This window comes from Hibiscus syriacus, unplaced genomic scaffold (assembly GCF_006381635.1).
Source record: "Hibiscus syriacus cultivar Baekdansim isolate YM2019G1 unplaced genomic scaffold, ASM638163v2 tig00110299_pilon, whole genome shotgun sequence".
Taxonomy (NCBI): Eukaryota; Viridiplantae; Streptophyta; class Magnoliopsida; order Malvales; family Malvaceae; genus Hibiscus; species Hibiscus syriacus.
In genome coordinates, this window is record NW_024062668.1 from 2,693,545 (window position 1) to 2,765,633 (window position 72,089).

General features: G+C 33.7%; 2 protein-coding genes, 1 long non-coding RNA gene and 1 pseudogene across 3 annotated transcripts in view; 1 reads left to right on the forward strand and 3 right to left on the reverse strand.

Moving 5' to 3' along the window:
• Window positions 1-5,966: 5,966 nt before the first annotated feature.
• LOC120116626 (RNA-binding protein Y14-like) lies at window positions 5,967-27,553 on the reverse strand. Its single transcript, XM_039137051.1, has 6 exons — window positions 27,215-27,553; window positions 21,215-21,509; window positions 20,027-20,163; window positions 14,478-14,629; window positions 13,872-14,006; window positions 5,967-6,084 (listed from the first exon to the last, which is right to left on the reverse strand). Exons 1-5 carry the CDS (start codon window positions 27,551-27,553, stop codon window positions 13,961-13,963), a joined length of 969 nt encoding a protein of 322 aa, XP_038992982.1. The 3' UTR covers window positions 5,967-6,084; window positions 13,872-13,960.
• LOC120116625 (probable disease resistance protein At4g27220) lies at window positions 9,743-13,307 on the reverse strand. The gene is made up of 6 exons (XM_039137048.1): window positions 12,043-13,307; window positions 11,782-11,942; window positions 11,322-11,728; window positions 10,742-11,236; window positions 10,048-10,488; window positions 9,743-9,958 (listed from the first exon to the last, which is right to left on the reverse strand). Exons 1-6 carry the CDS (start codon window positions 13,305-13,307, stop codon window positions 9,743-9,745), a joined length of 2,985 nt encoding a protein of 994 aa, XP_038992979.1.
• Window positions 26,843-26,999, forward strand: LOC120116629 (annotated as a pseudogene).
• A 34,654-nt stretch (window positions 27,554-62,207) lies between the features above and the next one.
• The window catches only part of LOC120116564, a 9,989-nt gene continuing 107 nt past the window's right edge, over window positions 62,208-72,089 (reverse strand). The window contains exons 2-3 of the long non-coding RNA XR_005515570.1: window positions 71,969-72,074; window positions 62,208-62,219 (exon numbers count right to left, since the gene is read on the reverse strand). This is a non-coding gene — a long non-coding RNA (uncharacterized LOC120116564). The remainder of the gene's footprint in view (window positions 62,220-71,968; window positions 72,075-72,089) is intronic.

The window sequence follows — 72,089 nt, forward strand, 5'->3', positions numbered from 1 at the left end:
ATTCACCATGTCTTGGAATGTAGAAAGGTTCAGTGCTAATAACAACTCTTTCAATCTATGGCGCAAACCCTCCACGAACCAATCACATGAATCTTTTTCTGTCGACACCAATTTAGCTGTAAGTCTACTCAACTTATTAAACTCACACTCGTACTCATATACAATGCGATTCTCTTGCTTTAAATTCATGAATTCTTGTTTCATTTGGCGGATAAATTGATCACCGATATACTTATTTTTGAACTCTTCCAGAAAAAACGACCACATCACTTGATATCTAGATGCTCTCATTGTCACGTTGGTCCATCATATCCGTGCTTGTCCTCGTAGGGATGAGACTACTCAATTCAACTTCTCCATTTCAGAACAATGAAGACCCTTAAGCATAATCTTCACTTCGTTAAACCAAAGATCCACAATAACAGGACCTTCCTCAGTTTCTCCTCTAAATTCCGGTGCTCCTAGGCTCTTAAGCTCCTTTTCCGTATTCATCTTAGGAGCTGGGGGAGCAGAGGGTTGAAAACGCGTCAGAATCGCGTCCAACATCCGAAAAAAATTCCCTGATATTATAAAAGCACTCCCTGAGGTGTCTGTTCTTCACCTTGCCTAACTGGGGCAGGTGAATTACTACTCCCCTCCTGACCATCTCCCGCTTCACTTCGGGAGCCCTCGTAGTCCCATATATATTAAAATACAACCACTCACTATATTACCAAGGACATCATAATCAACACCCTATCAGATTAGAGATTTTTAGCATTTCGTTGGCATGTACACTTTTTAAAACATAAATTACCTCGTTTCGAACTTGAAATTAGTTAAACCTTATCTCTGATACCAATAAATATAACACCCTAACCTGTACCCGATCTGGATATGAATCAGAGGTGTTATATTGACTTTTCAAAACTTGACTCTTTTAAAAATTTGTTGAAAATTTAAAGTTTACTTTGAAAGTATTGGCGGAATCCTCATACAAAATGTATAATCAAAATCTTATAATTCATAATGAAAATTAATACTTAATATATTTAAACCATCATGATACATTCCAACAAAATTTCAAAATAACTAAAAGCACATACAATTTGAATAGTTCTGATGTGATCGTCTTCCGGCGTATGCTGTCCTTTCCTAGCTTCACTCCTTGGATCTCTTCAAACCTACATGTTAAACCACTCACACGCTAAGTCATTCACTTAGTGAGGCATAATGAGTAAAGAAAACAATAAACATTTGCTTAACTTTTTCAAGAAACATTATCGATAGAAACCAATATATATATTTCACACACATACTTATAATATTATACACTATTTAGTTCATATCAGTTTTTTTAAAGAGCCCAACACATATTATTGAGAAATCAAGGTATTTGAGTACATTTGCTCATATAATTTGCACCGAAGTGCAATGTAGAATATGCACCGAAGTGCCACATAGATTTGTCCCGAAGGATCGCGTAGAACCCTTGACTCTGGGCATGCCAACTATACCTTTAATTCTCATACATATACTTTGGGCTTTAACCAATTAATTATTTAACATTTTATTATTCCAAGTGTGTTTTATTCACATAGAGCAATTTCACATAGGGTATTTTCACGTAGATCATTTGCACGTAGAGCATTTTCTCATATGGCATTTCCATATAAAACATATTCACATACAATTAAAATCAAAACAATACTTTGAAAATAAACTTTATATAAAAACATAACAAAATATTGCATAAAATAAATAAATAATTTTCGGTCAAAAATATTCGAGGTTGGCTTATCGCAAGCCGTCCTCATTTCTAATATAAAAATATAAATTGCACTCACATTTGCCTCATGTAAGTCCTAACGAAATCTTTTTAACTTTTGTTCAAACTCTTTGCTATATCGCTTCGATCAATATGCTTTCGATCCAAATCTACATATCAATATTTCCAAGATCAATACCAACTTTCTGTAAATGAATAACCAATTAGCACTTACATAAATGAAATGAAACACCTAATTTAGCATTTCAGACTGAATAGTATCGGTACCCCTTCTACAGTACCGATAATTATCTTCTATGGTACCGATACCCACTTCGGTATCGATACCATTTTGGCATTTTGGAATTTCATTTCAATTACAATATCAATACTTTTCTCTTGGTATCGATACCTCAACATCAATATTGATATTTCTTCAATCCGTATCGATATTGTTCATCATATTCATACGTTTTTCCTTCAATTTACCCTTATAATATAGGTATTGTTCTTCCAGTACCGATACACTTACCCATATTTTACCTCTTTTACTTTGAATTTTACCTACACTTTAGCTAAATCTCACTCTCTAAGCTCCAATCAAACCTTTAAACTTACTAACATTGATCACCACCAACTTATATCCATTATTTAAATTTTAATAACCAAATTTCTCTATGGAACACTTAAGACTAAGAATTATACCAAATCTTCAAACATGTTCTCAATTATTTCTAAGACTTCAAATGCCTTAATTTGACCTTTGACAAGTCAAATATACCTTTAGAATCTAATTACTAACCAAATTTCATCCATTCACATAAAAACCCATTTTACTAATTCACTAATAATTCACTAATCTATTAGTTTCTATTAATCTTAAAGCTTCCAAACCACTCAAGGCTTCAAAACCAACCCAAAATTGAAAGGAATAACCAACTTAAAGAAACTCACCTTGACAATGGAGTTTACGGGGAAGAAGAAGAAGATAACCCAAAATGTTCCAGATATTTCTTTTTTCCCACATTCTTTAATATCTTTAGAAATGAATATTAAATTCATTTATTGCAAAAAGACCAATATGCCCTTTCATTCTTCCATCTTTAATAAAAAGTCCTAGACATAAATTCTAAAATCAGCCCTTATACTTTTCAATTTATTCAAATTAAACCACCAAATTTAAAATCCTTATATTTTAATCACTGACCCAATGTTTGGGGTATTACAACCATGTCTTGGAATCACTTTGGAGAGCATAAAACAGAGGCCTTTGTTTTGTCTTTGTTAGGGCATGTTTGGCTTCTTCTAACCTTTAGGAATATGTTAAAGGTAAAAGATTAAAACTCTTTAAAGAGACTTGCGCTTGGATTCCTATCCATCTAATGCCAAGACAAGAACAAGTATCAACTTTGTGTATTTTCTATTGTTTGCAGGTCAGAGTAGAAAAAGATAAACTATGGTATGTTTTTTTGGGGGTTAAAATAGATTTATTTTAAAATTATTTTAGAATTTATCATTTTACATATTTAATTAAATGTAAAATATTTAAAACTTTATTAATTTTTTCAAATATTTAGAACTTCATGTACTCTTGAACCTTTATATTATAGGGTAAAGTACACAAATGGTCCCCTGATTATAAAGTATTAGTCTATTAAGTTCATCGACTATTAAAAGTTATAAAATAATCCTCTGATTATAAAATGTTACTTTAATAAGTATCTCGACTATTAAAAGTTTCAAAATGGTAACCCAATTATTCAATATATTCTAAAAATTTGTCTTGTTCCGTTAAAAATTGGCGAGTGTCTAAGTTGAACGTTAATATGATGACCGTGATATGATAATCATTTGAGATTCTAGAATCAGATTTTATCATATCACAATCAGCAGGTTAATGTTCAGCTCAAAATACCATTTTAACGACACTTTATAGTTAATGGATTACACGGGTATTCATCAACAGAAAGAAGTGTTGGATCAAATAGCTCATAGATTGACTGAAGAAGCTGAGAAATTGGACATCCCGTTTCAGTTCAATCCCATTATTAACAAATTAGAGGATATTAACATCGAGAAATTGCAGTTAAAATCGGGGAGGCTTAGGCAATCAGCTCTGTTCTCCAACTACACTCCCTTTTTTCTAACAATTTAAATCTAACTATAATTAAAAAAAGTGCTTGTGTTAGTGGTGGTTTTGATGGCAACAATATAATTTAAATAATGTTATTAACCATTCAATAACAACCAAGTGACTTGGCTTGGTGATTAGGCGTCAAGTTTTTCATCCCTTAAACCTAGGTTCAAATCCCACGAGTTGCAAAATTTTGTGGAAATTTAATCCCTCATTTCTTAATATAATAAAAAAATCTATGTGCCATATGGTAACATCTGATTGGTTGCTATTAATTTAGTAAAAAAATATTAATTTAGTAAAAATTAATTATTTATTAATTAAAAAATGCTAATGTGGCATAACACGTGGATATGCCACGTCAGCATCTCCATCCACATGTTCTTGCTGAGTTAACTTTAGACGTTGACCGTCAATTGATTAATTGTTTTCATCCAATGAGGGTGTTTTTTGACTCAAAATGAAACGTGGGGAGGTCAAATGTTCCAAAAAAAACAATAGGGACAAAATTGCATATATTGTCAAACGTTAGGAGTATTTATTTGCATTATGTCATACATAATTTACCCTTTTTTAGATCTTGCCTGCATGTTCCAAGGTATGTTTGCCCTGCCCTCCCTTATAAAAAGTAGTCTTTTGGTGATTCAACCTACAAATTCTGGTAGAATATTTGCAGGAGCTTGGAAATTTTATTGCCAAAGCATATCTTGGTCGGTCAGCATACGATCGAGATACAAAGAATCTTTTCGGCTCGATAATGGTTATGTAATTGATACAATAATTCCAACCATTGTTTTCCATCACTTGAGACATTTTTTCATGGTAATATATATCAACATTTCCATTCCACCTCACATATCTAAACCTTCAATGCCGATTCATTCCCTTCTCATCTTCATTGTTTTACTCAATGTATGTCCTTCAACATCTTTTCTTTCTTCTTTCTATATTGTTTATCTATTATATGTTTAGGGAAGTATCGAGGGACTGCTCCTTAGAATTTTCAAATTCTCTTATATTTTATACTTGTTCTTTATATTTTTTATTGGTTATTTAATTTTGTGCCTTTAAAATTTTATAACTCTGCAACCTAAACTTTTAATATAACTTCTTAAGTTCGTACTCCTAATATAAATTTCTGCGTCCGTCCTTGTATATATATGTACATCATCTTTTAATTTTTTAAGAGACATCATCTTTTAATTAATAATAAGTATGTAAAACAAGTAAGTTAAATTTTGTGGCACAGTTTGCAGTTGGAGGAAGCCATGCAACTCGGACAAAAGAGGAGGTTCATTGGATATCAGTGTTTCCTCACTCTCCGATGCCCAAAGTTCTACATGACATTCTGCCTATAACTGGTTTTTTCATTATCATTTTATAACTCATTTATTTATGGGTAAAGTACACAAATGGTCCCTTGTCTGTAAGATATTACTTTATTATATCCCTCGACTATTAAAAGTTACAAAATGATCCTAATGTTGCTTTGTTAAGCCATTCAACTATTAAAAGTTACAAAATAGTCACCCGACTATTCATTCTGCTCCAAATTCGTCCTTTTCCATTGAAAAACTGACGATATTTTTAGCTGAACATTAACCTACTGATTGTGATATGATAGGATTTGATCCCAGAATCTCAATCTACTATAATATCCTAGTCATCATGTTAAAGTTCAGCTTAGACAACCGCCAAATTTTTAATGGAAAATGATGGTTTGGAACATAATGAATAGGTCGAGTGACCATTTTGTAACTTTTAATAGTCAAAGGACTTAACAAAGAACATTCTATAGTCTGAGGAATATTTTATAACTTTTAATAGTCAAGAGATTTAATAAAGCAATATTCTATAGACGAGGGACCATTTGTGTACTTTACCCTTGTTTATTTATTCAGAGCTTCAATGATTCCCATTAAGAAATTTGAATTCTGATTATTATAAACTAAAAAACTAAAATAAAAACATGGCTTTTATATGATAAACCTATACAAATCTTTGGCTTTTAAATTAAGAAAACCGAGGTGTGTAAAGTTCCGTTGGTGAGCGACGATGGGACAACGGCTAACGCAATGGTTTGTCACAAAGATACATCGGCTTGGAGTCCTAATCATCTGGCCTTTAAGATTATTAAGATAAAGCCAGGAACTATCCCCATTTGCCATTTCCTTGGCCGTGATACCCTCGTCTGGATTTCTAACTAAGCTATTCAAATTACGTGCACTAGTAGCATGGTATTGCAATAAGAAACTTATAATAAGCTTGTCTTGTTGGAGACAAACTTTGATTTAACTTCACCATGATATTTATACCTATATAAAATTGTGGTATCATACCATGGGACTGAATTATGTTGACGTGGATATGAATTATAAAGTTGTAAGATTAAAAAAAATATATAAAACATTTTACGTAAATTACGCGTTTAGTGTCAAAACTATCAATTTTAGTCCGTTTTAGTACCTAAACTTTCAATTTTTTTAAAACCATGCCTATAGTTTTCATTTATTTTAGTACAATTGTTCAAAATTTAACGTTAAATTTTGATTTTTTGTTGTTGAAAGTTTAGGTATTAAAATATACTAAAATTGATAGTTTAGGTAATACGTGCATTAAGTTTTTAACGGTGAGATACTAAAATGAATAAAAAACTAAACTTTAGGTATGATTTTGAAAATTTTGAAAGTTTATGTACTAAAACAGACTAAAACTGATTGTTTAGATACTAAATGCGTAGTTTACCCAATATTATAAGTTATAAAATAATAATTTAGAAGTTTTTTTAATTAATATGGGTAAGTATAAGGTAGTATATATTCAAAGATAATTCTTAACCATTTCAGCATTGAATGCTCACACTCCTGATATTTATAACGCTCGAACCCAAAACCTTAAGTAATAATAAGTCACTTGCTTCTACAATAATAATTTAGAAGTTAAACAAGTATCTAATTTAATTGTACACCAACTTTTTTTATTTAAAAAAGTCTATTTAAAGCGGATTAGTAGTAATAGATTTTAGTGTAAACTATACATTTAGTACCTAAATTATAAGTTTCATTTTATTTTAGTACTAAACTTTCATTTGTTTCAAAATCATACTAAATATTTACTTTTTATTTCATTTTAGTACACTGTTGTTCAAAACTTAAACGCACCGTATATTGGTAAATTACATCATTCATCCCTCAACTATCTTTTCACTACTATTTTGGCCACTAAATTTTAAAATTTTCAATTTAACTACTCAACTTTCAAATTGCTCCTATTTTATCATTCTAATTAATTTTATTAATAATTTGTCTGGCATGAAATTTTTATTAATATATAATTAAAATAAAAAATTAAATTTGATAGTTAGAGTAATTGAATTAGAAGTAATTTAAAAGATAAATAATTAAATTTTAAAAATTTAAACTTTAGTGACTAAAATAGGAGTGAGAAGATAGTTGATTGATGAATGATGTAATATATCCATAAAAAAGTGCCACGTACTACTCAGTCGTTAAATATTTAACAACAAGGTACTAAAATGAAACAAAAAGTAAAAATTAAGTATGATTTTGAAATAAATGAAAGTTTAAGTATTAAAACGAAACAAAATTGATAGATTAAATACTAAATGAGTAGTTTACCCTAGATTTTAATTAATGGGGAGTTAAAACATGTCTAAATATTATATGAGATTATAAAAAAAAGAGTAAATTACAAAATTGATAACTAAACTTTACTCTCTCCTATTTTATTTATTGTACTTTAAATATTTTCAATTTCTTCACTGAACTTATTATATTAGGTTTTTTAGTCACTTAACCATTTCCTCATTAATGATGTTATAAATGGACTTTTATATAGATGCAAAATGATATCATTTTGGTAAAAAAGTTATTTTTTAAAAACGATATCGTTTTAACTTCTTTAACTATTTAACGATAGAGCGGCAAAAAATCCCAATGTTTTAATTTCAGTGAGGAAATTAAAAACTTTTACAGTTCAATGAATAAAATATGAGAGAGATTAAAGTTTAGTGATGAAATTTGTGATTTACCTTAAAAAATTAATTTTTCTATGAATTTTTTTAGTTTACCTCCGGTTCCAAGGCTTAGCCCTAACTAATCTGGATCAACTCGAATCGCACACTTGATTTTGGTGGATGAGTCTCATTATATACACAAAATCTCGAATCTAAAACTTTACTCAAACGATATTATGTTCAATACCACTTAAACTAATCCCCCCGTAATTTTCTATGAATTTAAAACTAGTGTGAATATGATTTTGATTATCAGTTGTAATTTTTAAATTTTTAAATAATAAAATATTCAAATACTATAATTTAGTTCAATTTTTAATTTGTTCGATTTTTTACCTAACCTTATTTATAACTTACAAGAGCTGGTTTTTTTTTTTTTTTTTTTGGGGGGGGGGGGGGGAAGGCAGTTTTGATGACTAGAGCAATGGAAGCAAAGATAGGCAAATTCTTCGAGCCGGTGACTAACTTCTTCTCCGGATCAGATCAGCTGATATCATTGCGGTAAGTGCTTTGCTAATTTTTCCCTCTAACTTTCAGATTTCCTTGGAGATTTTTTTTTATTTCCTTGCATTCTCGGGATTGAATTTTTGTTAGATTTCTGGGTTTTGGAATAGTTTTCAATATGTTTCGTGTTTCCCTCTCAAATTCGTTTTTCTCGGGGGTGAATGGCTTTGTCAATTTTAGAATAATTTCATGTAATATTTTTTAGATGAAACTTGGTAACTTTTAGTACGAATCGTCTGGTTTCAGATGTCGAATCCCTTTTGAGAGACGAATCCGATTACATGAACGACGATGATTCTTACAACCGCCACTCTATTTGTTTTACCCCAAGAATGTTAATTACAAGATTGATTACAGCATTATGTAGATGAAATAAAGAGCAGTAGTTGTCTTCAATAATCATCATGTTCTTGAGATGCTATCAGAAACTTGTGCTATCAGTTAATGTGGACAGCTTTTTAGTGTGTAGCTTACGGATGAAAGGATCGCGGGTGTTGTTTTCTTGTTATTTGAACTATTTTGTGGTTTACCCTTTTTCTTATCTACTTCTGAGATTTAATTCTCGATATGAGGCATGTGTAGTCATGTTCACCGCATCAAATTGTTTATAATATATATATACACACACACATCTTTTTTCTCTTGCATGATTAGATTTTAAGTTGTCAATCTGGGATAATGTTTAAAACCTGAATTTGTAGTTTGATGAGCTGACACTGAATGTCCCGACTTTGTGCACACTGGTAAGTATTATAGACATTGATTTGATATTTTCATTTTTGTCTTTAAAATCACCACCATCAGGGATGCGAAAAGGAGGCTGCTGAGGCTGATAAAGGTTCTGAAGAGTTAAAAAATGAATGTCTCATGCGATTTTCATGGGCTCTTGTTCACTCGCGACGATCTGAAGATGTACAACGTGGGATAGCAATGCTCGAAGGTCAAACTGAGTTTCAATATCCTTTTCATCTCATCTACCTTCAAACTTTCATTCAAATTTTCAGTTGAATGATCTCCGGGATAGAAACTTTTGAGTTTTATAAGTTTCCAAATTTGCAGAAAGGTTAGTTTAGGGAACTCCAATCTGGTTTCTGGTTGAGGAGTTTCATCCATTGCAACAATATGTTCGACCCCACAAGTGTCTATTTCAACACTTTCAAGTTGTGGAAGGCCTCTTGCGACTGAGGCCGGAAAGAGGCTTTTCAGACTCTCGCATCCGAAAGCATATACGGAAGTCAGATACTTGAAAGTGATCATTTCTTCAACGGAATAGCCACCCCAGCCTCGTTTTCATCGACATTGAGCCTTTCAAACTGAAAACTTATTCCAGTGAAGCACAACCAGTAATTACCAGGGCCTGCAACCTTCGAAATCTTTCTACCATATTAAATGGGAACACTGTCTGTAGCTGGGAACAGTTCTCGACTTCCATTGTTTTTAGTTCACAGAAGGAACTTTCAGGTAATTGATCATTCCACAATATTTTCAAGTTTCTCAACTGGGAGATTACCATCTTCTCCAGGCTAGGAAATGCTACCTGCATAATTGATTGTAACGAGACATCGTCATACATACAATTAGTCATTCATTTGATAAGAATTTGTGGAAAACAAACAAATAACTCACCTTTTCATCGAAGAGAGGCTGAATTCCTTTCTTCATGGAGTTGGAGATGAATGTCCCTAGCTTAGGACAATGCTCTATCCGCAATTGGTTCAAGGATGGAAACTGCACTGCTTTGCCTGAGCAAAATCTGGTCAGCCTTGGAAGGCCTTTTATCTTCAACGAACTAAGCTTCGGGAACACGATTTTCTCCATCCTTTCCTCTGTCATCGCTTCTTCAATGATTCCCGCCATTAACTTATAGTCACTTATTTCTAGATGGATCAATTGCTCCAGACTTGGTACCATAGAGGATGATAGTAGAAATTTCAGATTATCACAACCCTCCACAGTGATGGTGGTTAAGTTTTGAATGCAAGTAGGCACTGAAAAAAGCTGCTCCTGCCACATTCGTGATGCGTTAATAGACGACAATTTAAAATTTTGTAAACTGGGAATTGTGACCTGAAAAACGAAACAAAAGCCCCTTCTTTAGTTTCCTTGAGTAGAACATATATGCTGTAGTATCTATATATGTGTGTGTGTGTGCGCACCGAGTGTGCAAGTTTTTTTAACATGCAACGTATATGACAAATACCATAGTCTATAAAGAAGGATAAAATATTTCCTAAAAAATTTAAGCATTACACATAGCAAGGATCTTGGGTTTTGTTCTTAACTATTGTCTGAAATATATGGAAAACAATAGAAGTAGTACCTTTTCATTGAATAGTGCCACGGTCGTACTGCTTGCGTTGAAACCGATCAGCTTCGGTAGTTGTTGTAGTGTCAAGGGCCGCAGGTGCTCTAATTCAACTGTGGTTGTTGCTTCATCGTCACCAACATCACTTCCTCTTCCCTCTGTAATGATCCCTACCATGTTTCTGCAATCGGCCACTTGAATTTCTTCAAGTTGTTGAAGGCCTCTGGCAATGGAGAACGAAAACAAATGCTTCAATCTATAGCAACTTTCCACAGTTATCTCTCTTAACTTTGCAAAGGGTTGCATTTCGAGCTGAGCATTACGTATCCTCTCCAAGTTTACTAAATTCTGAAGATACAATGACTCCAAGACTGGAAAGGCAACAAGAGTAACCTCCTCAACCAAGTTAATGATGTGCCTCGTTTCCGGACCATTTTGGATATGGAGATACTTCAGTTGTGGAAAGCCTGTTCTACTCTCGTTGAAATTGTTTAAGAAATCCCGAACACTCTTCAGTTCATCAGATACAGATCTTCAGCTTTCTTTAACAGCATTTGACCCCATCATTCCTATGAATGCTATCATTGAGCTTAACCTTCAACATTCTTGAGGCTTCATGCTTGTCCGACCAATCCCACCTGTTTCCGATCAATATCTTGAATCTTTGCAACTTGTCCGAGAAGGTTCTCTTTGGCATGTTACTATAATCAGGGATATGCAAGTTTAAACTGGTTAGATCAGGCAACTGATTCAACTCACTGAGACTAGCATGACGCCCTGCAGTTTGTCCATCCTCCCATTGAGCGAAACTGTTACCGATGTGCATTTCTTCCAGTCGAGACAACTTTGATATTACATCTGGAGGAATCACGCTGAGTTTGGAGCAATTATCCAAGTTCAATACCTTTAGCTGAGTCAATTGACCTATTTCTTCAGGCAGCGCTTCTATGATGGAATCGTACAAGCTAAGGATTTCGGGTTTCTTCATCGTTTCAACCATTTCTATTTGTTGCAACAAGCATGATCCAAACATAATGTTTTAAGGTCCAACAAACCATGCAATGAAGGAAGCAACGACAAATTCTGCACTCCTTTCACATCTAAGACTTGCAATTCTTCCATCTTTGAGAAAAATTGATCAGTGATTCTCAAAGAAGGATTCTTGTTGTAAAGTTGAAAAGCTTTCAGCTGCAGCCATTCTAGCCGATCCGGAAGTCTAATGAAATCATTGTAGAACAGCGAGATTGCAGTCAAGTTTCTTAGCTCGGGATACAACAAATCTTTTGCTCCGATCTCGTTTCTCATAAAATACATACCCCTTCCTGGATGCTATTGATGCAGCGACATCGCGAATGACTTCATGCATTGCAAACTCCTTGGCCATACGACCATCAAATAATAAACATGTGGATTTGATGTACTGTACCAGTCTGTATAATCTCCGATGTGCTTCTTTCGTTGTTTCGTTTCCTCGAAGCAAACCGAAAGCCCTACTGTATTTCATCAAGTCGAAAATGGTAGCATTGTATGGCATGAGGCTACAAAGCTGGAAAGAAGATTTAAGTTCATCAGTTGCCAATTGATTGAAACTTGACTCTATGGCTGTGGAAAGACTTATTTGCAGTTTTGAAGCAGTTTCCCATTCAGAGGGAGGCGCCTTCTTCAAGTAATTTGCAGTTGTCACGATGGTAAGCGGCAACCCCCCACATCTTCTACAGGCATCAAGAGCTTTAGACTGCACATCGGCATCGTTAACACGATCACCAACAATTTTCTTAAACAGATTCCAGGCTTCGTCTTCTTTTAAAACATGAACCGGGAAGGATTTATCTGCATTCATTTCAAATAAGACATTGGGATCTCTTGATGATTCCAGTGCCTTGCACCCTCTATGCTGATGATCTCCGAATGGAATTCCGACTTCTTCCAATTTCAAACTCACCCACATGTTATCTAAAATCACCAAAACCTTTTTCTTCTTCCCCAATATAGTGCGCAGCTTGCTTGCTCTTGCATCTGGCGAGTCCCCTAGAGAACTGTCACCGATACACTCTGCAAGCTCTCTTTGAATGTTCTTAACATCTGGCGTCTTTGTTACATTTGCAAGAGCCACCCAATCAAACACCTCGTCCGCCTTAGCCATATTGGATACTCGATTGATGAGTGTGGTTTTCCCTACTCCAGCTTCACCATGCACGCCAATGACCTTCACAGTATCATCTTTTGATGCCTCCAAAATCAGGCTCAGAATGGACTCTCTCGAGTCGAAGGCCACGTAACTCTCCGATGGTGTCGCCCATCTCACCTTCGGGTCATAAGGTTGAGAAACTTTTTCTTTGAATTCCGTATGAAGATCCAGAAGCTTATCAAGGACATGTGCATCCTCCTCCGCTTTCTTGCTGAGGTCGTAACGGTACTTCAAATTAGGACACCAGCCAAAGAAGCACTTGGGGTCCTCAACTGCGTTTTTGTCAGACTCCTTAACCTTGGGTTCGGCTTCTTTCTGCCACTCCATCACACACTGAATGATTGCTTCTCCTTTTCCGTTGGCATCGTCAACGGTACGTGCACCATTTCCCATGCAGTCTTCAGTATGTTAAATTTATGGTCACGGCTCTCAGCCTCTCTTGTAGGAAAAGATGAAACCAAGTTCACGTTTGAGCGGTTTGAAGATAGCAAGAACAACGTTCCAAGCTACACTAACAGGAGGAACAAGCTCCATTCCACTTATTTTTCAGTGACTAAAAATAATTGTTTTGTGGGGAAAAGCAAGAAAAAGGCAGTAAATCTCAAGCTACTAATTAGGCAATGAATATATAGGAAGGAAATGCAGTAAATTTCAAGCTGCCATTGTTCTTTTCTTACAGCCCCATCATCTTTGTTTTTTGGGTAGGAAATCCCTTGCTTTTTCATTGTTCATTCCATTAATTGCTGTTAGTTTTTCGAAAATGTGAATTTTTCTTTTCTTGCTCTTTAACAGTCTTACTTGATACCCGAACTGACGAATATTTCACATTTATTGTTTGCTTCTAGTATCCTCAGTGTGACTTAATAGGGCATATGAGCCAGGAAGCAATGCCAACAGAAAGTGAAAGGGTTATTATCACAAATACAAGACAAAAAGAGGGTTGGACACCGTATACACCATAGTAGACAAATAAAAGTACATAGTTCAGTAAATTTCAAGCACCGAATCTCAAACTCTCTTTACAAATTGACCCTCATAATAGAGAACTAGTATCTTCTCCTAGGACTCCGAGAGTGATTTGTCCAGCCGGCTCTGCAAGATAAAGAGCATTGTTAGATTAATGCACCACAGGTCATATCCAACAGCTAAAAGTATATATTGTCAAACAGCAGGACCATTGCATTAGCACCAAATCAGCAATAACATCTCATTGTGGTTTGAGTTGGATCAGTTAAGTATAGCGGAATGTAAGCATGCAGGTCAAAGAAAAAGTTGTCATTAAGCATGCTTTTCGCACAAAGTCAAATCAAATTAGTTCTAAAGGAAAAGAAAATGCTTAGGCCAAGTTTCAAGAATCGGGCTAGGTTGCCTGGCACGTGACATGTCCATTCAATTAGGCTGGGTTGTTCTTACACTCAAGTCATTCAAATTTGGATTGCTTTGGTTCAAGGCTTAAAATGTTATAAATTTAACTCAAGTTCAGTTGGGTTCATTCACTGATTCTAAATGATATATATATAACAGATCATGTAACAGTCAAAAAGCATATTGATAGAGACAAACCTCATAGTTTTTCTCTTGGAGGATCCAATACTGGGTCCATTACTGAAGGTCCAATCAACATTGATAATCTGTGTAAGAAGTTCTGCTCCATCCATTGCAGATATGGCATTCTTTGCTTCTTCAAACTTTTCGTATTCAATGAGTGCATATCCCTAAGCGGAAACACACATTAGTTTTACCTAAACAAAATTATGCAATACTAGGAAAGTACTGCAAAGAAGGCAAAAATTAGTCAAAGAATTTCCATTTAGTTTCTTATCTTCAATCAATGCTATCCAATAAAATTATTGTAATGTGTCAAACCAGTATCAAGTAACAACTTAAAGCGGTTAGAAACACTAAACTTGTAATACCCCACATTCTGTAGTGACTAGGACTATTACATACAAGTTCTGTATTAAGACAAATGTGAGTGCAATTTATTTATTTAATTATTATGATTGAGGACGACTTGTGATAAGTCAATCTCACCTTGTTTATTTTTAAAGATATGAATTATGTTTTGATTTTGGAAATATATATCCGTAATATTTTAATAAGTTTAATGAATGATTTTAGGTATGAACTGCCCATGTCATATTTTATGAATGTGAATTAAATATATTTCTAATTCTGATATGATTTTTATTAAATGATTTCAAAATGAATTGAAAGCCCATTGTATGTTATATTGAGAGTCAAAGGTACAAGTGGCATGCCATGAGGTGGAGTGATTATTTGTTCTGATTCTGATATTCTGTGGTGTACCAGAGTGTACACTAGTATATATATTCCGATATGAATGCACTTTGTGTGCATGTTGTTATTTCCAATGTGATAACACTGTGTGTGCTTATCTGTTCCGATTCTGATAATGGAACTGAGATCTGTATTGCGTACACTCGTCTGACTCACGTACCTTATATTCTCTTAAATATAATCTAGGCTATAAAAATGAAATATGAAAGTTCTGAAAAGTGTCTAACTATAAAGGAATGTTGACTGATTATTCTGTCTGATATGATTTATTATGATTTTATGAAAATTATCAGATAATTCTTTTCTGGTTTCCTGTTAAAGAAACATCATGAGATATCTGGTTTGAATGTTATGAAAGTTTTGTCTGTTTTATTTTAACTGATTTTATATATTTTGACACTTTATTTATTTTTTCTCACCTTTAGTATTACTGTCTCACTAAGTTATACTTAGCGCGTAATGATTTTCATGTGTAAGTTCTGATTGAGACACAAACGTTTTGTGAGGAGCTTCCCAAGCATCGTGTGAAGATCATTTATAATATCAGTATCAGTAAGACATCACTGATGTTTCTTTTAACTAGTAGTGGCATGTATATTTATGTTATTAACCTGTTTTATCAGTTATGACTAAATGGTCTATAATAATAAATTTAGTACTGTTTAATTTGACTAGTTTAGTTTATCAATATTTTGGTATGCCTGAATATAGTAGTTAAAATATTATGTTTTTAAATGGTATAGAAATTTAAGTAGAAAAAAATAGTTTTAAAAATTGAAATTAGGAATGCTTTAAAGGAAATAAATTTTTAAGCAATTGTGAATATTGATAGTTAGTTAGTTTGATGTGACATCTATGATTCGTATTCTTAGATGTTTACGGACAATGGATGTTACATTTATTGGTATCAGAGCTGTAGGTTTAGTCGATTCTCGGCGTAAACAGAACCTATGTTATATAAGAAATATGTATATGTCACTAGGACGTCGAAATTACTGATATGGTATGATCTGATGATTTTATTTATGATGTTGCTCTTTACTAACGTAAATTTATGATTTTGTTTAGATGTCAGGTTCAGAAGGCATAAAATGGGCCACTGAACAAGAGGTTCCTGAGGGAACCAGTACTAGGAGTATTAATGAGGTAGAGTACGTACCTCATTGACAGGGAGAGCATGTACATCAAGGAGTACCCGATCTAGATCAAGGAACGTTTTTACAAGCTCTGGAGGATATCCTGGCTCGATATCAGCCGGTAGCAGCACCACTTTTTCTTTCACCTCCATCTCTTCATCTAGTTCTGAGAATATCAGTTCCAAAAGAATTAAAAAGTTTATGATCTGCAGAATTTAAAGGCGAATAAAACAAAGGCCCAGTAGTGGCAGATATGTGGTTGAATAATGTAAAAATAATGTTGGACGTTCTTCATTGTTCCAAGGATGAAAGATTGGATGGAGTAGTTTCACTGTTACGAGGCCAGGCTCAAAAATGGTGGACGAACATGACGACACGTGTTCCTTCAGATCAGATCAGATCACATAGTAGTTTTTTTAGAAGTATTTCAAAAGTATATCGGAGAGCAGCTTATTACTCAGATGAAGTATGATTTCTTTAATATGATTCAGGGTGTTAAATCTGTGTACGAGTATGAATGTGAGTTTAATAAACTTGCTCGACATGCCTCGGTGATGGTTCCCACTAAAAGAGACATGTCAGAAATTTATTCGAGGTCTCCGTCCCAGACTCAGGGAACTTCTATTGGCTACGAACTTAACCACTTTTCAGGAAGTGGTGAATAAAGCAAAAGATTTGGAAATGACGCAAAATGAAAGTTATATGATAAAGAAGAAATGACAATCTAAAGATCATGAGCATCATCCTCGTTTTAGTCTAAAAGAGCTGCTATCGGTATCAAAATAAATCTGAAAGTGGTGCTTCTGGTCATAAAAGATCATAAGCAAAAAAAAAGCCTGACAGACTCAGATGACAACTTCAGTAGCCATCAGATTAGCTCAATCACAGGATCAAATGTTAGCATGTCAGCATTGTGGTAAAAATTACCCTGGAGTTTGTAGAATGAAGACATGAGCCTATTTTCGTTGCAGAGATACCGATTATTTTGTCAGAGACTACCATTTAGAAGAGGAGAGATCAGTACAGACCAAGAGGTTTGTAGCGATGTCTCAGAGAGGCGGTAGAGGCAGAGGTAGAGAGAGGGGATATTCAGAGACAACCTCCCAATCCAATGTGCGTGCTCCAGTGAGAATTTATAATATCAAGACTAATGAGGATCGTGATGACCCAGAGATCATAACAGGTACTTTCTATCTTTATGATGAACCTGTATTTGTTTTGATTGATCTGAGTTCTACGCATTCTTATTTTAGTTTGGAATTAGTTAAAAATAAAAATATTCCGTTAGAACCCATCAATAGTGATATGATAGCTATTAATCCACTGGGTCATAGTGCTAGTGTTACACAGATTAATAGAAATTGTCCGATCAAGATTCAAGGAGTTGTATTCCCGGTGAATCTTTTGAAGTTAGCGTTTGACGAGTTTGAGATTATATTGAGCATGGATTGGTTATCTCAGCCTTATGGTTGGGTAGATTATCGTATTAAGCAACTATTTATAAAGGATGTAGAGGGCATCGAGATAATATTAATAGGAGAAGAAATGAGATCTTTGCCCAATATGATATCAGCAGTGACGACAACGAAAATGGTGGAAAAAGGTTGTACAACTTTCTTAGCAAATGTGATTGATACCCGGACATCTGAAATTCGATTGGAGGATATTCCGACAGTTTGAGAATTTCTAGATGTATTTCCTGATGAATTACCCGGATTACCTCCTGATCGAAAAGTGAAGTTTAAAATTGATATTTTCCCAGGTACTGCACTTATTTCAATGTCTCAGTACAGGATGGATCAAACAGAACTCAGAGGATTAAAGGCGCAATTACAGGAGCTACTTGATCAAGGTTTTATTAGACTGATTGTATCTCCGTGGGGTGCACCAGTACTTTTTGTTAAAAAGAAAGATGGATCGATGCGATTATGTATATATTATCGTAAACTGAATAAAGTGAAGTAAAGAATATTCATGAATTTGGATGAGTTTTTTGAGAAGTTGGAACTTATAATGGAAATGTGATTTAGTTGATATCGATTTAATCTCGATTTTTATTTTTATAGATTTTCGAATATTAAAATCAGCTTATGTTAGTACGATACTAATATTTAGTTCAAGCATTTTGTGTTATAATTTGGTATTGTAAGACTACGATAAATTTAGCAATTCGAATGATCCGAAAGGAAATGACAAAGCTCGTGACTAGGACTATTATATACAAGTTCTATAGTGAGGCAACTATGAGAGCAATTTATTTATTTAATTATTATGATTGAGGACGATGATATGTTAACCTCACCTTGTTTATTTTCAAAGACATGAATTATGTTTTGAATTTGGAAATATATATCCCTAATATTTTAATAAATTTAATGAATATTTTGGGTATGAACCGCCTATGTCATGTTTTACGAATGTGAATTAAATATATTTTTGATTCTGATATGATTTTTACTAAATGATTTCGAAATGAACTGAAAGCCCAATGTATGTTATATTAAGAGTCAAAGGTACAATTGGCATGCCATGAGGTGGAGTGATTATCCGTTCTGATTCTGATATATTGTGATGTACTGAAGTATACACTAATATATATTCCGATCTGAATGCACTTTGTGTACATTTTGTTATTTTCAATGTGATAGCATTGTGTGTGCTTATCTGTTCCGATTCTGATGTTGGCACTGAGATCTGTATTGCACACACTCGTCTGATTCGTGTACCTTATATTCTCTTAAATATACTCTAGGCTATAAAAATGAAATATGAAAGTTCTGAAAAGTGTCGGACTATAAAGGAATGTTGACTAATTATTCTGTCTGATCTGATTTATTATGATCTTATGAAAATTATCAGATAATTATTTTCAGGTTTCTTGTTAAAAAAACATCATGAGATATCTCATTTGAACGTTCTAAAAGTTTTGTCTGTTTTATTTTAAACGATTTTATATATTTTGATACTTTATTTATTTGTTCTCACCTTTAGTATTACTACCTCACTAAGTTATACTTAGCACGTGATGATTTTCATGCGTAGGTTCTGATTAAGACACAAACATTTTCTAAGGAGCCTCCCAAACATCGTGTGCAGATCATCTGTAATATCAGTATCAGTAAGACATCACTGATGTTTCTTTTGACTAGTAGTAGCATATATATTTATGTTATTAACATTTTTTATCAATTATGACTAAATGGTCTGTAATAGTAAATTTAGGACTGTTTAATTTGACAAGTTTAGTTTATCAGTATTTTGGTATGCTTGAATATATAGTAATTAAAATATTATGTTTGAAATGGTACAAAATTTTAAGCAGAATAAAAATAGTTTTTAAAGTTGAAATTAGGAATGTTTTAAAGGAAATAAATTTTTAAGCAATTGTGAATATTGATCGTTAGTCAGTTTGATGTGACATCTATAGCTCGTATTCTTAGATGTTTACAGGCTATGGGTGTTACAAAATTGCTCAATATCTTATGATAAAACATAATCTATATACCCTAATGCATATAAAAAACATAAAAACAAAAATGTTAAACATGCAGATATATAGACTAAACATTTCAAACACAGAATCACATACACACATATATGCATGTACAAACAAACACATGATTGCCCAAACCACTACTCACTACGAGAGCTACACCAATTTACTACATTGCTCACCTTGACAAATCCAGCGCGACGATCAAGATTTAAATGCAAGTTCTTGACCTCACCAAATTCACCAAATGCGTTGTGCAAATCATCCTCTTGTGCTTCCTCGTGTACACCAATGACCAAGATTATCCATCCTTCAACAGCTGCAAGTTTATCAATGATAAATAAAATATTACTACGGAGAAAATAGTTTACAATGAAGGAAAAACTTATTTCATTCGTGAACAAATCAAGGGCCATCCACAAAAAGGTTGCAATTCTTTAAAGTAGTTGGACAAGCCGAAGATTTCTAAGAATACGACATGAAATGTCTAGCGCACTCAATTTGGTGCTTGAAACATGGAAAAGCAGGTAATGTTGCTGTCCTCAAGGAAGAACATATGCCTTTAAACATCAACAGTGAAGAATCTTGTTATGTTTCTTTGTTTGGGTTTATTGTCCTTGATAGCGGGTTCTTATACAACCCCCACATGATGTTCCAACGAAATTCCAAATTCAAGAATACATGATCAATCCCTATTCCATTCTTCCGACAAAAGAATAAAGTTCTCAAAAAATGACCCTAAAGCCAAATTCTCAACAATCACCCTAAACCCATTTACACAAAATGATATTACACCTTACAGTTTTTCGGATGCTCATGTAATGTGAGCCAGAAAACTCATGAAGCATCTGCCATTATTTGTGTTCTAGTCTCACTAATGGCCAAAGAATTTAATCAAGCGTCCAACAAATCCATGAATTTGAGAAATAATTGTGAATATTATATGCTCTTCATCAAAAAACAAAAACTTGAACTGTTTAAGCTCCCAATAGCAAGCCACAGTATTTTATATTGAAATGCTTCTTCTCACTAAGATTAGCCTTTTAAACCATTTAGCTATCAATAAGTTTTACTTGCAACTATTAACAAGTAAAGAACTTAAGAAAAAATAACACTAACTTCTTATAGATACTCACAAATCACAACCATCACACAAAGAAACGAAATCAGAATCCTACTCAAGCTTTAACATTAAGCCGCACTATCAGAACTCTCAACTAATTTAAACCAAAATTATTCTAAAATCAGTGAACAAAATTTTAGACCAGTTTCGAAAATTATCTTACCTTATAGGCCATAATATTCTGAAGAAAAAAATGAATAAATGAAACAACATAAATAGAGAAAGAATTAGGGTTTAGAGAAGGGACTAACATCTCTGGGACCGAGACCATCATCAGAGCCGAGAGAGTCGAACTCGCGGAAGGCAAGATAGGAGTGACGGTCGGCGTCGTCAAGATGGAAGCCATGACCTTTAGTCTTCTTAGGGTTTAGAGAAGCGCCGCCAGTGATGACTGACTTTAGCTTAGGCATAGAGGCTTGGTGAGAGGCGGCGTTGCTGTTGGAGTCCTCGTCCATGAGGTCGTCGTCCTCCGGCTCGAAATCTACGTCCTTCATATCTGCACTAGTCAGGGAATGTATAAGGAAAGGGAGATTAATATACCGCTAAGAAACTGTGTAACCAGAAATTTAATAAGATACTTAACAAAGTCAATTAAACGCTATCGAAAATGTTAAATAATAATAATGTTGTAGGTGGAAAACATGAAGAAATATTAAAAAATTTAATAACCGGCAATCTTTGTTAATTTGCATGTATTAATATTGTGCATAGTAGTATCGATATATATAGTAGTATATAAGAAAGTGAAGAAAATCAGTTAAAAGTAGACATGTGTCGATACCTTTATAAATATATGTATAAAAGTATCGGTACTTTAGTAATTTAAAAGAATTGCAATAAAAACGTCAATAAAGTATTAATACCTTACACACATGTATCGATACTTGACAATATAACAGGTTGAAATTTGACAAATCTAGTTTTAATTTGACAAAACATGTAACGAATTTGACAAAACCGATTGGAAATTGACAAAATCAATTGAAATTTGACAAAATTGATTTTAATTTGACAAAACCGATAAAGAGCTACCAAAATTATTGAAATTTGTATTGATACGTTTATAAGTATATGTACCAAAGTATTAGTACTGTAAGAATTTAAAAGAATTACAATAATAATGACCACAAAGTATCGATACCTTACACACATGCATGTATCGATACATGACAATATAACATGTTGTAATTTGACAAAATCGGTTTCAATTTGACTAAACCGGTAAATAACTATCGGATTTGTTGAAATTTGTATCTATACGTTTATAAGTATATGTATCAAAATATCAGTACTTTAGGAATTTAAAAGAATTGCAATAATAGAGGATATAAAGTATCAATACCTTATAAACATGTAATCGATACATGACAATATACCATGTTTAAATTTGACAAAACCAGTTTCAATTTGACTAAACCGGTAAAGAGTTATCAGAATAGTTGAAATTTGTATCGATACTTTTATAAGTATATATACCAAAGTATCAATACTTTATGAATTAAAAAATTACAATAATAGCACCTATAAAGTATTAATACTTTCGACACATGTATAACATGTATATACATGAAAATATAACATGTTGAAATTTGACAAAATCAGTTTCAATTTGACAAAATCGGTAAAGTGTTACCGGAATTGTTGAAAGTATCGATACATTTATAAGTATATGTACCATAGTATCGATATTTTAGGAATTTAAAAGAAATGAAAAAAGAAAAACGTCTCGATACATTTTACGTATCGATACTTTATATATGTGTATCGATACATTTTACGTGCAAATTGTTTAAGAAGCATATTGGAATAAAAGTATACATACCTATATAAAAGTACGATACTTGGAATTTCGAACCTATTACATTAAATAGGTCAATTAACAATGTAAACGGTAAAAGTCTATATGTATATTGATAATAAGGTAAATACCAAGTATCAATACTTTTATATAGGTATGGATACTTTTATTCCAATATGATTCTCAAACAATTTGCACTAAAATGTATCGATACACATATATAAAATATCGATACTTATAATTTCGAAACCTATTACTTTAAAGTAATAGATAAATTAACAATGAACACAATAAACATTTCTATCGGTTTAATGAAAATAGATGTAAATGTCCAAGTACCGATACTCATATACAAAGTATCGGTACTTATAATTTTAAAACTATTACTTTAAAGTAATATGTATATTAACAATATACACGGTAAACGTTTCTACCGGTATAATGAAAATAGACAATGTCCAAATATCGATACTCATGTATAAAGTATCGATACTTATAATTTCGAAACCAATTAATTAAAAGTAATAGACAAATTAATAATGTATTCGGTAAACGTTTCTACCAGAAATATGAAAATAGGTGTAAATGTACAAGTATCGATACTGTCATATAAGTATCAATACTTATAATTTCGAAACCTATTACTTTAAAGTAATAGGTAAGTTAACAATGTATACGGTAATATGTTGATAATATTAAAAACAATTTAAATAATTAACCTATTTTGTTATTGTCGGATTTCTAAAGCCCTATCAGCTTTAAATAAGCGCTACCTAATACATTAAATAAGCGCTACTTGTTATGTTATTATGGTTAATAATGTTTCTAGTAATTATCCTATTTTGTTATCGTTATATTTCTAAGGCTCTATCAACTTAAACTTTAGTAACATTTTAGGCGCTACCTAATATGTTGATAATATTGATAACAAATTAAGTAATTAACCTATTTTGTCATCGTTGAATTTCTAAGGCCTCGTCAGCTTTAAAAAGACGCTACCTATTACATTAAACAAGCGTTACCTGTTATGTTATTATGGTTGATAATATTTCCAGTAATTAACCGTTTATGTTAAAGTCAAAAAAATTTTGCGCATTTTACATACAACAATGATATTTTCGGTTATTACCATTATTATTACGAACACAAATAATATTTCCGGTGAAAGTATATAACATTTACGGTAACGCTTTTAACCGGCCACCCATTTAATCAGTCACACAATTTTTTAACCGTCTCACAGAAGAACTTCCCACTAGTCATCACTTCTTTACGTGCGATTCTTCGCTTTATTTACTATCACAAGATGTAAATTTTCTTTTGTCCCCGGAGTCCAAGGTGATTGAGGTTTTTATAGTAGACCAAGAATTTAACTCAAATTAAAACCCAAATTATGAACATAAATGTGATGGCAATTTTACCCTTATACCACTATATATATATATATATATATTGTAAAGAAAGGCTAAAACATTAACGTCAAGCGTTCATAGAGCCCGACAAATCTTCTTGTAACAGTGCAATTATCTCCACATGAAGAACCGGAAACTTGAGACATGAGTATAAACTTTTATCTACTAATTTCGTCATACGATAACCGTTCGATTACCAATTCGAAGGACACGTTGGAACCGTACCACCCAATTCTTGTACAACAATTATGCAACATGGTTCAGGATTGTAATTCTATTACTACCATTTTTTAGCTTGCTATAACATAGTCGTGACCTCCAAGTTGTCAACTTCAACGAATACTTGAATGCTCCCCAGCTTTCGTGGACAAACAAACCGATGTAAGCACTCGGGCTGTAAATGAGTCGCGACAGATCGCGAGTTACTCGAGATCGACTCGATCAAGTCTCGATAAATACTCGGATCGAATGGAATCGACTCGAGTTCTTAACGAGCCGAAATGAGCTACTCGATATTCCACTCAAAAAGCTCGTGAGCAACTCAAAAAAATATTATATTATAATTTTAGATTTTTTAAAATTACATTATAATTTTTTTTTAAAATATATTATTGATAATTATAAAATTTTAAAATTATATTAAAAATTCTATAATACAACTACCTCAAATTTTAATTTTTTTTAATTAGGCAACCCAAGTCCAATTGTTACATTGTATATTATTAAAAGAAAAATAAAAGCCCATTTAATTAAGCACATGTTAGATTACACCCTAAACCTTAAACCCTAAGCCCTAAATCCTAAATCCTTAACCTGATTATGTGATAGGGTATTAAAAGAAAAATAAAAGATCATTTAATTAATCACATGTTAGATTACACCCTAAACTATAAACTATACACTACACCCTAAATCTCAAACTCTAAACCCTAAACCTTAAAACCTAAACACTAAACCCTAAATCTTTAATCCGATTATGCGATAGGGGTTAAGTTATGCACATGAAGGTAACATATAAATTATGCAAAATGAAATTAATGAAATTAACAAGGGTTTATATGTAAATAAACTAATAAATCACACTTGGTCAAATCAATAAATAGGTTCATTATCAAAACAAAAGGCGATCAAAACATCAATTTTATTTGATTGTTACATCTTTAATTTCTCAAAAACAATTACTTTGATTAAACAATTCATTTGTTCATTTGAAAAGGTCATGCATTTTTTAGTCTTAATTGTCAAGAGACCTAGAGATATCTCTATTACAATAAGAAGGAAACATTTTATTTTAATTGATCATATCTCAATATATGATTCTCATTATATATGAATTTGATTTGTATCTTATACACATATTTATCTTTTGAATATCAATCAAACTTAATATTAAGCCCAATATATTATTATGCCCATAATAATAATCAATTCGACTTTAGAATAATTAATAATATTATTTAAGGAGAATATTATATAATAAAAATACAAATGATTATAATAATAAATTTAATTATCAAAATATTATGTCTATATAATATGCACGAAATTATTACTAACAAGAGGATGTTATCAGAAATATTATGCCTTTGAATGAATACAGACCAGTTGCTTGCAATAAGCTTAGGCAATAACTTTTTCATTCTAGCAACAAGATGCACTTGTAGATGACTAAACAACAATAATTTGAACGAAAATGTTTCATGCAACTAGGATTAGGAAAACCATAAGGGATTGGTGCATTTCCTCCATCTTGAGAAAACATTGCATACTTGATTTACTGCTCACCAATAGATCTGTTTAGATCCACTTGATCTTTAGAACAAAGACTGCACTGCAAAAGCTATTGTAACATCTCCATTGATGTAATGTAACATTAACTTCATGATCAGAGGAATTTCGAACCATTCTACCGACCCCTACAAGATATGATGTGGATAATGAAAATCTTAACCTGAAACTAATGCCAAGAAAGAATGGGAAAAGGAAATGTACTTTCTTCCTTGATTTTGTTCTGTCTTTGTTAAATAGCTAAATTATAACTGCTAATGCAGGTGCGCAAGAGACCTTTGAACAAAAAGGAAATGACAAAGAAAGAAGAAGATATCATTACTATACAGTCAAATTCCAATGCACTAACGGTTCATGAAAAAAACTAAAGGTGAGTAGTTGGCAGGGCTTCCTCTTTTTCCTGCAGTTATTGCTATGAACTGCGATGTTTATGTTTGGATTTATTCGTTTGGTGCACTCACTAACTTGAGCTTCTAACCCATCAATCATGTCATGCTATAGCATTTTCAAGAGATTACTTGTTTAAAATCAGAAACAAAGTTGATTGCTCTTTGCTTTGATTTTCATCGAAAACCCATACTAACTTTTTATATAAAAGTCTCAATCTCCACCATCCTTATACGATTTATTGATTTATTGATTGATCTTGAATGCAACTCGAAGTTTATAAATCTAAATATTTACAGAGCATAAAGGATAGGAAGAAAGTAAAAGTAAAAGATGCTCCATGGCTGGGAAGATAAGGTGGCGCTATTGCGCAGAAAAAGTCTCCTTGTTAGTCTAAAGCCTTTTGAATTTATATCCCACACCGGACGCTGAAGAGAGTAAGAGCACTGGAGTCAGTTATAAAACGAGTGAACTAACTCCTGTGTTAAGTATATCTTTCTCAGCCTTTTGGCTAAGATCAAGTGTAGTATGTGTTTATTAGCTTAATATCTTATACGTAGGCTAATGGCTCATACGATATTAAATTTATTTTTTGAGGGTGAGAACCTTTCATAGTAGCTTGCTGATTGAGCTTGAATCGAACTTTTGAATTTTTTTTTATATCGAGCTTTTTGAGTTCGAGTCGAGTTTTAATATTATCTTTCGAGTTTGAGTCGAGCTTGAAAATTTTAGGCTTGCGAATTTTCGAGTCGAGTTTATATATAAAGTTTTCTAGTTCGAAACACCCCTAGTAAGCACCCCACATTTCAGCTTCATTGACAGTACATATGCCAATGAACTTCGCAAACCCCATTTGCCATACACTCGCATGATTCCTCAGGGCACCATCACATGACGAAAGCCCGGATTCATGACGTCCAACCCCATCAGAATTGATTTTCAACCAGCCTATCGGATGGCAACGCCACACTCTTGATCCAGCACTCGAACGCAATTGGGAACCCCGGTGAATCTGTTCCATCACTAAAGCCCTAAACGCCAGCTCAACAAATTGTCTACTTTTAACCAAAATGGGTCGAGAGTTCACCTCGGGTGCATCAAACGTAATCGCGGTGTAACCAAATATCCCAAACAATGGCTCCAGACATAATATCCTAATTCTCCGATTGAGAGAGAACTCTTTCACTTTCCCAAGATTCATTGTTATCTAATCATGCATGTCCATGCCAAGGAACTCATCCAATATTTTCGGTTTAACCACCGTAGACGAGACCGAGACGGTCAATAAGCATAACCGCACTACATGATTTAGATCTTCCACTTGAGCGTTGCATAAAGAACAACTTTGTCTGATGAAAAATGTCTAACACGCTCTACATTCGTCATCACCCGATCACAGCCGATCCACCACAAGAACATATATCTTTACTTTTTGAAGACCTCAAGACTTGCTGATCGTAGTCCAAATGGCGTCCCGGACTCTCATAGGCAGATCAAATAGAGAAACATCGATCCACATGAAGACACCAACTTACCTCGTCCTCATTGAACTACAACAATGATCTCCTTTTGGAAGCTAATTTTAACAAAATTGTGTGAGAGAGAAACGGTTCGATAAGATTCTATTTCTAGTTCCCCTCCCCATCAACCATGTCTGCTACCGTCAAACGATGTAAACCAGACGCGCCAGCTGACGTTACATGGTTTATTAAAGGGCCACAATCCTCAAGCCATGCATCAAACCAACTATTACCTACACATCAACTGATATGTTATTGAACATCTGTCCAAACACACGATAACCCTTGCCAAAGTTTGGAACAATTAGTGCGTTGAATCTCGACAGGAATCAAGTCAGTACACCGATACCCAACACTGATCTCTTTTGGCTAAAATATTAAACGCAGGCTTTATAAGAAACACATAATTTTACTGAGCAAGATTCCGAAATCGCAAAACCCCCTTTTTTAATTGGGCAACATACAGTTTGCCAGTTGACTAAATGAACACCACGTTTGCCTTTCGTACCACCTCAAATAAAACATCGCATGATCTTCTCAATCTCTGTATACATCCGTTTTTGTCGGTTATTTTCTCGGTATATCACCGGTGATTGGTATTATTATCGATCTAACACCGGTCAGACTATATTTCCCGATTTAACATCGGTCAGACTATATTTTCCGATCTTACACCCTTAGCAGGAAAACGCGCCCCCTGCACCGCGCTATATGCTGATTTGGCGCCACGTGGGTATAGCGCGCCCCCTGCCCCGCGATATACGGTGATCTGACGCCACGTGGGTATAGTGTGCCCCCTGATCCGCGCTATACCTGGATATCTGACACGTGGGGTATAGCGCGGTGCAGGGGGTGCGCTATACCCCTAATTACCAACCCTTCACGTCCCCATCCTCCCTATAAATACCCCCATCCTCAATCACTTTTATCACACCAAATTCTCTCAAATTCTCTAAATTTCTCTCAAATACTCTCTTTTTAAGGTATGTTTTATAATATTTTTACTATTATGTTTTTATTTTATTTAATATTTTACTAATATAATTCTTTTACAGATATATAATGGAAGGCAGTCTACTTCGCTCGGATGGAAATCATATATCTACACTTTGCTGATACGGTAACATTTTAACGTTTTAATTTAATTTAAATTATTAGTAATATTTAGTTGATTTATTTAATGCATGATTATTAGATTAAGAATTAAATATCTCGACACTTTACTGATACAGTAACATTTTAACGTTTTAATTTAATTTAAATTATTAGTAATAATTAGTTGATTCATTTAATGCATGATTATTAGATTAAAAATTAATTTCTGTAATTATTTATTTTTAGGAGAAGGAACGTGTATTAGATCATTTTATTAGGAATCTTAAGTTAGTGATACCCAGCCTTGTCTTGTCGTATTTAGTAGAGGCTGGATTCGGTTACATAGGTAGATATCAGGGTCACTGTAAGATAGAGCCAGACCTGATTTCTGCCTTAATAGAGCGGTGGAGGCCGGAGACCCACACATCCCATCTTCCGTGCGGAGAGTGTACGATCACGCTTGAGGATGTTTCTATGCACCTGGGGCTTCCGGTGGATGGAGATGTGATATCGGGGATAGCTTCCGGTTCTTGGACTACTTTGTGTCGGGGTAGTCTAGGACGTGTCCCGGAAAATTTTATCGGAGGTAGGATACCGTTAAATTGGTTAGATGCCAATTTTCGGGAGTTGAGCACAGACGCCTCTGAGGATGAGGTTAAGATGTATCCACGGGCATGCATACTGTAGCTGATAGGAGGGTTGTTGATGCCGGACAAATCGCACAACCTAGTTCACTGCATGTGGTTGCGACATCTTAGCGACTTTCGTCTCGCCGAATCATTCAGTTGGGGCTCGGCAGTTTTGGCTTTGCTGTATAGGGAGATGTGTGGAGCCACTGACTACAAGCGTAATGCTATCGAAGGATGTCTCCTACTGCTGCAGTCTTGGGCATGGTATCGATTGCCCTTTTTATGTCCCGTTGTAAAGAACCCATTCGTATTTCCAATACTTCTGAGGTAATTATAAAACTAATTTTGTATATTAATAATTTTATACATCGTATAACAAATTTTTTTCCTTGAATAGGGGGTCTATTGATAGGAAAAATCATCAGGAGCTACCTGATGATTTAGAAAAAATTAGGGTGCTAATCGATCAGAAAGCTGACACACAGGTATGAATTTTAATGTTTAAAAATCGATTTTAGATTATAGTTATATAATTAGATTATTATTTTGATAAAAATTATATATTATTTGTTTTAGTTTGAATGGGTGCCATATTCTACTGATGATGTGAGGGCGGTGATCCCACCTGAGTTGAGGGGTCTATCAGATGTTTGGATGGCGATGGTCCCTCTGATCTGTTATGCGACCGTCGAGTGGCACTCCACTGATCGCGTGCTCCGACAGTTTGGTTGTTTTCAACCAATTCCGGAAGCACCTCGCAATATGGACGAGTTGCATAGCTTAGATAGACGCGGCAAGACAGATACAGATTGGCTGGTGAGGCATCATGAGTGGGTCGTGTTGTGGGAGGATCGACATCGGTGCCTTCCACGTAGAGAGCCCATTTTTACTGACTTCTTGATGTATGCTGAGGATTATTATGAGTGGTTCAACAGTAACGGGAAACCATTTCTACTTCTCGATGATGCACGAGGGAAGACCTTTCCACGACGTTGACAGAGACGTTCACCGACACAGCACCATCGTCCCCCGACTCATGAACGGAGAGCAGGTGCTTCCGATTCATCCTCAGCTGCACCAACAGGACCTTCCCAGCAGCCATCGTAGCCATATATGATGCCACAACCATATATGATGCCTCCATCGCCTTTCCATTACCAGATGCTGCCGCCGCTGCCTTCACCTGGTTTTATGACCCCGCCACCGCCACCGTCACAGATAACCCCTCCTGGAGGCTATTATAGATCTATGTTTGCAGATCCGACTTGGGGTTCATATGCTGGATATTTGGCGGGGTCATCCTCATCACCCATGGCCGCAACACAGACACCTCCTGTACAGTTTTCACACTCAACGATGTCTGGGGTTTCCCAGTTTTCGCATGCTGGTGGGATAGTCAGTCATACACCTCTAGGGTCCTTATTCTATGGAGGTGCTTCATCGTCATCAGCTCCTCATCAACCTGATGTACCTGCTCAGGATGACGACGATGATGATGACGACAATGACGACGACGATGACTATGATGCTGACAGCGAGGAGTCAGAACCTGTGATACGAAGAAATCCTCCTCAAGACCGATAGCCACCGCCATGCGGAACACATTCGCGATGCAGGCATCGATAGATTTTTTTATTATATTTGTATTTACTTTATTTTGTTTAATTGTAAATTTTTATTATTTCTCATTTAATACTTACTTTATTTTGTTAAATTTGTTGGACTTTTTTTTAATATATTTTAGTTAATTTTGTTTATTACCATTTAATATCAGTTATTGTAATTTGGTTATCATTTACCATTTAATTCTTATTGTAAGTTTGTTGTATTTAAATATCAAATTGTTATTAGTTTGATAAAATTTAATAATTGTGTTCGTTTTTTTAATCTTCATCAGCGATTATCGAATGACATTAACTTGAAGTAAATGCAAATTAAAATACAAGAATTATTATTTGATAAACAAATACATCATTTCCTCATCAATTGTTACTTGATGATAACAGAAGTGGACATGTTTTTCTAGTGTGTCATGGGTTTCTACAATGGCCACATCTTCTGTCTTGTCTAGATCTTTCTCGAATATCCATATCGCAATGAATTCGATTGGATTTTGGACGACCACACTCCCTCAATAAACTTGGATTTGGTACAATCGGAAGCCAATCATGAACCTCATCAGGGTCTTTGTCATTACCTATGGGGGGAAACTCAAATTCGTATACCTTAAAAACATCAGATAGTAGGTATACGGGATCCACAAAATGGTTATAGTCTTGACGTATATGCGAGCAAGCTGCTATCACATGAGAGCATGGATACTTCAGAGCTTGAAAAAACCCGCAGTCGCACGCTCTGTCCCTTAGATTTACTCTTAACGACACAGCTTCAATCCCTTGAAGAGGTCGGGGCAACTCTGTGACACGAAACATTTCATGCCTTCTAGAGAAGCTTGTTACAGACATTCCATTTGATGCAGTAATTTTTTTCTGTAGATCTGCAACTAATCTAGGGTGATAGACATGACTGCCTTGCATCCAGGTTTGAGCTTGTCCCCCGAGCTTCGCAAAAAGCGCCCCCAAACGAAAATATGTAGTTTTTACCAAAGCCGCTACAGGTAAATGACGTGTACCCTTTAAGGTTGAATTGATTGCCTCAGCGAAGTTGTTCTTCATGTTTCCATATCGATATCCACCATCATATGCGTTCGTCCACATTTCTTTATCGATGAGGCTGATGTAATCGTATCCTTCCTCGTTCTTCGCCCGCAAATCTTGAAGCATTGATTCAAACGTTCGAGGAAGTAGTTCGTAACCTGATCAAAAAATGTATAACTTACTAACTTGCTTTCTTTGCAAAATTAAAATGATCAAAACATGTATATCTTACTAACTTGCTTTCACTTACCCATGCGCACAATTAATTGACGCTCATTATTCTTCTTGTACCTTCCATGATTGTTCGCAACAATGTGTCGGAGACAATACCTATGTTGGACAAAGGGTGGTTGCCACATTGGACCCAAAGACTCCATTGCTGCTTTGATCCCAGCTCCGCGATCTGAAATGACACAAATTTTTTCCCTCGTGATAACATGTGCACGTAAATTTCAGAGAAAAAAAGCCCAAGAATCTGTATCTTCTCCTTCGACAAGAGCAAAAGCAACTGGAAGAATGTTGCGATTTCCATCTTGGACAACTGCCAATAATAAAACTTGCTTGTATTTTCCATACAAGAAAGTCCCGTCGATCCGGATCACAGGCTTGCAGTATTTGGCAGCATTAATGCACTGTGGGTAACTCCAAAAAACCAGGTAGAATTGGCATCGATCGCGAAGAACTCGATCATTATGGTATGCATCGGAGGTTTCGAAGTCCACAATTGTCCCAGGATTCAACGTCCGCACTAACCTAAACCAACCTGGAAGTTCGTTGTAAGATGCATCCCATTCGCCATGAAGTTTGACAATGGCATTTTGTTTTGCCAACCAAGCTTTTTTATACGAGACGGTGTACCCATACTGCGATTGTATAGCTGAAATCAACACTGTAACAGCTATATGAGAGCTTGCTTTTACCATGGGCATGATGGCTTGGCATATCACTTCAGAGTCTAAGTTTGGATGATCTTGGTTGACCCCTCCAGCACAACATGTGTGAGGACCGTTGTATACTGTTAGTTCCCATATGTTGTTTTTCCTCTTCATTTTTGATACGCGAACCATCTAATTGCATCCGTTTTCGCGTCGGGCACAGTAGCATACATATTTTTCGGTCGTCGATCAGTTGACTCTGGACTGAACAGAATTACGGATATTGTAATTTTTGATAGCCATCATCGCTTTTTCTTTGCTTGAAAACTCCATGCCTAAAGATAAATCACCATTATTTATTGATGAGTAATATCCATAGTCACCGAGATGAGGCATATCCGCAAATTATGGCCCGTACATTGCACCATAATCAGCTTCATACATGTGTACAAGAGGGTCAGTTTGTGCCATATTTCCTAAAACTTCATCATCATCAGAGTTGAATTGCGGTGATTTTGGGTGAATGAATTGTTTAGTCTCAGCACCATCCGCACCAGGCTCACGAAGCGGTTCTTCTGGTGGAGATGATGGTTCCTCCATGCTCTCCACATTTAGGTCGAAGAACCTACTACTTGCACGCCTTCCCCTTGAACTGGAAGGCATATCGACATTGAGATCGAAAAAGCTCACAGTCGAATGCCTCCCCCTAGAGCTTGAAGCCATCGTGTCAAATAGAAACTGCACAGATGGTTGAGTCGATGGCATCTCCATATGGTCAAAGAAATTTGCAGATGAATGCCTTCCCCTTGAACTGGATGCGGTGTTGCCATAGGGATTGTTCGTGGACCCACGTCGGTACATATCGTAAGGAGTTACGGATGAATATCTCCCCATTATGGCATTAAAATCATTACACATTATTGTAGTCGGGCTGTCAAGTTTATCAACTTGTTCAGCCAACCCATAGTGTGAGCTTAAAGATTGACCCCGAACAGCACGCACTTGAACAAAATATGCATACATCTCAATAGTGGCGTCTGAATAATTACTTTGAGCTTCAACCATCATTTGAACATCATCATTGTTCGAAAGTTCGAACACTGTATAAGTTAATGGCAACAATGATGTTGGAAATATGTACTGCAACGACGATATTCTTCTGTTACTTCCAACATGAATCTTCCTCGAAATCTTCGTTATTAGCTCCTCAAGAGTTATGTTTCTCTTGAATGATATTTTAACACGCTCATTTGATACGAAAACAACGCCGATTTCATCTTCTCGAATTTCACCAAGATAATAAACAATAGCTGAAAGTCGCGCCATTCTTTGAGTTTAAAAGTGCAGTAATATTATATCTGCAAAAAAATAACTTAAACAAACCTGATTAAATAAATTATATATGAACGAAAATATAACACAATAAATTTTTCACACATCAACGTAAATAATTTAAATAATATAATTTTATATTATTACCTGCACCGCAAAACTATTTCGACGTATGCTCCCGCTTTTCAATTTTACAAACATAAAAATTAATTGAAAATAATTAGTATAATATTTTTTCAAATAATGACAATAAACAATAAGTATAATTAAAAATTATAACAAAATTACCTTATAACGAAAAATCGCACGAACTTCTAAATCAAATTTGAGAAGATTGCGAGAATTATTACTCGTTGACAGAATTGTTGTATTAATTTATAGGAGAGGAGAGATGCGAGGAGATGTGAGCCGGAGGAGTGTATTTATAAGCATATAAGGCGCGGTACCTGCACCGCGCTATATGTAATTATTCAGATAAAATATATAGCGCGGATCAGGGACCGCATTAAATATAATTTTGGTACGACGTATAGGGCGGCCCTTGATCCGCGCTATACCCCTACGTGGCGTATAGCGCGGAACAGGGGGCGTGCTATACCCACGTGGCACCATATCACCGTATATCGCGGGGCAAGGGGCGCGCTATACCCACGTGGCGCCAAATCAGCATATAGTGCGGTGCAGGGGGCGCGCTTTCCTGCTAAGGGTGTTAGATCGGGAAATATAGTCTGACCGGTGTTAGATCGATAATAATACCGATCACCGGTGATATACCGGGAAAATAGCCGTTTTTGTCCAAGTCTTTTTTTATTTTTTATTTTATCTATTATTATTATTATTATTATGTTAACAATTACATTACAAATTTTTGCAAGTCAATCTAGAGCCCAATCACTCAAGCCCAACAACACAGACATGATCCAACACTCAACAGACCCAACCCGTTTCCAATCATGCCCGACCCAGTTCAGCAACCCACCATGCTTCAGACCCGAAGCCGACCCGAACCGGTCCAACAAGAGAATCGACCCGATTCAACTAGGGTTTCAAAACCCTAATTCTAAACCAAAGTCAGGCACTGCCAACGTTTCAGCTCCAGTTGCCACTCAAGCCTAGCCTCCCCTTTCCGACAGCCTCTGACTTTGGTCGCCTGCATGCACAGTGACAAAGACTACACCCATCAATCAACAGTGGAAAAAAACAGAAAAAAATAATTAAGAATATCAACCAAGGACAAATACTATCCAAAGGCAAATAAGAGAAATCCCAATAAAATCGGGTTAGGATAGAGGCATCATATCATTAACAACCATCACCAATCACAGGGGAAAACATAAAAAAAAAGGCAGAGGAGAAGAAGGGATTGGGGACCAGTTTCGAAAAAGAAAAAAAAAGGGAGAAGGAGTTCGAAAAACAAAAAAAAATCAAAGAAAAAAACAACTCGAAAAAAGAGAGAACTCAAACACCCAGAGGGATTTGAACCACAAAAAGAAAATAGAGAGGGAAAGAGTCTTACCTTGGTTCGGAGTTTGCCGGGAAGCCGAGAGGTCGACGTTTTCCAAATCTGCCGAAAGGTAATTCCTAGATCTAGGAGGCTAGGGTATGTTTTATGGTAAGATGAGTCATGTTTTGGGTTTTGGGTGAGAAAGGGGAAGTTTTGAGGGCTTTTGGTTTCCTCTGTCTGCCATGCTCCGCCATGGATCAGAGTTGATGAGCGACGACCTCTTTTCTATGGCGAGGGGAATTTGAGAGAGTCTGTGACTCTCTCTCTCTATTTTCGAAGGAGGAAGAAATGAGGGGAAATCGAGGGGAGAAGCCCATTTTAGGGCTTAAGTATTGGGATCAAAACGCTGCCGTTTTGCAACCCTACTTCTCCGTGTTTTCACATTAGGGGATAATAGCCATTTAGGTCCCCCGTACTTTGTAATCTAAGTGTAAAGCCATTTAATGATTTTTTATTTTCTTTTATTTTGAGCACTCATGTTTCATATTTTACATTTTAGTCCTTTTATGTATGTTATATTATTTATGCTAATATTTGACTTTGGTCACAATGTTTATAATTATTTCAATTTAGTCATTTATTTAGTGTGTTGCGGATTTTTGTGGATGTTTGAATCTGGACACTAAATTTGTAAATATTTTATTTTAATCACAGTTTGGCAGTTGGTTTAATTACTGTTTGATTAGGTTTCTGGTTTATTTTATTTTAGTATTGTTTATTATTTATGGGTTATTTACATTTCTAGTTCTTGTATTATTTAACATTTGTTATTTGGGCTTTGGTTTATTTTGTAATTAATGTTTAGCCCTTTTAGTTTATATTAATACCATTTTAGTCCCTTAAGTTTCTATTTTTTGTTATTTTAATCTTTTAAATGCCTGTTTTTGTCATTTTAGCCCTTTAAATGTTTGTATTTGCTATTTAGACCGTTAAGTTTTTATTTTTTTTTACTATTTTGCTCCTTAAATTTCTATTTTTAATCCTTTAAATTCCGGTTTTTATTATTTTAGCCCTTTTAGTTTATATTTTTGCAATTTTATTCCTTTAATTTTTTGTTAGTGCCATTTTAGTCCTTTAAGTTTATGTGTTTAGTGTTTTGGCCCTTTAAGTTTCTGTTTAACCAGTTTAATCCTTTAAATTTTAGTTTTTATTTTTTTAGCCCTTTAAGTTTTTATTTTTGCAATTTTATTCCTTTAAATTTATGTTTGTGCTATTTTATTCCTTTAAGTTTCTATTTTTGGTGTTTTAGTCCTTTAAGTTTCTATTTTTACTATTTTGGTCCTTAAGTTTTAGTAATTATATTTTTATCCTTTAAATATTTTATTGTTTTTTTAATCCCTTATATATGTACATATTTTATGCCATGTATTCATTTGTATCATATGTAAGTAAATATGCTTAAACTTATATGTTGTAAATATTTTATTTTGCATATTTTTATTTGAATTTATTTATATCGTATTTCTTTATTTAAATATTATTCAAATGTTTTTCAAGAACATTCATTTGTAGAATGAGCATGCAAAGCTTCACTTGGTCGAAGTGATGCAATTCGATACGGCATTTTAACAAAATGTGAACTTGAAATAAATCAACTTTATTTTATTTCACGCAAATGTTTATTGTAAATTTATATTCATTCACATTTTTACATAGCCGAAGGTAGAATATTCTTTTACGAATGAGAAATGGTTGAAATAGCTTACCCAACGGAGGATTGTAAATTTCAAGATTTCTTATTGGTTAAAGGATAAAAAATAATTAATTCAAAGAAAATTAATTAAATCCCAATAAATGGATCATATTTTAATTTTATATTCGATTCCTAATTTCTACTATTTATGACAACGTGTAAGCGATTCAGTACCAGTTTTTGAGCGTTGTTGGGGTGCTTACCCTTCCCCACACGTAATCGACTCCCGAACCTTTTAAATCGAATCTTTGGTAAACGCAGATCGATTTTTGTCTAAAAAATGATTTTTCATAAAATTGTTTTAAAAAAACATTTTTTAGGTATTCAACTACCAACTCAATGGTCGATGGCAACTCTATCCAATTTAATCCAAATATATTGAAAACAACCAAATTTTCCAAATAAATTTATAACTGTTTTTAAAATAATATTTAATTGTTTTATCTGAAAAATGGTTGTGACAGCTTGGCGACTCTCCTGAGGACATTTTTTTAGAGAGTCAGGCTGTAAGTTACTTACATATTGTCGTTGTAGTTGAAATTATGAGTTCGAGTTTTTAGTTAACTTATGACATGTTTATTGAATTTTTAATTGATTTATTTTTAGATATCATACTAACATTTTAATTTTAATTTTTAGCTCTGTCCAAGTTTTTGTCGAGTGTTTTTTCATTTCTGTCTTTAGAGTCAAAGGTAGGTACACTCCTTCTCACACATATCACGTGAATTTGCATAACATAAGCTCTAGACACGAGCTTCGTTCCAATTAAGTCGGGGTGAATGCTTTACACTCGTAAGAATTTATTCTTCGTATGAGTTTTAGCAAATAACCCATGGGATACATACCTTATACCTTCGTAGGGATTTATTCCTCGTATGGGTATAAGGCAGTGAATCCCCTCAAATTGAACTCGTTCCATTAGAAACCTATAATAGGTGAGGATTGAGGGTCTGGCAGCCCAAGGGGGCACCGACATCAAGGATAATTCGAGTATCCTTTTCCTATTAGAGCCGAAACCATGCATATAGTGAACCATAGAACGATCACCCTGGGTATAGTCATATGGAATCTCTGTCCGTCAGTAGGTACCCAAATTAAATGTACACAAAGGAGGAGCATTTATGAACCTTTCATTTTTGCTTTAAATTTTGTTGAATAAAAGCATGGCGAACTAGATACCATGCGGTTAGGATTATTTTTCTTGAAAATAAATCATTGTGGGTAGAAAGCATGTTCTGGTAGGATTGCTATATATTTGAAAGCATGTTCGGGTAGATATCATGATGGGGCAGGTGTTTTATTCATCTTTGAATAACATTCTTATCTATTCTCTTTTCTTTCGTTTGTGTAAACTAACTTATTTATTCTCTTTTGTTTGTGTTATTTTGTCATCATTCTTTGCATTGCATTACATCGTCATGACATAATGCAAAAGTGTTGATCCACAAGGGGATATTCGAGAGAAAATTTTAACAATAAGATGTGAAAGTTTTCAATCAAGCAGTCGTATACACAGACATGCACCGAAGGCTAAGAGAAGTTCAGAGCACAAAAATGAGAATTGCTAGAGGATTGTGCAACATTCCAGACTGAATTGATGATCTACTGATCCGAGTAGTAATCTAGCAGTAGATTCTCATTTACGATTATTTCATTGCTAACCACCAAGGAGTGATGCACTGACTTCAGCACCACAGGGGCATCAACCGAGTTAGGTTATAGAACACTTGAGGGACATCATTTTTAATGACAAAGATCCAAGACGAAGCATCGATCCACTTCAGACTCCACATTTAAGCGAAGGCATGTTTGTAAAGTGGATTGTCTTGTAATATGGAGGCTTTTACCTCTGCTGAAAATTGTTCTACGATATTCATCGTTGGGATCAACATTTTTTGCATATGCATTTGCATCTTTGCATTTTGCATCTACATTTTATTTTTTATGCATTTTCATATGCATCATTCATAAAAACATGGAATTAATCCGCGAAGGATTCGATGAAGTGGTCCTAACCACATTGAGAATAGAAGCAAGAAGCTGAAATCAGTACGGTGGGAGCTTGTTCAACTGGTTGTAGGATTGAGCCTACCAGAATGATCTGAGAAAAGAGTCCCCATATCTTGAGGGTTATGATGTTGAAGCTGTATAGGAAGTTCTAGAAATTTCACTGAAAATTGTATGACACTGAAGCGTAAGATCTAGAACCTGATGGATTTAGGGGCATGGGAAATCGAAGAAGGATGGGGCGTTGCATCTACCATTTGCATCGAGAGCATTGTTTTATTTAAACTCATTTTTTTCTGTCTAATATTTGCTTAAATATGTTTAATCTTTTGATGACTGAACTTATGCTACCTTCTAAGGTTGAATAATTGAATGAGTTTTAATCTTTAGTTCTTCAAATATCAAATGAATTACGAATTCTTTTACTTCTTCAAGAATTATAGATTTTTGACATATGGCAAGATTAAACATTTCTTATCATGTCTAAAACCAAAATAAAATCTCTCGATTCTTTACCCGAAATTCATGTTCACTACCAAAGAACCAAATTTTAACATTCCTTCTCTTTGAGACCTTGAAACATTCTTTTTGACCATGAAACATTGCCCTTATCTTTTCGATACACAAAAATTTATACCCATACCTTTCCTTGAACCAATAAAGTCAGACCAATGTCTTCTTAGACGCAAAATCAACATTTTTCTACCAATGAAACCTATAGTCATTGAGTACAAGATGTTCACTTGAACATGAACTTTCTTATGAGAATACAAAGTGGGGCATCTTGCACCAACTTCCTGAAGATGAGCTTGAACATAGAGACATGCTGAGAGCAATAAGCAAAAAAAGGAAATTAATTCAAAATAATTCTATCATGCATTAATTATATTGTTTTCATGTGAATAAAAATTAATCCTGAAAATCTATCCCCCTGGGGATACCTCTTATGCAGGGACTTATGTGTATAAAATGATGAACAACATTCTTTCATTATCCATTCACTATAGGAGAAAATATACCCCTTATGTCCCTATTTGAGCCTGAATTATGTTTTCTTCTGATTCAACCCTAGCCAAGGATCACCATCCACACTGGGGGGCAATGTGGAGGAAATCTGCTCGTATGAGTGAAGACATCAATTCAGAGGAGATATCGAAAGGTGAAACAGATGCAAAGTGCGAAGATCCAATCAAAACAAAGAGTAAAGAAAAAACAAAGAGCAAAGAAAAAAGAAAACAAAGGAAAAAAACAAAAAGAAAAAAAGAAAGAAAGAAAAGATAAGAAGCACATACAAAGAGTCCCTCGATTCAAATGATGCATTGAGCTTCAAACCATGAGATTGATCAAGCACAATCATTCCGAAATCACTTCACTCGAAGATCATAGAACATCAAGAGAAAGACACATACAAGCAGATACAAATTGGGTAAGACAAGATTGAAGGCATCAGAGTTAATTGATCCTTGGTTCAATTACCCTTAGACACTTGTTTGGGCCTATTTATCCCTTTCTTTCATAACCATGAACCATGATCTACATTACGTGCCTTAAAAGTCCCTTCTAATCATACATGGATTTCTAAGCATAAGATACTATCTTCATATTTCATCCTGCCCATCAAGATTAATCTTTTATTTACAAAAAATTTCTAAAATATTTAATGCATGATAGAGAAAAATATAACAAAGAGGGGTTCAAGACGTAAATTTTGAATAACGTCTTAAAACCAAAGGAAGATTCGAGTTGAAAACATGAAAAGGCGTATCAAATATGAAGACGATGCAACTATTGCATAGAAGGTGATCGCATAGAAGGTGATCACATAAATATCTTGATAAGGCATCACACAGCCTAAATAAGAACATGAGAGCTGGGAGTCAGAGATCACTTCCAATAAATGAATACCAAAGCCACTTCATTAGATCAGTGAACATCAAAGAAATAAGAAGGCCATACCTTTGACCAAAAATAACAACTTGAGACTTTTTTTTATCATTTCCTTAATCATATCTCAAAGATAGCATTGATATTGACACTTGTCAAATAGCTATAATTTATTGAAGGATTAACAGTGTAATTAATTCTTTGATATCCAATGAACTCTTATTTTATGATTTGTCAATATTGAAACCTTGAAAGGGGAAATATTTTTAAAATTTTGATTAAGCATTTTTCAAAAATCTTTTATTTGATATTTTTAGACTTTTAAAAAATACAGGAAGAAGAAAAACATTTTTCAAACAAGAAAATCTATCTGGAGTGGATCTTGGTAGTTGACATGTGGCTCTCAAACACAAAGCTCATGCTTATAATCAGTGTTGTAGCAAGAAACATCGAATGTTGGGGCATCTTTGGAGATTCAACATTGATTATTGGAGCATTTTTGAGGATTCAACATCCTGATGCGAACGATCATATCTTCTGAAGGTATTTCCTCTACCAGTAGGAACAAGCAAACTATTAGTATCCTTTGATGTTGTTTCTCTCGAAACAACTTTTGTCTCGCTTGAGACATTTTTCCTTTAAGATACAAATTTCGAGTTTGTTTCACTTGAAACAAAGTTGGTCTCACTTGAGATTGTTTTTCTCAAAATAAACTTTGCCTCACTTGAGACAATCTTCCTTAATACAAACTTTGAAATTATTTCTCTTGCAAAATCTTTGAGTCTGTTTCCTTTGAAACAAAATTTTGTCTCTCTTGAGACAGATTCTTTTGAAGGAAAATCTTTGAGTCTATTTCTATGAAAACAAAGTTTTGTCTCTCTTGAGACAGTTTCTATTAAAACCAACATTTGAGATCGTTTCTATTGAAACAAATTTTGTCTCCCTTGAGGCAGTTTCTTTGGAAACACAAAATCTTTGAGTCTGTTTCTCTTAAAACAAAACCATCTTTGAGTCATTTCCTTGAAACAAATTTTGTCTCTCTTGAGACAGCTTCTCTTGAAGCATCATCTTTGAGTCGGTTTATCTTGAAACCAAAATCCATAAAGATGGCATGTCATCCTCATCACGTAGAAACCATGTCATCGCCCTTCTTAAAGATGTCCTGTCGTCCCTATCACATAGGAACCATTTCATCCACCGACCAGACCTCCTCATCACGTAGGAGCCGTGTCACCCCTAGATAACCAACCGTCCTTATCGCGTAGGAAACGAGTTATCACCCTTCCTAAAGATGGCCAAAACTCCTCATCACGTATGAGCCGTGTCATCCACTAACCTGATCTCCTCATAACGTAGGAGTCGTGTCACCCTTAGATGACCAAACCTCTTCATCACGTGTAAGCAGTGTCGTTCCCACCAACAAACCTATCCATTTTCTAAATCAAAAAAAGGAGAACCAGACAAAAATGTGTTGTCTTGTTGTCGTTGCTCTATTCTTGTTAACACAAGAATGTGCAAAGAGGGGCAGTTGTAGACACCCATTTTTGTTCGGGTCTTTTTTTATTTTATTTTATATTTTATCTATCTATTATTATTATGTTAATAGTTACATTACAAATTTTTAAAGGCAAATCCAGAGCCCAATCACTCAAGCCCAACAACCCATACATAACCCAACACTCAATGACCCAACCCATTTGCAATCAAGCCCGACCCAGTTTAGCAACCCACCATGCTTCAGACCCGGAGCTAACCCGAACCGGTCCAACAAGAGAACTGACCCGGGTTTCAAAACCCTAATTCTAAACCAAAGCTAGCTGCCACCAACTTTTCAGCTCCAACTACCGCTCAAGCTGAGCCTCCCCTCTCCGACAGCCTCTGACGCTGGCTGCTTACATCCACAGTGACATAAGACTGCACCCATCAATCAATAGTGGAAAAAATAGAAAAAAAATAATTAAGAAGATCAACCAATTACAAATACTATCCTAAGGCAAATTAGAGAAATCCCAATAAAATCAGGCTAGGACAAAGGCATCATATCATCAACAACCATCGCCAATCACAGGGGAAAACATAAAAAGAAATGGCAGAGGAGATGGAGGGATTGGGGACCAGTTTTGAAAAAGAAAAAAAAGAGGGAGAACGAGTTCGAAAAACAAAAAAATCAAAGAAAAAAATAACCCGAAAAAAGAGAGAACTCAAACACCCAGAGGGATTCGAACCATAAAAAGAAAATAAAGAGGAAAAGAGTCTTACCTTGGTTCGGAGTTCGCAGGGAAGATGAGAGGTCGACATTTTCCAAATCTGTCGAGAGGTAATCCTTAGATCTAGGAGGCTAGGGTATATTTTATGGTAAGATGAGTTGGGTTTTGGGCTTAGTGTAAGAGAGGGGATATTTTGAGGGCTTTTGGTTTCCTCTGGCCGTCGTGCTCCGCCATGAGCCGTCGTGGATCAGAGCCGGTGAGCGAAGACCTCTTTTCCCCGACGAGAGGAATTTGAGAGAGTTTGTGACTCTCTCTCTCTATTTTCTGAGGAAGAAGGAAATGAGGGGAAAGTGAGGGGAGAAGCTTGTTTTGGGAGCTTAAGTACTGGGATCAAAACGATGCCTTTTTGCACCCCTACTTCTTCGTGTTTTAATATTAGGAGACAATAGCCATTTAGGTCCCCTATACTTTGTAATCTCAGTGTAAAGCCATTTAATTAATTTTTTTCTTTTATTTTGAGCACTCATGTTTCATATTTTACATTTTAGTCCTTTTATTGTATGTTACATTATTTATGTTAATATTTGACTTTGGTCACAATGTTTATAATTATTTCATTATAGTCATTTATTTAGTGTGTTGTGGATTTTTGAATCTGGACAAAAAATTTGTAAATATTTTATTTTAATCACTGTTTGGCAGTTGGTTTAATTATTGTTTGATCTTTTAGGTTTCTGGTTTATTTTATTTTAGTCATGTATATTATTTATGGGTTATTTACATTTCAGGTTCCAATATTATTTAACATTTGCTATTTAGGCTCTGGTTTATTTTGTAATGAATGTTTAACCTTTTTAGTTTATGTTAATACCATTTTAGTCCCTTAAGTTTTAATTTTTTGCTATTTTAGTCTTTTAAATGCATATTTTTGTTATTTTAGCCCTTTAAATATCTGTATTTACTATTTAGACCCTTAAGTTTATACTTTTAACTATTTTGGTCCTTTAAGTTTCTATATTTCCAGTTTAATCCTTTAAAATTTTGTTTTTATTATTTTAGCCCTTTAAGTTTTTTGTTTTTGCCATTTTATTCCTTTAAATTTCTATTAGTGTCATTTTAGTCCTTTAAGTTTATGGTTTTACTGTTCTGGCGCTTTAAGTTTATGTTTGTCCAGTTTAATCCTTTAAATTTCAATTTTTATTATTTTTAGCCCTTAAAGTTTATGTTTTTTTCCATTTTATTCCTTTAAATTTCTGTTTGAACTATTTTAGTCCTTTATGTTTCTATTTTTTATGTTTTAGACCTTTTAGTTTCTATTTTTTTCTATTTTGGTCCTTTAAAATTTTTATTGTTCTATTTTAATCCCTTATGTACGTACATATTTTATGTTATGTATCATTTGTAAATAAATATGTTTAATTTTATTTTTTGTAAATATTTTAGTTCGCTTATTTTTATTTGAATTTATTTCTATCGTATTTCTTTATTTAAATATTATTCGAATGTTTTTCAATAACACTGATTTGTAGAATGAGGGTGGAAAGCTTCACTTGGTTGAAGTGATGCAATCCGATACAACATTTTAACAAAATATGAACTTGAAATAAATCAACTTTATTTTATTTAATGCAAATGTTTATTGTAAATTTATATCTGATTCTCATTTTTTACATAGTCGAAGGTAGAATATTCTTTTATGAATGAGAAATGGTTGAAATAGCTTTCCCAACGGAGGAGTGCAAATTTCAAGATTTCTTGTTGAGTTAAAGGATTTTCTTTAAATAATTAATTCAAAGCAAATTAATTAAATCCCAATAAGTGGATTATATTTTAATTTTATATTTGATTCCTAATTTCCACCATTTACGACAACGTGTAAGCGATTCAATACCAGTTTTTGGGCGTTGCGGGGGTGTTTATCCTTCACCACATGTAACCAACTCCCGAACCCTTTTAAATCGAATCTTTGGTAAACGCATACCGATTTTTGTCTAAAAAATGATTTTTCTTAAAATTATTTTAAAAAGACATTTTTAGGTATTCGATCTACCTAGCTCAAAGGTCAATGTCGACTCTATCCAATTTAATCCAAATCAATTCAAAACCACCAAATTTTCAAAATAAAGTCATAACTGTTTTTAAAAATAATATTTAATTGTTTTATCTAAAAAAAAAATGATTATGACAATCTCCATACAAACACGCTTTGGGATCACCGCGGACTGCATCGAATAGATAGGGATAACTACTAAAACTGACTTAGCAAGAGTAACCCTGCACGCAAACGAAAGAGATTTCATTGCCCAACCAATCAATCGATTCTGAACCATCCTGATTAAATACTGATAAGAAGTTGTCGTAACACGTTCATGTAATAACGACACTCCAAGACATTTCACCAGATCCATCACCTATTGGAATCCGAATAAGTGACTAATTTGATGATGAACCATCAGACAAATATTTTTGGAAAAGAACATTGTGGTCTTTCCCACGTTCACCTTTTGTCCCGAAGCTTGACAGAACCTTGATAAAACATTCTGTATCACCTCTCCCTGAACTAGTGAGGCCTCGGCAAACAATAACATATCCTCTCTAAAAAAAATAAATGAGAAATACCATGCCTAACACTAGACGTTTAAAACGGCTTCCAGTCCCTCAAGCCAACCTTCGTTTGGATCACATGTGCTAGTCTTTCAACACACAACACAAACAAATATGCTAGTCTATCAACAGACAACACAAACAAATAAGGAGATAAATGATCACCTTGACAGAGTCCGTGAGTAGGAGTAAAAGCCTCGGTTGGAATCCAAATTTCATAAGATACGAGTTCTGACCATAGTCACACGTCGCATAATTAACCGGATAAGTAAATCAGGAATCCCCAAATCGCTTAGAGTATCTTCAATAAAAGCCCATTCCAAATAATTATATGCATTTGCTAAGTCAATCTTAATAGCTATCCATCCCTTACAACCTGTTTTTTGTCGCATAGAATGAATCACTTCATGTGATATAATAATATTATCCATAATATGCCACCCTGGTATAAAATTTGTTTGATTTTTCTATACCCACAACCAAAGAAAAGGATTTAAACATTCACAATAATTGTTGACCTTATATTTTGCTATAGCAAATATTTGTAAAATTAATTTTGGACTTAATCAAATTTTTCAAAAATAATTCAAAGTAAAAAATAACTTGAAAAATATGTGTTCTTAATTGTTATATATATATATATATATATGAAAATTTTTTGAGTTAATTAAAATACGTTTAAAGTGTTTAAAATATGTTTAAAGCTTTTTAAATATGAAAAACACTATTCAATCACTATTTGACATTGTTCATAACACTGTTCATGCACGAGTATTGTTCATAGTTTGAAAACTTTGTGAGAGTTTTGAAACTTTGCACCCAGAAACTGTTTTAACGACCCATTTTTCTTCATCGATCATATTTTAAAGTAAGAGTTTCAAAACTTTCATCAATGTTTCGAAATTTCAAGAATAATGTGTTCAAAACTTTTTCAAAAGTTTCGAAACGGCATGTGAAGATGGCCTTTATTGCATGTTTTTAAAGCTTCCCAACGGCTATAACTCATCCCCGACGATCATAAATGGCTAGCAACTCACTCCACACAAGAAAAACACTCCAATGACACTTGAAGAATGTTACTACACCTATCCAAGCTTATAGATCAAGAGAAAAGAGTTTTCATTCCTATTTCTTTCATTTTTCTCTTGTACATAAGTGTATAGAGCTTAATTGAATATCTTTTGTTTTTATTCTTGTGAGCTTAAATCTTTGTAAACACCTACCTTGTGAGGTTTCTTCACTACATCAAAATTGTTCTACAACGACATTTTTAGCGGTGTTTGAGAGTAAACGCCACTAACTTTAAACATATAACAGGGTTTTCCTTCTAAACGCCACAAAATGGTAAATTTACCGACGTTTTTATACAAATGCAACAATATGATTCATATATAGTGGCATTTTTTCAACAAACACCGTAACATAGTAGTACTTTAGCGATGTTGTTATACAAATGCCGTAATAGGGTTCATATATAGTGGTATTTTTTCAACAAATGCAGCAATATAATAGTAATTTAGTGGCGTTTTTATTCAAATATCGCAATAGGGTACATCTATAGTGGTGTTTTCCCAAAAATTTGACGTAATAGAGTAGCACTTTAGCGGAGTTTTTATATAAACGCCGCAATGAGTAAAATGTATTTTTTTCAAAACGGATGACCAAAATATGATATACTTAAAATAAAAGTGACATTTGGTGTATAGCGCCATTTTTAGTGGCTTTCTTTATCAAATGCCGTAAAAGACTCTTACTTTAGTGGCGATTGTATACAAACAACGTGATAAACTCGTTCTTTAGTGGCATTTTTATACAAACACCGCTATAGACTTGTACCTTAGTGACGTTTTTATAAAAATGCCGCTATAGACTCGTACTTTAGAAGCGTTTTCATACAAATGCCGATATAGACTCGTACTTTAGTGGCTTTTTTGTTCAAACATCGCAATAGAACTTTACTTTAGTGGATTTTTTTGTAATAAACGCGGCCATAGTCATGTACCTTAGTGGCATTTTTGTTATAAATGCCGCAATTGTCCAATCCTTTCCCTAATTATTTTATTCACAGTTTTTTATTTTTCGTAACCAACGCCCAACCATTACAGTGAATTCACCCCCGGGCAACCATCATCACAAGCGCATCATAACACCATCGTCGGCTGTTTCAGGTCAGCAATAGGTATGTCTCTCTTCTCCTTTGCACTCTGCCATTTTCGTGATCGAAAACCATCCATTTGGGTGTCTTTTTCACAGAAACAATTTGGGATCATGATGGAAGGGATCAACAGATTTGTTGAAACCATCTATTTGTATTTTTAAGCTTTTCATTGCTTTTAAGGGAATGAGTTTTCCTCAAATTGGTTATAAGTATATTAGTGAATTTTGCAAGACATAGCTGCTATTGAGGTTATGTTTCATTTTATGGGATTGTCCAATAGGATTTTAAATTTAGTTTACTTCTTTTTGTTTCTATGTGTTAAGGTTTTCTCGTTTAATAGTTCAGTTTAAAGATTTCTCATTTCGGAAACAATTCAATTTATATTTCTTTTCACCTATAGATTTTGTGCTCGTACTTCATATATTTTCTTATCAAAGATATATTTTGTTGCAGAACCTCAACTCTTCCTGCATTCTGTGTTTTTAGAAAGACTTCAATCAACATACCCTGCTGTGTTGAGAAGTTATTGAGTTACTTTGCGACCAATGGAAAACCTATTGTGGTATGATAAGTAATGCCAATTTTAGGCCATTTTACATTGTGATAAAATATATCATAGACAGTTTACCTCATATTTGTTGAACCTAAAACTTTTTCGTACTTCTGTATTTTTAACATGTAACTCATATATTCATATTTAGATAGGAAAATTGTATCACAATCTAGTTTCAGTTGAGGACAAGAGATATTTTTGGAGTTATGTATTGAATTTCCTATTCGCTTTGGGCTCTCCCTCTGTGGAAAAGAAAAGATATAAAATGAGTTAAGATAAGAGAAAATTAGGAATGGATGCATAGTAAATGGTTAGGGTTGCATCCATTGGAGACCCAATGATCAAAATATGTTTACGGTGGTTTGGACATGTGAGGAGACCTATAAATGCTTTTGTTATAAGATTTCATTCTCTCTGGATATTGAAAGGTTGTCTAAACAATGCGTTGGCCACATTATTTTATTTATTTATTATTATTTATCTACATCAATGTTAGCTTAGTGGAAATAACGTCCAAAGTTGATTGCTATGTGTTATTCATAAAATTAATAGAAGAGTCATTATGGTTTTTATCTGTTTATGTGTCCCTTGTACGATGTTTCGTTTTTCTCTTTCTAATTTGTTAAAAGTCTACTTCACAACATGCGAGTAACATATGCTAAGATGAGAAGGAAACATTAGCTAAATGCCAAATATTTACACAATTACTGTAATCTGACTTTTCAATAATCTTTCCTAGACCATCTGTCTTGTAGAAAGCTACCAAGTGATAAAAAAGAAAGGAGGCTGTTGTTGAACTCACAAAGCTTGCATCGACAAAAAAGATAGCTCCTGGTGAGTTTTCGGAAGCTTGCATCTGTCTTGTTTATGCCCCACTTTTAACATGCAAGCTTGGGTGTTATCATATATCTTTCACTCGTAAGAGGGTGACATATGCCAGCACGAGTCACACTGTTTTTACTACTTACTATGTCCTGTTGCTTTCTCTGTTTGCATCTAAGAGTTTCTTTGATCTTTCTACCTTATTTGGAACCTGAAACCAAGATTCAATTGTGTTTTTCTTGATGACTTGTGTAACTACTATTTGTGTCCGCTGAGGCATTTTTGAGTACAAGGTTAAGTCGGAATACATAGTATATGTTGTGTTGTGTTTTTGGGTATTGGATTAGTTTCTGCTTTGTTAGCTTCGCTTGTCGTACTTTCCTTTAAGTTTTAACATTTATGTCTGTTAAGCCTTTGGTATCATGATTTGCCTAAGTTTCCTTTCTGCTTGCAGCTTGTTACAGATGTAAACAATACTGTTGCACTTGAATCTATTCAAGCTTTTGGGAATCTTTCTCGGGGTTTAGGGTTTAATTTTTTCTAGTGTTCACGCTTTTTCTTGCCAGTTTTACTTGTAAGTGCCATATAACTTACGTAATCATGAAAGCATTTAATTGCATGTTATGTACCTTTTCCCTTTTGCTAATTGTGCCTTGGTTTATCATTTTTGAACCTGCTTCATTTTTATTTATCATCAAGTCTTTTGATTGTGGAATTATACTTCTTTAGGAAAAACTGAAGTACCATGTTTGTTTGGTTAACATACACCCTTTAATTGAAAAAAATAGTTTTTCTGGAAGCCAAAGTTAATGGTCATCTTTTACCGACTGAAAAATAGAATACTGAAAACTTAAGTGCTGAAAGTTAATGGTTAACTTAAAATCAAGTTATGATCATTAATTTACCATAACAAATTAACCACATGAAGATCTTGATACATTGAAGCCCTTAAATCGATGGATAACTTTCCAAACTCTTCTTAGTTCTTGTTTTTGGTATAATATTCCATTTAATTTATATCAATTATTGGCCCATTAAGCCACTCACACATTCTAGATAGATCATTCATATTTTGATTCATGATTCGCTTGTTGACTTAAAATTTTTGGTTATTGTAAATATCATTTGAGTTATCTCAAAATTTTCAGTTTATTAACTAAATTTTCATATTTTCACAATGTTGAAAGTTCTAAATCCACAAGAATTCTTCATTATTAATTCATTATTTTGATAGTGACTTAATAATTCTCTCTTTTGTACTTAAGTATCACCAATAAGTTAGGTGTATTATGTTAGCAGTAAGGGAGGAAATGTAATGCTCATGTTTAGTTGCTTACTTTTTATATAATATTAGCAATTAACATTTGAAATTGATATTCTATAAATACGAAATGGATAAGAGTTGGATGGATTTGACAAGGGTGAACGACGAATATCGAAATAGAGTTGAAACTTTTCTAAATTTAGCTTTTGTGAATGCAAGCAAAGAGAATATGATTCTTTTCCCTTGTAAGAAGTGTGCTAACATTAATTTGCACAATCATGAAGTTATCTATGAGCATCTAGTTGTTTTTTTGGCTTTGTTCGGGGCTATAGAAAATGGATATTTCATGGAGAGTTTACCTCTCATAGATCTTCTTGCACGAGTTATTCGACTTATCCTTCTAATTCTCACCATCGATCTATTAGAGAAGATAACATGGAAGGTATGTTGCAAGATGAATTTAATAACATTTATCATTTATCTATTAGAGAAAATGATTGTGACAATGATGCTAATGATTTCACTGAGATGGAAAGAAGTTGACATGCTGAAGAGCCAAATGGAGAAGCGGAAAAGTTTTACAAGTTGCTTAATAAAATGAATGAACAACTGTATGAGGGATCAAAGTATTCAAAGCTCTCTTTCTGCATTCGTCTTTTCCACTTAAAATGCTTGGGAGGGTGTACTAGTAAGTATTTTACGCAGTTATTAGAGTTTCTAAGAGAAATGTTTCCTTTTGCAAAAATCCCTCAATCATGTAAAGATATGAAGAAAATGATAAAAGATTTGGGTAATGGTTATGAGAAAATTCATAGTTGTCCGAATGATTGTATGTTGTATTGGGGTGATTGAAAAAATCAGGAGTCTTGTCATGTATGTGGAAAATCACGATGGATGACTCGAGACACAGAAAATATTAGTGAGGATGAAGTTGAAGCACGATCAAGAAAGAAACTGGTAAAGATTCTGCGATATTTTCCTTTAATATCTAGTCTTCAAAGACTTTTTATGTCCTCAAATACTGTTGAATCTATGAGGTGGCATCATGATGGAAGAACCGATGGCGGATTATTATGGCATCTTGCGGATTGTATAGCTTGGAAGTCACAAGTTTTGCAAGAGATCCTCGAAATGTCAGACTCGGTCTTTCATCTGATGGTTTAATCCTTTCAAAATTATGAGTACTTCGTATAGTACTTGGCATGTTATACTTGTTCCATACAATTTACCTTCGTGGATTTGCATGAGACAATCATTTTTTATCTTACCCATGATAATCCCTGGTTAGAATGGTCCTGAAAAATGATATTGATGTTTATATGCAGCCTCTTATTGAAGAGTTGAAATAGTTATGAGAAGGGGTCAAAACATATGATGTGTTGAAGAAGGAGAACTTTAATTTACATGCAACTTTATTATGGATAATTAATGATTTTCATGCATATGCAAATTTATATGGTTGAAGTATCAAAGGTCGTTATGCTTGTCTTTGTTGTGTCGTACAAACATGTTCGAAGTGGTTGTTTAATGGAATAAAGTTCTCTTATATGAGAAATCGTCGGTGGTTAGTTGAAAATCATAAATTTAGAAGTCAAAAGAATATGTTTGATGGTATTGAAGAGTTTTGAAAAGCTCTTGAGCAAACATCCGGGTTTGATATCTTCTCCATTTTGAAACATATCAAGTTTACTTATGGAAAGATTAATCAACCACCGAATATACGATCAAAGAAAAAGGCAAAGCATGTGTATGATTGTGATGTTGAGTCTGATGAAGAGGATGATCCAAATGCATTGAGAAGAATGTTTGTGAGAATATTATCAGAACCATTCTCAATGTCGACAAAAAATTTAAAGATAATCTAAAGAGTCAACTTGATTTAGTTGACATCAGAATTCGACATGATCTTCATATGTAGTTACATCCTAATGGAAAATATTTCTTGTCACCTTCTATTTTTGCAATGTCGAAGAAAGAAAAAGAAGTGTTTTGCATGGTGTTGAATGATATAAATGTCCAAGATAGGTATGCATCAAATATACGTCTACGTGTCAGTGTTAAAGATTGAAGATTTTATTCTTTAAAGTCATATGATTATTACATATTGATGTAAGATTTACTGCCAGTAGCTTTATGCGGTTGCATGTCGAGTAAGGCGATGTCTTGTATCATTGAACTTTCTAATATAATGAAAGCTATGTGTGGGAAAGTTCTGATGGTTGAAGAACTTGAGAAACTACAAGGTCGAGCCGCCTTGACTTTATGCAACTTAGAGAAGATATTTCCATTTTCATTCTTCACAATTATGGTGCACCTGCTAATTCATCTTTCTCACGAAGAAAAAGTTGGTGGACCAGTTTTCTATCAATAGATGTACCCTATAGAGAGATGTTAATTGAATTATATGTATTAAATGTTTAGGGATTATACTTTTTCATCAAACCTATTTACATACTATTTTTTTGTGTGTATATGTTCTTATGCAAGTTGAAGTCTTACTATCGTAATAAGCGTTATCTGGAAGGATCAATTTCTAAACGGTATTTGGTAGAGGAATATATGACATTTTTCTCTAGATATTTGGATGATGTTGAAACAAGATTGAATAGACCAAATAGAAATGACATGTTTAGTTCTAATGACTTAGCTGAGACTTATTTGTTTGGAAGTTATGGTGAACCACTAGGCAAAGTTGACATTGCACACTTAGATGATAAGTCTTGGGTACAAGCATACAATATGTTCTTTTCCATCATAATTCAATAGATCCCTTTTACACGTAAGTTTTACGGACTAATTCCTAATGTAGTTACTTAATCTTTTATATTTTTCATTCTTTAACGACATAATATACTTTATAGTTTAACGACATAATATACTTTATAGTGAGTTTAAAGAAGTCTTGAAATCTCGTGCACACTCCCAAATATTACATCAACGAGAGATACATAAGTTATTCACATAAAATTTTCATGAATGGTTAGGGCAGACGGTAAGTAACTAAATCATTGCACATAGTAGTAAATAATATATAACTCTTGTTTTAATATGTCAAAATAAATGCTAATTATTTCACCTTTCACGTGTAATAGGTTTGGAGTGGGATAAAAGTTAGTGAAGATGTTAAATGGCTTTCTCAAGGTCTGAATAGATTTGTTAAAATATATAATGCCTTTCTCATTAATGGGTTCAGGTTCCACACGAAATCTAGTGAAAGATTAAGGAGGAAAAAAAATTATGGAGTAGTTGTTACTTATTCAACTACAAGTTATGCTAGTGCCAAGGACAATCATCATTTGGAGGGAGATGTAGAATATTATAGAATTCTTATGGACATTATTGAGTTGGATTATTATGGAAAATGAAAGGTTGTGTTGTTTCGATGTGCCTGGGTTGATGAAAACACTACTCGAGGTATAAAAAAGAGATAAATTTGGTTTTATAATGGTGAATTTCTCTCGATTAATTCGCACTGGTCAACGATTGATGGATGAGCCATATGTATTTTCTTCTTAAGTCAAAAAATTTTTTTACTGTCATGATCCAATGGATGAGCGTTGGTATGTTGTGCTCCGTAATACCCCTAGAGACTTGATAGACATCGGGAATGAAAGTAGAGATGACATTGAAACAATATCAGAATCTTTACTTTTTGTAGTACAAAACTTTGATGAAACTATCACTAACACTACACAATTTTAATGGATTTAAGAGGACGTGGATGAAAATATTTATGAGAATTGATATGACATAAGAATGTAGTACGATTTTATACCTTAATTTTTTAGTTTATAATATTATAACTTATAACATGTTTTCCTTTAATATATTCATTAATAGTAATATTTTCATAAAAAATATTTTTTTTTTATTACAGCTATCATGCGCAAGAGAAAATTAAGTGATTTACGGATTGTTTGAGCTTCTCAAGAGGAGGAAGAAACAAATAATGAGGAATCAACTATAGTTGACTATTTAGAATTTCCGATTACTGTTGAAGAAGTTGTAGAAATTGAAAGTAATGTTTGACACTTTCTTTAATTGCTGGTTTATTTTGAAAACTTACATTTAACTATTTCTTATATAGTTGAAAATGGTCGAACAAGCAAGACTAGAGGACGTACAACGTTGAAGGAATTATACAAACTTCCTCCTGGGTACCGTGTGAAAGTTTAAAGAAACGATATTGGTCAACCTATTGGCCCTGAAGCACATCTTCTATCCAGTTACTTAGGCATGGTTGCACGTAATGCTAATATTTTACAAATTAATTACGAGTCATGGCATGAAATGCCAAATAGTAACAAAAATCAGGCTTTAGATTTTGTTAAAGTAATAGTGTCATTATAATAGACAATCCATAATAGTTCAATATTAATTTATACTTATTTTGAACACTTATGTTATTTGTAGAAGAAATGTCTTTATAGGTCTCAAACGATTATTTGAAATAAGCGTTAGGGAAGAAATGGACATACCGCAAGAGTTCATTAAAAAAGAAATACTTCAATAATGATCTCAACCTTGAAGAGAAGTTGCAATAACCTTTAGGGTTTGTAATTATGAATTAATTAAAAAATAATTTAATTATTCCAAATTAAATAAAATCTTATTTAATAATTCCGAATTAAATATTCATTAAGAGAGTCGTAATCAAAATTACATTCTTTTAATGTCCACTTATTTTATTATGGACAATTAAATTATATGTATATCAAATATATATGGTGTCTTTTGAACTCATTTAGATGAATACAATTTAGTGTGAAAGTAGTTGTTTCGAGTACATGTCCCCAGAAAGAAGTCAAAAGATCACTATGACTCATCATCAATCGAACCATGTCTAACACTGTTTGATTCTTTCTCTTAGAAACTCGATTCCACTATTTTGTACTAGGTGGTGTAAGCTATGAGACAATCCCACACTGTTTTAGGAGTTCATCAAATTCTATGCTCAAGTATTCTCATCATCTTCCCGATCGAAATTCCTTAATACTTTTGCCTAATTGATTATGTATTTTTTTAATTCCTTAAACTTTTCAAGTGCTTTAGATTTATTTTGCATAAGATAAATATATCCATACCGACTGAAGTCATTAGTACTTTTCAAGTATTGGAATCCACCTTTGGCTTGCGTATTCACTGGCCCATATACATCACAATGTATTAATCCCAATAAATCTCTTGCTCGTTCACCTTTATTATTAAAGGGAGCCTTAGTTCTTTTTTCCTAACAAGCATGGTTCACATACACATATTGTTCGACCTTAGTATTTATGGAGCTTGATATGCATTTCTCACTTATATGACCTAAACGAAAATGCCAAAGATATGTTTGATTCGAGTCATTTGTCTTTGATCTTTTCGTATTTATGTTATAAATAGCATTTTATGGATCCAAAATATAGAGACCATTAACCAATTGTTCTGAACCATAAACAACATTATCAAGATAAAAAGAACAACAATTATTCTTAATAATAATCTCAAAGTCAATCTTGTCCAAACAAGAAATAGAAATAATGTTTTTAGTCAAACTAGGCACAAAATAACAATATTCTATATTTAAATCAAGTCTATTAGGCAAAGATAAAAGATATGTCCATATAGCTAATGCAACAACTCTTGCTCCATTTCCCACTCGTAAGTCCACGTCTCTTTTATCTATATTTCTTCTCTTTTGCAGTCCCTGTGTAGAAGTACAAATGTGAGAACCACAACCGTTGTCAAATACCCAAGAAGTAGATGTTGGTAAATTAATATCGATAACATAAATACCTGAAACAAAATTTTCCATTTGCTTTTTCCTTTTTGACATCTTCTAGGTAAACAGGGCAATTTCTTTTCCAATGACCGGTCATGTCGCAGTGGAAACATTTTCCTTCCTTGCTACCTCATTCTTTGGCTTTCAATGCATCATTTCCTTTGGGTTTGGGCTTACCATTACCCTTATAATTTGCTATTGTTTTATTCTTTCCCTTTCCTTTTTCCTTGCGGACCACCAGAATAGGCTTAGGTCTAACCTTTTCATGTTACTTTCAGCAGTTCGTAACATGCCAAACAACTGTGGCAAAGTCTTTTTAATTTCATTTATATTGAAATTAAGGACAAATTGGTTGAAGTTATACTGCAACGATTACAAGATGACATCAGTGGTAAATTATCCTTGAGTGAAAATCCCAGCTTCTCCAACGTTTGGATATCGCGCATCATATTGATGACGTGAGCTCCTACAGGAGATCCTTCACTTATTTTGCATTAAAATAGAGCTTTAGAGGTCTCGTACCTCTCTTGACCTGCTTGCCCCTCATATAATTCCTTGAGATTTTGAATCATCTCATATGCAATCGTGTCCTCATGTTACTTCTGAAGCTCAAAAGTCATGGTGGCAAGCATTAAACATCCCACGTCTAACATATCATTCATACGTTTCTTAAATTTATATTTGTCAACTCTATAAGCATTAATTGTCAATTCATCAGGAACGTGTTATTCTATGACATATTCCTTCCTTTTCTATTTGAGAACAATTCTCAAATTACGGAACCAATCAAGGAAGTTTATACCATTTAGCTTGTACTTCTCAAGGATCAATCGCAATGAAAGTTTGTTGTTTTCCATTAAGTCTACAACAATGAAAATATACAATGTAAGTAAATTTACCGAGTTAAAAAATTTATAAATAGGTATTTATTAATAAATTACTCCCACTATTTTATTCAAAATTAAAACCCTCATGTTTAATTTTGGAAAAACATCTCGAAAGTTTTTCTAGTGAGTGAGGATCCATATTTCACCCTCTTCCCAAATCAGCTTGAGCTTTTCTTTTAGGAGAATGGTTATTTAGGTAAGTAACACCTTACTAACTACATCGCATGTAACTCTTCCATTTGATGAACAACTCTTGTTAAAATCATCTAATGTTCTCCAAATTATTAACCTCTACGTTTCTAATCCTATTAGAATAACCTAGCTAAGTTATTACCAATATTTCAACCGGTGAATATCACTTGCTTATTCTTCGCGTTTAACTAAGATAGACTCATGTGCCATTGCTTTAGAAAAACCCACATAATGTTGATTGAAGCCTTCACGAGGGTAAATATTTGATGGTTAAAATTCTTAGATTATTTAGAGGGATTTGCGTAATTATCTCATCATTGTTCATTTTAATATTAGGCCCTTATTGATCTCATCAAGGTTCATTCTCATATTAGTATGCTAATATATCATACTTTGCATCACATACAAAATAAACATAAGCAGTAAATAAGATGCAATGGTTATAGCCCAAAATAACAATAATTAAGGTGGACCATCCCAAGCCAATAGGAGAACCAATAATCCTAAAACCTAAGACTTCTTCTCAAGCATCTTCTCGCCTTCAGGTCAATCAATTCTTCTGCTCATTTGAATCTTTAGAGGATTAAAATTTCATAAACTTGTTTTACATACGAGGTAGTTAGATGAGAAGAGAAATACAACTGAATTATAGTGAGGCACGACACGCATGCCTTATTTATAAATTACAACCATTGCATATTAAAAGGACTATAATCATACATGTAAAATACTTTGCAAATCAAACATATCATATATATATGTCATTACACATTTGCTAAAATTACCAATATGGGACTACAATCTATGTTGCCTACGAAGGGGTCAAAGGGCATAATTTTGAGAAACAACACTTACTATTTCAATGAAAAAACCTCATGATTTTATAACATTTATCAACATAATCATGTTTTTTGGTATTTTTCACTCTCGAAGGTTTTTAGCATCAGAAAAACCATTGCTCCTTTGCTAGAAACGATTTACTATCACATACCCACCGATCACTATGTCAACAATTAACATATGAATATCATAAACCCTTGTAGTAACAAATACATGATTAACTCTTAACCACTGATTGTAAAGTTCATTACACATATTAACATATTTTTATCGAATCAAACAATTATATCATATATACTTACTGAAAAAGATAAAACAATCATGCATCTTATACATACTGCATCACCCAAGAATTTTAACCTGAATCTGAATCGTACAAGTGGCTCTGATACCACTATTGGGATCGTCAACGCACCCAATGATGCATGATAACCGTCGTTTTGCTATCAAAATAATTTCGGCTTCTTAATAAATAAAAATAAAAAAGTAGTATAGAGAAGTAGGGTCGATCCACAAGGACTATGGTTTTTGTGATTTAGTAAAACTCTTTGATTTAGAGGATGATAGAATTCCAAATGAAGTTTGAAATAAAATAAATAATTATAATTTAAAAAGAAAAAAATAATATAATAAATAATAATAAATAAAAAGGGAAAATAATAAATAAATAATAGTAATAAAGATAAAAAAGGGGTTTTAAAAGTTATTTTTAAAATAAAAATAAAAAATAAAAAATAAGAAATAATTAAATAATAATAATTAAATAATCTAAAGAGATTGAGATAAAGAGAAACTTATACTGAAAGTAGCCTCAGACTTCAGCTTTGCCTCAAATTCCTCGGATCATCGAAACAAATTTTTACTTCAAGATTCACGTTGGCATACAAGGACAATTTTTCGCTGCCAACTCGGATTGTGTTGTTTCAGCAATAACAGATTCCGATCTCAGTTTCCTCTTTTGCAAACAATTTTGCTAAGTGTGTTCTTAGGAAGTCGAATGTGCTTCAATAAGAAAATAACCATAACAACATCTGGACCAATATCAAAATCGTTTTGATTTGAAAAGTAAGCTCAGAAAACAGAGAGAAAAATTCGAAGCGATTTAGTGCCTTACAATTCTCATGTTTGGAATTGAGCCTTTGCTTTAGCCTTCGGCTTAAAAGAAAATTAGCTAAGCATGACCAATGTCATACTTAGCATAATTGAAAATGAAATTCTAAAAGAAAATAAAGAAGTAAGCGCAAAATAGAGAAAAAGCTAGAGAGAAAAAGAAGATTTAATTCTCAGAAGTGAGAGATATGTTTATAGGCTCACCCTTAAAGGGTATTTATAGCCTTCAAATTCCTAAAAATAAGCTAATGATAACTCCTAAAATAATCTATTTTTTTTAATAAAAACACTTAAAATATTTAAACTAAAATACCTAAAATAAAGATAAACTAAAATACTATTTAAAATAATATCCTAAATCCTAATTGAAATACTAACATCTATTTAAACTTAAATATAAAGATAAAATATAATGTTTAAAATATTATCCTAAACTTTAGTTTAATCCAAATCCGTATTCCAGAAACGTGCGGCCAACTCATTCGTTCTTCTAAAAATGCTGACTGGTTCTTCTAGAAGGTGCTGACGTCATCGCCTAGTCGGATGTTTCATGTCCGAATTCATGCCCACTAATCCAGCTTTGATTCTTAAAATAAAAAAATTGCATAATTCTTTCCTTTTAATGCAATTTCCAGAATCTCATGTCCTGCATAGAAAATGAATGAAATCGAACAATTAAGCCACAAAAAACAATGATTAAGGAGTATTTTAAAAGCAAAATGTTAACTAAATTAAACACTTATCAAATTCCCCTCACTTATTCAATTCTTGTCCTTAAGCATTAATCAATTAACATATCAAAATCATAAGTTGCCATCTTTAATTTCAATTTATTCCTCAAACTTCTAATCGAACTAAGTTCATGATATTTGTCGAATTCAAGTTACAATCAAGCAAAGGCACAACTAAGAAAATTTTAACATAAACAAGACATCCCAACTTCAATGAAACATGACTCAATACCTCACAAAGATTCACACATATCAGCTCAAAGTGTTTGGGGTAAATGAAACCGCTCAAACCGAAACTAACCAAAATATTACCATAGGATTGGAATCCAATCAAGTCTCCACTACGAAAAATGAACATAATGCAATAATCAAGGGGTCTTTGAAAGAGGTGTAACAGGGCTTAGGTTAGGGTAGGGAAAAGGCCAAAAGAAAGGTTTAAAATAGTGAAACAAGATAACAAAATAATTAAGAAGGATCTACGAATTAACATGAAGCGCATAAAGAACAAAACAAGGAAAAATAGATGAAAGACAGTTGAAACGATCGATTTTTACTTCCCTTATTTATTTAATTTTTTTCGAACAAGGACTGTTTTTTTTCTTCTGCTGTTTGAAACAGTGAACAAATTGCTGTTTTTTTCTCGAAACAATGAATTTTTTTTCTTTTTTTTATTCGTGGAACAAGAGGGATACAATATGTCAAGTCTCGGTAAGGGTGTGAAAAGAGATGAAAAATAAAAAGAAAGGTTTCAGGTTTAATTATGAGGTGTAAAACAAAGAAAGGGAAGTAGGCTCAAATATGGTTCATTAGTGGATATATAAACGGGTCAGCTTTTTGGGAAAAGTGGATTTATACTATGTGCCCCTATCACATTAAAACATTACATTCAACATGTAGTCTCGATATGCATTGTGATTACAAGTTCTATAACATCCTAATTAGTCTAACACACACAAGTCAAACAATGAGCAAGAAAGAAAATATATACTCGTTAGGCTCAAATCTCACAAGAAAAGTTTATGTGCACTGAGTCAAGTTCATCTCTATCGACAAAGTAATGAAATATCAACACTCAACAAATAATTCTCCAGCTATACCAATCATCAATCATGCAAATTAAATTCGATCAAAACATGAACACAATCCAAAAGGAAGCAGGAGTATAATGCTAAATTCAAGACTAGCAACCAACGATCCCAACATATCAATTTCAAACAATTAAACAAGTCAAGGAAAATTACGTCGACATGCTTATCCTTCCCTCCCTCACTTATTCTGTTTTGTCCCAAAACATATATTAAATTGAAACACAAAGAGAGGGAAAATGAATACTCTCCAATCTAGTGGCGACCGCGGCCACGACCATGTCGAGATGAGCTATTGTAGAGTAGAATGTCCGATCGAGAAGACACTAGAGGATATATTAAAATTTTATTGCACTGTTTGAATCTGCTGTGTATTTTTCTGCTCTATTCGAACCGTTTTTTTCTGCATTGTTCTGTTCAAACTTTTCTGCACAGTTCGATCCAAATCTTTTTTCTGCATTGGTTTTTTTTTCTGCACTGCATTGTTTGAATCTGCTGTGTATTTTTCTGCACTGTTCGAATCAAATCAGTTTTTTCTGCATTGTTCTGTTCCAATTTTTTTTGCACAATTCGAACCAAATATGTTTTTTGTACTATTTTTTTTCCTGCACTTCATTGTTCTAATATGATAAAAAAATAAAAATAAATAAAATAAATAGATTGAAATAAAGTTTGCTAAAAATAAAAAGAAAAAAAACAAAATAAAATAAAACGAAATGGGTTGCCTCCCATCAAGCGCTTTTGTTTAACGTAGTTAGCTCGACGACTTGAATTTTCAGAGTGTGGGTTCGTCTAGTTTGATTTCTTCTATTAGACCAACCATGACATTTTCATAATACGACTTCAATCTTTAACCATTAACTTTAAATCAAAATCATGAGTTATCTTCAATTTCAACAGCACCGTGAGGAAATACTTGAGTAACTGTAATCGGTCCGAGCCATTTTGATTTGAGTTTTCTTGCAAAAAGTTTAAATTTGGAGTTAATAATAAAACCTTTTGACCGACAGAAAAAGTTTTAAAAGAAATTCTACTATCGTGAAATTATTTTGTTTTTCTTTAAATATTGAGCACTGTCATAGACATTTCTTTGGATTTCTTCTAGTTATTGAATGTGTAATTTCTGAGCTTCACCATTTGCATCCATGACCATGTTACACTGTTTAACGGACCAATAAGCTCGATGTTCTAACTCAACTTGTAAATTGTATGGCTTACCGAAAACAAGAAGGTATGGTGACATCCTAATGGGACCTTTATAAGCGGTTCAATATGCCCAAAGTGCATCAGTTAATTTTAAACTCCAATCCTTTCGGATCGGTTTAACAATTTTTTCAAGAATTGTTTTAATTTCTTGATTTGATACTTCTGCCTATCCATTTGTTTGTGTATGGTAAGCGGTAGAAATTCTTTGAGTTACTCCAAATTTCTTCATCAATGATTCGATCACTCTGTTTATGAAATGTGTTCATCTGTCACTTATTATAGCCCTTGGCATGCCAAACCTGGAAAAAATAGTATTTTTCAAAAAAATAACTATAGTTTTAGCATCATTATTCCGAGTGACTTTAGCTTCCACCCATTTAGAAACATAATCTACAGCAAAAATAATATAAGTATTTCCAAATGACGAAATAAAAGGACCCCATATAATCGATTCCCCAAATATAAAAAATTTCACAAACTTGTATAGAATTAAGCGGCATTTCATTCATGCGACTTAAATTACTTGTACGTTGACATCTTTCACAAGTTTTACAAAATAGATATGAGTCCCGAAAAATGTTAGGCCAATAAAAACTACATTCAAGAATTTTATGGGCTGTACGTTTTGGCCCAAAATGACCACCGCAAGAGTAAGAATGACAAAATTGTAAAATTGAATTTACCTCACTTTCGATAATACATCGTCGAATTACCTGATCCGAGCAGTGCTTCCATAAATAAGGATCATCCCAAATATAATATCGGGTTCTCACTTAATTCGATTGATTTCAGCTCTCGACAAATCTAATGGTAACTTACTTGTGGCCAAATAATTAACCATGTCCGCAAACCATGGGGTTATGTTTTGCGCCACCATCAATTTTTCTTTAGGAAATTCTTCTCTAAGTGGTGGGTCGGATGTGGAAAGGGGAATTCGACTCAAGTGATCCACTACCAGATTTTTGCATCCCTTTTTGTCTTTAATTTCCAATTTAAACTCTTGTAAAAGCAGGATCCATCGGATAAGCCTCGGTTTTGCATCCTTTTTGCTCATCAAATGCATTATAGTTGCATGATAAAAAATAGCAATTTTAGTGCCAAACAAATAAGATCTAAAATTTTCTAAAGCAAAAACTATAACAAAAAGTTCTTTTTCCGTAGTTGAATAATTTTTCTGAGCCGAGTCCAAAGTTCGGGAATCATAGGCTATGACTTGTGGCTCTTTCCCTATTTTCTGACTGAGAACGACTCCAACGCTAGTATCTGATGCGTCACACATAATTTCAAAGGGGTAATTTTAATATGGCAGCTAAACAATTGGAGCTGAAATAAGCTTTTCCTTTAATGAATTGAAAGACTCCTTACATTTTTGAATTAAAGTCAAAGTCTTGATCTTTTTGAAGTAGATTGCGTAAAGGTTGTGCTATCTTCGAAAAGTCTTTAATAAACATGCAGTAAAATCCTGCATGGACAAGAAAAGAACGAATTTACTCACATTTGCGGGGTAAGGAAGTGAACGTATTACATATGTTTTAGCTTTATCAACCACAATCCCTTTTGAGGAAACAATATAACCTAAAATTAACCCTTTTATCAACCATAAAATGACATTTTTCATAGTTCAAAACAAGGATATATTCTAAGCATCTTTTAAGCACATTAGTTAAATTATCAAGACAATCATTAAAAGAATTACCATAAACCGTGAAGTCATCCATAAAGACTTCGATGCCTTTTTCCACATAGTCGGAAAATATACTTAACATGCATTTTTGGAAGGTGGTCGGTGAGTTACAAAGACCAAAGGACATTCTTCTATATGCATATGTACCGAAGGGACAAGTAAAAGTCGTCTTTTCTTGATCCTCTGGTGCTACTGGGATTTGGAAAAAACCTGAAAAACCATCAAGGTAACAATAATGAGTTTTCCCAGCTAATCTTTCAATCATTTAGTCTATAAAAGGAAGAGGAAAATGATCTTTTCGAGTAAGAGAGTTCAACTTCATGTAATCATTACAAACTCGCCATCCATTTTGAACTCTTGTTGGCACTAACTTTCCTTCTTGATTTTTGACCACTGTGATTCCCGTTTTCTTGGAAACCAAATGAATCGGACTTACCCAATTACTATATGATATCAGATAGATTACGTCAGCATCAAGGAGTTTCTGAATTTCTTTCTTTACTACCTCCATCATCGATGGATTTAATCGGCGTTGTCCTTCTCGTGATGGCTTTCTTCGACTTTGATCTTGTGCATGCAAGTCGAGGGACTTAATCCTTTAATGTCGGCAATGGTCCATCCTATGGCTTCTTTGTGAGAGCGCAACACTACTACCAAATCTTCCTCTTCTCTTTCGGACAATTTACTTGAGATGATCATTGGTAAGGTTTCATTTTTGCCCAAAAAGGCATATTTCAATTGTTCTAGTAATTGCTTCAATTCAATCTCAGGTGCCTGTAAAACAGAAAGTAAAATTTCAGTTTTAGAGGAAGATAAAGATAACTAAAAATTGATTAAATTAATATTTTCAAACTCTCTTTCTTCCTCTTCGTCACAAAGTTTAGGATCCTTAAAAAGATCATAAGAAAAATTAGATTCAATATATTCATCAATTAAAGGATCTATAACATCAACAGAATTAATTTTTTCAACATGATCAGGGCATTTCATTGCTTTGTAAACATCAAATTCTATTTTTAGTATGCCACTTCTAACATCAATCTTTGTATGTGCTGTGCTTAGGAAGGGTCGACCTAAGAGTACCTCGAAATAAGAATCCGACCTATCATGTTCTATGTCAATGACATAGAAATCTGCAAGAAAAAAATATTACATCGACCTTTCTCAAGACATTTTCCATTACTTCTACTGGATAGATCACAGAACGATCAGCCAACTGTATGGTTATTCCTGTTTCCTTCAAAGGCTTGTTAGTAATCATTTTATAAATAAAAAATGGCATAACATTGATTGAAGCTCCTAAGTCACACATTGAACGTTTAATTTTAAAATCACCTATTTTGCAAGGTATAGCGAACATACCTTGATTCTTCATATTTAGTGGGAGCTTTCATTGAAAACATTACAGAGACATTCTCCTAAATTTACCTTTTTGTGCTCCATTAATTTTCTCTTTGTAGTGCAAAGTTCTTTAAAAATCGAGAATACCTTGGTACTTGTCAAATTACTTCAAGAAGAGGTATGTTGACTTGATCTTTTTGGAACACCTCTAAGATCTCCCTTTCTTCAGCTCTTCTATCAAATTTCATCAACCTTGATGGGAAGGGTGGTGGCATGATTTCATGAAAAGAAAGAGAATGATGTGAGTCAGACGTACCTTGTATTTCTGAAGGTGGCATGTCCTCTTGTTCTTTCTGATGTGTGACTTTTTCTGCTGGAACTTGGGGTGAGATAATTGTCCCACTTCGAAGTGTGATGGCACTAACATTCTCTCTTGGATTTAACTCCGTTTAAAAATGTAGTATTCCTTGTGATTCTAATTTTCCCACAGTTTGAGCTAGGCGGCTTACTTGGTTATCTAACTCTTAAAGATGTGTTACGGTTCGACTTTGGAATTTTTCTTGGGATACAATGAACTTTTCTTGTGAACTTGCTAACTTTCCTTTGAGTTCCTCCAATGATGGTTTTTGCGTTTGCTATTGAGGAGGAGGTCTTGGTTGATAAATTGGTTTTTGATTTGCCGCATAGCTGAAGTTTAGGTGGTCTCACCATCATTGATTATAAGTATTGTTGTATGGATTATATTGTCTTTGTGGAGGGCCTGGAATGTTCCCCACGACATTGATTTCTGCATTGCCTCCTTCTTGTATCAGCGGGTAGCAATCCGTCGAATGGTCTAGCTTGGTGCATATCCCACATGCTCTTGTTGCTCCAGATTTTCCTGCAACAAGTGAATTAACTACTTCAATTAATTTGTCTAACTTATTCTCAAGGGAAAAAGTACTTACCTCGTGAACCCGTCGGTTGGGTTCACTTGAAAACTATTGAGAGTTGGCTGTCATGGTTGAAATCAATTCCCTTGCTTTTGTTGGAGTCATGTTGACTAATGCTCCTCCACTGGCGACATTCTCCATTTTCATCTCCATTGGTAAAAGGCCTTCATAAAAGTATTGAAGTAACGTTTGCTCACTTAATCCGTGTTGTTGACAATGTGCGCAAATTTTTTTAAATCATTCCCAATAGTCATAAAGACTTTCTTCGGTCTTTTGTTGAATGGAAAGAATGATCCTTCATAACTCGCTTGTTTTAGCCGCTGGAAAGAACCTGTCAAGAAAAAATCGATTCATGTCAGCCCATGAATTAACTGAATTTGGAGGTAAATAAAATAACCAATCTTTGGCCAAGTCGGCTAAAGAGAAAGTGAAAACTCTCAATTTAATTTGATCTTCGGTAACTTCCCGTGGAAGGTGAGAAGAAGATGAATGAGTCCCGTCTTTAATTGAAACGGAGTTCCGCCACTAGGAAAATTGATGCATAATGGTGTCTGAGTGACAGGAGTTGTGGCTAGCTCTCGAATTATTTGTTCTCCTTCTACCATCGGGATGTTGTATGCGTCTGCTTCAGAGTCTGTCTCCAGATTTGATTCTATTTCTGAACTCTGCTCTTGTTTTTCTTATATTTTTCTCTTTTCTTGAAGCGTTTGTATGGGGATTCTTCGTGCTTGTGCTTCGATCTCTGGATCTAGATCTACTAATTCACCTGAGTTTCTTCTGGTCATAAATTAAAAAGTAGAAAAATAAATCAGTACTTATCGTTAGTCCCTAGAAACGATGCCAATTTAATAAACGTCGTTTTTCTATCAAAATAATTCCGGCTTCTTAATAAATAGAAAGGAAGAGGTAGTATAGATAAGAAGGGTCAATCCACAAGGACTATGGTTTTTGTGATTTAGTAAAACTCTTTGATTTATAGGAGGATAGAATTCCAGATGAAGTTTGAAATAAAATAAATAATTTTAATTTTAAAAGAAAAAATAATAAAATAAGTAATGGTAAATAAAAAGGGAAAAATAATAAATTAATAAATAATAGTTATAAAGATAAAAGGAGGTTTTTAAAAGTTGGTTTTAAAATAAAATAAGAATTAAATAAAAGAAAATAATCAAATAAATAATTTAAAGAGATTGAGATAAAGAGAAACTTATAGTGAAAGTAGCCTCAGACTTCAGCTTTGACTCAAATTCCTAGAATCATCGAAACATATTTTTACTTTAAGATTCATGTCGGCTTACAAGGACAATTCTTCCCTTCCAACTCGGATTGTGTTGTTTCAACAATAACATATTCCAATCTCAATTTCCTCTTTAGCAAACAATTTTGCTAAGTGTGTTCTTAGGAAGTCGAATGTGCTTCAATAAGTAAATCCTTCTTCAAACATTAACCATAACGACATCCGGACCATTGTCGAAATCGTTTTGATTTGAAAAGTAAGATCAGAAAACAGAGAGAGAAATCTGAAGTGATTTAAGTGCCTTACAATTCTAACGTTTGTAATTGAGCCTTCGCTTTAGCCTTCGGCTTAAAAGAAAATTAGCTAAGCATGACCAATGTCATACTTAGCATAATTGAAAATAAAATTCTAAAAGAAAACAAAGAAGTAGGTGCAAAATAGAGAGAAAGCTAGAGAGAAAAAGAATATTTAAGATATGTTTCTATGCTCACCCTTAGAGGGTATTTATAGCCTTCAAATTCCTAAAAATAAGCTAAAGATAACTCCTAAAATAATATCTTTTATCCTAATAAAAACACTTAAAACTATTTAAACTAAAATACCTAAAAAAAGGTAAACTAAAATATTATTTAAAATAATATTCTTAATCCTAATTGAAATACTAACATCTATTTAAACTAAAATACAAAGATAAAATATAATGTTTAAAATATTATCCTAAACTTGAGTTTAATCCAAATCCGTATTCCAGAAACATGCGGCCAACTCATTCGTTCTTCTAGAAATACTGACTGGTTATTCTAGAAGGTGCTGACGTCATCGCCTCGTCGGATGTTTCATGTTTGAATTCATGCCCACTAATTCAGCTTTGATTCCGAAAATAAAAAAGCTACAAAATTATTTCTTTTTATTGCAATTTCCAAAATCTCAAGTCATGCACAGAAAATGAATGAAAATGAATAATTAAGCCACAAAAACCAATGATTAAGGAGTATTTTAAAAGCAAAATGTTAACTAAATTAAGCACTTATCAATGCAGTAGAAATAAACTTGATGATCTCACCAGCAATCCTTGTACTATAAAACTGAAAACAGGAAGAAAGAGATACGATTATTTATATTGGGTTCCTTGAAAATCAACAAGATTGTAGTAATGGAAATAGTGATCATGAACGATTCGAATCACAAGCCTCCACAAAAATGTCTCAACCTCTACTTAGTTCACTCGGTCGAGAGCAAATATTTTTCACTTTTTCCTAAAAAGGTTTTGAGAAAAAATAGCTAAAAAAATCAAATGGTTGTTAGACCCTTGCTTATCTTTATATAAAGGAGTTACCATAGCCTTTGGGGTTTATAATTCTAAATTAATTAAAAGATAATTTAATTATTTCAAATTAAATATTTATTAAAAGAGTTGTAATCAAAATTACATTCTTTTAATGTTCACTTATTTTATTCGGGGAAAATTAAATTATATGTATATCAAATATACATATATTACACTAGTAGAATTTAAGATGATGCGCAACTGTGCGTCATAAATTTATGACGCGCATTTATGACACGCATTTATAACGTGCATTTATGATATTCATTGAGCGTCATTGAAGCCCCCGTCATAAATTAAGATGACACACATTTGTGTGTCATAAATTTATGACACGCATGTATACTTACATTGCGTGTCATTGAAGCACACACCATTAAAAAAGATGACACACATTCGTGTGTCGTGATTGTATTTCGTAAATTATTGTTATATATATATATTGTATATTAACAAATAATCAAACTAAATCATATTTAATGCCTCGTAATACTAAATATATATATCATATTATATATAAGCAATCCATTTGCATACAATATATTCACATTAAGTTACAAACATAATATCCATCACCTATAGCTATTTAAAAACAAAAAACCAAGAATGTTCTCAGATTATCACAAGAAGATACTAACATATTATAAGATCTTAGATGCAACTCCTCTAGCTTCTTCTGCAATTTTGAAGTTGCTTCTTCAGAGTCGAGAACTCTTGAAACAGGCTGCGAATGAGCATTGGCTTCAGGGACATCAGATGTACCAGATGTTCCCAACCCTTTCCCAAAATTATAGCACAAAATCCATTCTACCTGCAGGTTTCTTTGATTTGGATCCAATAAATCTGTTATTTGCTCATTGTATATCTGCAAGAAAATTGAAAATGAAGTGATAAGGAACAAGAATAGTACAACGCTAAGCAATCCAATTATGTCAAAACTAAGAATCAAAATAATTCAATTATGTTTATCAGCATGCTTAATTCACAACTTCCAAACGGGAAATATAATACAACTCAAATACCCACCTTGGCACATAGAACTCCAATTACAATCCCTCTAAGGTGGGAAAGACAGACAATAATGCATAAAGTATGGAAACATGAATTACTCAATCGCACTGATTTAGCAAATTAGATTACTAAATTACACACCGATTAGCTGGTAACCACAGAAGTCACATATAAGTTAAATGTCCTCAGGAATAGACTATTAATAGTAATTTAACTTTGAAATAGGCTTGCGATGCTATATGCATGAAAAATAGAATACACATAAGATATCATAAAGGGAAAAAAAAGAAAGTCATAGATCAGTTAAAAGCATAGCAACAGAGCGCCAAACAAAGGGAACTAATTAACAACACAGAAAATATTAGGAACAAAAGGCATATTGACAGTGGAACTTACATTTTATTAAACAACGTTTCCAATAATACTGAGAATTAAGCTTATTGATTACAAATAATAATGCATTAATGCTTACCTTTGGGACAGGAACTTCCCATGTTGCCATTGCCTTCAAGTCTAAATATAAAATTAACAACCAAAAAATTCAATGAGAATATACTCTAACCAATTGACTAGAGAGCCACTGACTAATAAAACTAACATACCATGGTTGCAAAAGTCAATGCCAGGGAGAAGACCCTCCACCCAGAGAGTTTCTTCTTGTTTCGATGTGGAAGTTGCTCCATTGACTTTGTTATCAGTCTCATAACCCTTAAATCCTGATATAAACCCAAAATAAATAAAAATCTTTAACCTCAGCTCCATGTTAATATAATAAACTTTCACCCGTGAAAGCAAATAAGAGGAAAGATCCAGGCACAAAATTGGTAAGAACTAAAGTGTAACCTCACTTTTTCTATCAATTTCATTAACAGGCTCTCCACTTAGTCCACTATAACTGATGGTCACCTCAGAACTCCTTTTAACTGGACAGGTTGTCTCGGTATCTTCTTGAATTTGGGAAAATACATAAGAATGTGGAAGATGAAGGTTCAGAGCACGAGACCAAAATATAGAATTCGCCCTAGCATTACAGAAATCACACAGTATTAACCACCAAAGTTTGAAATGCAAGGAATGTCATCATATCATAGTCAATCTCTTTCATTGTCCCCACCCACCCCATTTTGAGAGAGAATAAGAAAGAGTTCATTTTGAGGAGATCCCTACCAAAGGAAATCTTCAAAGCAGACCTCACTGCAAAAGAAGCATTAACAACAATTCATAATTGGGAAAAAGGAAAATAAACACACTTGATTCCTACTTTATTCGATGTAATTAATATCGACCTTTCTGAAACTCCATCAATAGCAAGAAGTTTCTTCACCAAACCCTTTACTTTATCTTCTTACACAAAAATCAAATCCTTTTTCTATAAAATAATTACACTATCTTTCATCATCATGGGTAGTCAAATTACATGCATTTCATCTTCAATAGAAACGTTAAACTATATGTTTATATTTACCCGCAATTCAGTTGCTCTATACAAGATTGTTCCTCTTAATTCCAGTATCTCATCATCAGTAAACCATAACGGATTCCCAAAAGTGGTGGGAAGCATATCAAGATACCTGAACCAGTCTTTA

Bases quoted from the DNA above. Each gene is read 5' to 3' on its own strand.
- LOC120116625 (XM_039137048.1), bottom strand. From the start codon at position 13,307: ATGGGAAATGGTGCACGTACCGTTGACGATGCCAACGGAAAAGGAGAA. The intron at 11,943-12,042 runs GTATGTATTTTA...TGATTTCATTAG, and splicing joins TCAATAGCATCCAGGAAGGG to ACTTCCGGATCGGCTAGAAT. The intron at 10,489-10,741 runs GTACTACTTCTA...TTCGTTTTTCAG, and splicing joins TGGCACTATTCAATGAAAAG to GTCACAATTCCCAGTTTACA.
- LOC120116626 (XM_039137051.1), bottom strand. From the start codon at position 27,553: ATGAATCTTGGGAAAGTGAAAGAGTTCTCTCTCAATCGGAGAATTAGG. The intron at 14,630-20,026 runs GTGAGCAATGTA...GTTTCCGCTTAG, and splicing joins GTCGCGCTGGATTTGTCAAG to GGATATGCACTCATTGAATA. The intron at 14,007-14,477 runs GTTTGTCTCTAT...TTTATCTTGCAG, and splicing joins TCCAAGAGAAAAACTATGAG to AGCCGGCTGGACAAATCACT.